General features: G+C 38.7%; 1 protein-coding gene and 1 pseudogene across 1 annotated transcript; one reads left to right on the forward strand and one right to left on the reverse strand.

The window, feature by feature from the left end:
- Positions 1–6783: 6783 nt before the first annotated feature.
- PSAT1 (phosphoserine aminotransferase 1) lies at positions 6784–47213 on the reverse strand. Its single transcript, XM_069105521.1, has 9 exons — positions 46976–47213; positions 40751–40811; positions 40525–40594; positions 39362–39567; positions 38246–38418; positions 35600–35769; positions 23351–23479; positions 9848–9985; positions 6784–8281 (listed from the first exon to the last, which is right to left on the reverse strand). The coding sequence occupies exons 1-9, from the start codon at positions 47033–47035 to the stop codon at positions 8176–8178; spliced, it is 1113 nt and encodes a 370-aa protein (XP_068961622.1). The 5' UTR covers positions 47036–47213; the 3' UTR covers positions 6784–8175.
- Positions 47214–50299: 3086 nt separating this feature from the next.
- On the forward strand, positions 50300–51830 carry LOC138143287 (rho-related GTP-binding protein RhoC pseudogene; annotated as a pseudogene).
- The last annotated feature ends 13756 nt before the right edge of the window (positions 51831–65586 follow it).

Raw genomic sequence — 65586 nt, forward strand, 5'->3', positions numbered from 1 at the left:
CCTGCCTCCCAATAGAGAGATGAGGGACAATGGGAGAAAAATGTTGATGATTTTCATGATTTCAGAATTTCAGATTTCAGAAACGATTGTTTGGGTTGATGGGTTTTCTTTATTTGTTGGGTTGTTTTTTTTTTTTAATTAAAAAGGAGAGTTCAGTGTGAAGGAGAGAATAACTATTGGAAACTGTAAAGTTTAAAAAAAAAAAAAACAACAGTAAAAATCTAAAAAGGAATTCCATACACCCATCCTTCTATCTTTCTTGGGCCCTTATTCAACCTACACAGATTTACTGGAAATTTTAGCCATCTAGAACATTCCAGTCTTTAACTTCTCACCTTCCAACTGCTTATTATTGTTAAAAACCAGTTCCTTTCCCCACCTAATAAAAATGTTTCAAGACTAAGTATGTCATTCCTCCTTTATCAGGAAAAAAAGTTTAGAAAATTCATCAATTAGGACCCTGTTTATATTTCCACAATCAGTTCTAATAATTTTCCAGTTTGAAAGAAATTAATCCAACCTCATTAAACTCATTAGTGTTTGTCAGTAACTCAGAACATATTTTCATTTTCACAAGCAAGTCTAAATTGTGTACATTTTGTACCTAAGACCCAAGCTCAAGTCAAGATTTTCTGACACATTCACAAGCAAGGCACATAATTGCACTTAAGTTAACCTTCACAATAGGACTATAAAAAGAACCGTGCACACTGAATTTGGTAATTGTTCTTCCATACCATTCTATACTTTGGAAATTAGTTGTGAGTCAAGTCTTCATTTTCAACACAAATGTATCAACAAAAGTATAGGAATGTCATATTGGTTGTCTTACTTAAAATGACCCTCAATTCTTATGATGATCCCTTCATACACTTCTTTAAGAATATATGACTTCATTGCATTAGTATACCCAATTTTCTCTTTCCCCATACTGTACTTTCCTAGAAAATCCAATTTTACGTATCTAGAATTTCAAAGACCAGGGCGGCCAGGTAGCACAGCGAGTAAGAGCACCGGCTCCAGTGTTAGGACGACCTGGAGATTGAATCCCAGGCTCAGACACTCAGCACCACACCCAGAAATAACTGGCCGTGTAACCTTGAGCAAGTTACTTAACCCCGATTGCTTAAAAAATAAATAAATAAATAGAATTTCAAATACCATAGAGCTTTTGTTTTCACCACATCAAACAAACAATTTTATTCTTTAAAAATCCAATATATCTCTGCAAGCTACTAGTTTTTCTATATATTTCTCAATATCTCTTTGATCAAGCTTCCCCAACCATTCAGAAGTAATCCATGGGTAATTATAACTTCTTAGCTTCTTAGCCTAAAAGGAGCCAATTTATCACAAACTGTCATGAATTCCAATTTTAAATTATCAAGAGCCCAATTACCAACAGAAGTAAGGGATCCTTCTTTCCAATTAAAGTGATTGATTTCATAGAAGACCCAGTAGCATTTCACTTTTTAATTATGCTCACTCCGATCAAATGTGAGAAGATTCTTCCTCGTTTTATTTTCCATTCTAAGAATGAGATACAACAAACATTAATCATTAACCGATATGATGCCAGACCTGATAATGCTTTCAGCATAATTGGACAATATTCAATCTATTAAAGTGTCCTGTCCATTTTTTATGGATATCCAGGGTTTCTTCTACTAATGATTACTCTAAAATATTAACAGTAGTAACATAAGGGAGGGGGGAAGAATTATTTGCTATATAAGTCAAAGGTAAAGTTCAGTTCTATTTCTCATATTAGGGCTTAAGTGCAAAATTATAGTAACTGCAAGTGTGGGCCTCAGTTTCCTTGTCCCTAAAACAAGTGGGCTGGAATTGAGATGTAAGGTTAGAATCACAGACTATTAAAGCTAGAAGAAACCTTGAAGGTCATCAAATCCAACCCCTCACCAGACAGGAACTGCAACATCTTTGACAGATGGTCTAGTCTTTGCTTCTAGTGATAAAGAACTCACAACTTAATGAGACAACCAATTCCATTGCTAGACACATTTAATTATTAGAAAGATCTGATTCATTCAGATTCATTAATGAATCTGAATATGCTTCCCTGTACCTTCCACCCATTGGTCATAGTCTTGTGCTCTTCTAGAGCAGTAAATAATATATTTGATTCCTCCTTAGACATCTTGTGGCAGCAAACAAGAGTTAGCTTTCTCACCTTCGGTTGCAAGTTTAGATTCAGACTTTCTAATGTTATTAATATTTATAAGAAAGTTGAGATTTGGGTGGGGAAAGGTGAAAGAGAATACAATACAGAGTTATTACCAGCTAAAGTAATTTTTTTTAATTTTTCCATAATTCCAGGCTACAATTTTATATACATTTTAGCAAGAGACACACCAAAAATTCCACAACAGAATGAAAATGAGGCCATCCTCTTTAACTTTCCCTAATGAAGAGACTAAGCCAAATCTGTCTCTAAATTTTTAAGTTACTATACTTACTTATGCTTTTGCAAAGAGATCATGTAAAGGTCAAGAGCTTTATCTTCATCTCTTTTTATGTATATTTTGCATATTTATATTTTGTATGTACCTACTAATTTACACATTATTTTTTCCTATAAGAATGCAAGCTCCTTGAGGGTAAGGACTATTTTGATCTTTCTTTGCATCTCCAGTGCTGAGCATAGCACCTGGTACATAACAAGACTTAATAAATGCTTGTTGACTGACTGATAGCAAGATGCCTCTTTTCTAAAACATGGTCTACCTTGGCACTGTCAACTTGGACTGGGACAACCATTTTACTTCTCTTCCTCCTCAAGTCTTGTTGGTTCTAACATTCTATTGATGTGGGTACCATTATTTTGATGATCACATATTCAAAAGTTAGTTTTAATAAGTGCACTTTTACTGAATGTCACAAGTTCATATGACCTAGAGCTGGGGGCTTATGGCACATCTTGTCCATGCCTCTCATTTTATAGATGAGGAAAGTGAAGTCCAGAAAGGTACAAAATTATACAAGTAGTAGGTGACATAGCTGTGACTCAAAATGGATCCAAGTTCAGTCTTCTTCCCACAAGACCATACTAGTGGAAGGGCACACATGGAAACCCCAAGCTTCTCCAAAGCCAAGAAAGTTTGATCTGTGCCCATAATAGACTGTTTACTTGCTGCCTGTGGTAGTTTCTAATGAATGGGCAATTGAAATGAAGGAGATAAGTTTGGTTTTTTAGTGTATTCTGCCTGTTGATTTTTAATCATTGATTTTCTAATGGTTACCTTCCCCTCTGTCGAACTGGTAAGAAAATATAAACTCTTCCCTACTCTCCTAGATCTGGAGAACACAAAATATAAGATTGCTTACTTCTTGGCAATTAGTAAGTTTGCAACACTTCAAAAACGACGTTTATCATTTCCCTCCCTGATATACTCCAACGACTCCTAGGGCCTCTAGGATCAAATATGAACTTCTTTCTTTGACATTTAAAGTCCTTTATCATCTTGATTCAACCTGCCTTTTCAGCTCTATTATACATCACCTCCCTTCACACTGCTGTGGATCAGCCAAACTGGTCTGTTTGCTGTCTCACCAACAGTATTCTATTTCCTTTCTCTTCTTGCCTTTGCACTTCTTGTCTCCCATGCAGAGAGAGTGGAATGCCCTCCCTCCTGATTTCCAAGGAGGCCTTTCTTGTTTCAACCCAGCTACTGATGCTTTCCACACCACAAAATTACCTTCATACATATTTTACATATGCTTATATGTACTCATGTTATTTCCCCTGATAAAATATAAGCTTCTTGGGGACAGAATTATTTCATTTTTGACTTTTTATTCTTAGTACCTAGCACATGGGTAGATTACTAGATTGTGATAATAGATCATTTCCTGGATAGAAGAAGATAGTCTTGGTGTCAAAAAATCCTTAGTTACCCCCTCCCTTAAGCACACACACACATACACACACACACACACACACACACACACACACACACATGCACGCACACACACACACCACACTCTCTCACTTACTAGCTATGTGATCCTGGGTCATTCACTTAACCTTTATCTGCCTCAGTTTATTCACCTGTAAAACTGAAATAAGAGTACCTATCAGTATAATAAAAATAGCAATGCATAGGGAGACTTATGTGAATTGATGCAAAGTGAGGTAAGCAGAGTCAAGAAGACAATATACATAATGACTATCAAAAAATGGAAAGAATAATAACCACAAAACAAATGAAAAGGAATGTGACAAAATTGCAAAGAACAAGCTTGGCCACAAAGATGAGATTTGAGATGTTCCTCCACCACAACCACTGCACATACACTCCTTTGTAGAAGAAAGGGGTCTGTGCATATAAGATATCGCATAATACAGATTTTTAAAAATGTAAGTGACAGACTTTACTATAACATTCTTTTTCTTTTAAAAAAAATTCTTTGCTAAAAGGTTTGATTCCCAGGGAGGAGGAGTAAAACACAAGGAAATTTAGGTGATGTAAGAACAAAAGATATCAATAAAAATTACTATTTTGTTTGTTTTGTTTTTTGCTTTTTGGTGGGGGGAAGGCAGGGCAATTGGAGTTAAGAGACTTGCCCAGGGTCACACGGCTAAGCATTGTCTGAGGTTGGATTTGAACTCAGGTCCTCCTGACTCCAGGGCTGGTGTTCTATTCACTGTGCCACCTAGTCACCCCAATAAAAATTACTTTTAAAATAATAATAGCATATACCTACCAAAGTTGGCATGATAATAAAATGTCTATAATGATATATAGATTTGCAAACCTTAAAATGATATATGAATACTATTTATTATCATTATTATTATCAGCTGCTATGGCAATTTTGGGCAGGAATCACAAAGAATGAGAAGGCATATAATGGTTGCAAGCTAGAGTATCAAAGTAACTAGTAGAGTAAGAGTTAATAAGAGTAAATAAGTGAGTCATTTGGCCTTTGCTCAAAACTCAACACTCAGGTCTTCAATGCACTATGATGCTGAATTGTGAGACCAGTTCAGTACTAGCCCAGCCCTAGATTTTGTGCCTGGGCCAGGCTGTAGTCTCCAGAGTTTCTATGCAGTCCCATCAACTTCCAGTCTAGAAAATCTAGAAAACCCAAGTCAGTCAAAATACATTAAAAACCGTGTCTATGATCAACTTGGGGCTGGGGATTCCAAGTCAATGAAAATACAAGCATCTCAAGCCAAGTATATTCTTAGGCCTGCCATGAAGCCAACCTAGACCTCACCGTAACCCCAGATTCCACATTTTCTGCTGAGCAGCCAGGTGGAATAATGGATAGAATGTATGAAAGGTCGCTCCAAATGATTAATAATAGAAAAATGCAAATGAAAACAGCTCTGACATTTCACCTCATATCTAGCAAATTAAAAAAGATGACAAAAGATAGAAATAGTCAATTTCGGAGAAGCAGAAGGAAGACAACCACACTAATATGCTATTTGGGAAGGTGTGAATTAGTTCGACTCTTCTGGAAAAGAATTTAAAATGATGAAGTCATCCAAATATTCATATCCTTTGACTCAGAGAGCTTACTGCTAAGCATATACTCTAAGAAGATCAAAGACAGAAAAATTAAGCCTAATATATGTTGTAATATTAATAGTAGCATTCTGTGTGGTAGCAAAAATGCTGGAAACAAAAATGGGTCCTCACTGATTAGGGAACAATTGGATAAATGGTAGTATATGAATATAATGGAAAGCTAATCATGTTAAAAATAACTACAAATTTAAAACCTTCAGAGAAACATGGGAAGAATTGTATGTACTGATACAGAATTAAGGAAGACAATTGAGTACGATGACCAAAGTAACATAAACAAAAAGAACCCTAAAACGGTGCATAATCCTATGCAATTAGAATGACTGATCTTGGCCTTGGAAAAGAGATATGGCAATAAGTTTCCCTCCTTTCCTTGTACAACTTTTCCTAATTCCTCTAATTCTAGTGCCTTCCCTCCATCAATTAACATATATTTATTTTGCATATACCTATATGTATACATTATCTCTCTTGATAGAACATAAGCCCTCTGAAATTAGAAACAGTTTAATTTTCATCCACATATCCCTAGTATCTTGCACAGTGCCTAAGAAAATGCTTATTGACTGATGGGTGTGAAATATTGTATCAAACAAAGTCACTGGGTAGATTCACTTTGCTTAGCTAACAATAATAGCTAGCATTTTAGAGTTTACAACACATGTGTTATTTCATTTGATCCTCACAACAACCCTGGGAGAGAAATGCTATTATTTTCCTCCTTATACTAGGTGAGAAAACTGAGGCTAAGAAATTAAGTGACTTGCCCAGGGTCATCACACAGCTAGTCTGGCAGAAATTTGAGTCCAGATCTTCCTGACTCTTAAGTTCAACACTGTCCACTGTGCCACCTATTTTTCTTTGTCTCAAGGGAAGGTTTTCTAGGGGGCATTATCTGGAAATGTTTATGATATAAAACTAAAAAGATCAATTTACCTTTATTGGACATCACATCATGACTAGCTTTTATATAGTGCATTAGCACTTAAGAATGGACCCTTTCAACAACCAGTGAAAGTTTATGATATCCATTTTACAGATGAACTGAGGAAGAAAGAGGTTAAGAAACTTTCCCAGGGTCACAGATTTAGTAACTATCTGAGGCTGGACTTGAATTCAGGTCTTTCTGAACTTCAGGCCTAGTGTGCTATACACCACACCCAGATGTGTAGGTATTTTATCTACTTTCTCTAAAGGAGAAAATGAAAGACACTTAGAAGAGGCACAAGTTTTAGTACTTTTAATATGGTTTAATGTGCTCAGTATCACATACTGATCAATACAGATAAAAGAATAAGAAAAGGTTCTTCACCAAGGAAATCTCCAGAAGTTAGTGTGTTGACCCATCAAGAAGAGAAAAGTGAACAGCCAAGAGAATAAAGGATCAAGGTATTTTAATAAAGGTTCTGGTTTGAACTTAACAGGCAGGAAAGGTGTTCAGGAAAATTGCATATCCTCCTGTCTGAGAAGAGAAGCAGAAAAAAAAAAAAACACAAAAAACCCCACCACACCACAACCCCTTGTTAATATACTGAATAAGGCTTCTTGATAACAAATGTGACTATGAGCATACATTAAAGTATTGACATATACTACAAAGAACAGTTATTTGAAATATAAATGCATAGAGAAAAATAGCATATGATATTAAAATAGATCTTAATAGAAACAGTCATATCAGTTTTGTCTCTTTGAGAGTGTATATAGTACACAAAGGAAGACCCATGGTTTTCCCTATGCCTTGAGTCTTTGAGCTCCAACCAGTGATTAAGTTTGGGCTTAAATAAATGGAAGCAGACCATAAGTATAGCCCAAGCTATGGCCTGCTGGTCAAATCTGGCCTGCCAGCCTGTAAGCTAAGAATGGCTCTCCTATTTTATAATAAAGTTTTATTGTATTTAAAAATGTAAAAACCATTCTTAGCTAGCCTGATGTACAAAATAGCAAGAAGGCCATATCTGGCCTATAGCTTGTTGACTCTGATCTGGGGCATCCTTAGCACCCTAGGAAGTGTCTAGTCCCTTCCACCATTGATGTGTGTGCTTATAGAAGCCAGGATATTCAAAAAACTGAATTCAGTACACAGACAAATTTGCATACTGAGACTCAGCAAGGAAAAAAAAAGCAACAAGGGAGGGAAAAAAGTGAACCTAGAATAAAATATAGGAAGTATAGCTTTAAAAATTTTATAGTACTAGTCAGAGTGAAGATGACAGCTGACATTGGCTTTGCAGTAGCAAACTATCTTGTAACAGTTTTGTTATTTTTTTAAGAGTTATAGTAGGTGGGGCGGCTAGGTAGCGCAGTGAATAGAGCACTGGCCCTGGAGTCAGGAGGACCTGAGTTCGGATGTGGCCTCAGACACTCCACACACACACACACACACACACACACACACACACACACACACACACACACACACACACACAAACTAGCCATGTGACCTTGGGCAAGTCACTTAACCCCAATTGCCCTCCAAAAAGCAAAAAAAGTTATAGTAGGCTTGTTTATCAAGAAAATAACTTAGTTTGTTAAGTGCTTATATCATGTATGCAACAATTATTTTAATAGGATGCCTGTTTTTAAGTAGGCAGCATATAAACTGGCACCAAGGTATTCACAGCCTATGCATTTCCATAAAAGTCTTCATAAATGCAGCCAGCTTCTGAACATCCTCCACGGTGACCGCGTTATACAGAGAAGCACGCATTCCTCCAACAGACCTGGAGAAACCAAAGGGAGAAGGTTTGACCACCATACAGGAGTGAGGTTTGCTGAATGTACTACATTCCATTCATCGTTTTCTGAAGGACGTTTTCAAGGCTGGAATCAGAACATGAAGAAACCTTTCAGGGCTATCAAGCCCGACCTTTTTACTCAATACAGAAAATACAACACTCTTAATGGTCATCTAGCCTTCAATTCTAGTGAGGAAGAACTTGCTAAGTAATGAGACAGCCAGTTACATTACGAGAGAGTTCTAATTAAAGAGACATGTCTATCATTTCCATTCACTGCTCATAGATTTTGACCTCTGGAGCAATGAAAATCTAATCCCTTCTCTAATTCTACCAAGCCTTTCTTAAATCTTTTCACTCTCAGCATAGACAGTGCTGCCTGAATGGGGACCCAACCAGTTGGGTAACTCAGCTCAACCTTTCCCTCTCCTTTCCAAAGGAAGGTAAATTTTGATGGCTGGAAGCTCTACAGTTAACTTGGGATTTACTGCCTAGATTCCTTTCTTCCTTTCTCTCTCTCTCTCATTCTCTTTTCTCACCCAGTTCACTCTGAAGCTCATAGATGGACCACAATAGGTCCCTGCTCAAGGCCCTCTCAGTGGCTATATTTTGGGCTCTCCTGGCTCAGAGTGAATGTCAATGGTAACTGTCTCTCTTTGGACTAACAACCCTGAGGGTCTTCCTCTCCCTGTTTGATTTTTTTCTTTTTTTCTAATTAAAAGGGCTGTCCTTTGACTCACTTCTTAAAGAGGCCTATTCACTGAATGAGCATTATCTCACTACAAGTGAGAACCTGAAAGGCCTTAGACTAAAAGGGCTAGGGTCTCCCATTTCATTCTGTGCCATCTCCAGTTGCCCTGATGAATATCTGGCCACTGGACCCAGATGGTTCTGCAGGAGAAAGTGAGGCTGGAACTGCAAGTCATGACATCATTTTCCTGATGTCCTGGTCCTCTTTGAAAACAGACAAACACGACAACACTCCCAGCTTATAACAATAGTTAGCTCTGCATATGCTCAGACAGTCATTTGGTTTCATAATAATTCTGGATTCAGGGGCGGCTAGGTGGCACAGTGAATAGAACACCTGTCCTGGAGTCAGGAGGACCTGAGTTCTAATCTGGCCTCAGACACTTAATACTAAGCCATGTGACCTTGGGCAAGTCACTTAACCCCAATTGCCCTGCCCTTCCCCCTCCAAAAAAGCAAAGAAATAGACAAAGAAATAAATTTTTAAAAAATAATTCTGGATTTAGACTGTCTAAGGCCACTAATATTTATGGAGAAGCTGTGATTTTGGAGAAAAAAAAGAATACAACACAACAGAGCATTACTAACTAAAGTTGTTTGTTTTTTTAACCATTATTCCAGGCTACACAAGAAAACAGAAATGGGGATCACCATGTCTGTGATCATGGTTCTTTCTCAGCAAATTACATAGTTGTACTAAAAAAAAACAAACAAACACTAAAGCAATTCAATTAACTTTTACTTTTTCCTGCAAAGGATAAGAAAAATCTCTGCTTCAAACTTTTGAGTCATTATACGTACCTATGCCCTTTCAAAGAGATCATATTAAGGTCAAGAGCTTTCTCCAGAAACTTCTTTTCCAACTGGTCATCTCCCTTAGCATTGCCAATACGGAAAGGGATGTTCATTTTACTTCTGTTCTGTTTCTCCACTGGGCATCTGAAAGACACTGCACTGGTTAAAGTATCTGTTCTGAAATGTGTAGATCATTACTGACAAGTTATTCCTTGAAATCTTCCTACGAGTAAAAGCATTGTTGTAGAGACATTTAACAACCTAGTTGAGGAAGGATGGCTGGAACACACACACACAAAAATAAATAATACTTTTTCTCTCAGTTTAACCTACCAACAAAAACCAAACCAACAAACTATTTTTGATGTCCTTAGCTTTCCAAAACAAACTTTGGCTTATTTTGTCATTCTGCATTGCAGGCAGTATTTTTGTGTGGTCCATGCCACTGTTATACCTGACCTTACTTCCATTACTTCTGAATTTCTTTTAATATTCTAAATTGGTTAGGGAGTTCCCTATGTACCCACATCTGTGTCGTGTGGGGGAATGGTCACCAGGGAAGGGAGCTATGGTCAGTAGAGTCATGGCAAATCCATCAATCAAGTAGCACTTAACTAAGGACCTACTCTGGGCCAGACCGTGGGCTAAGCACTGGACACAGAAAAGCAAAATGAAAACAAAGACAGTCCCTCCTCTCAAAGAGAATATAGCAGTTGTTCTAGGAGGGTAGGGGAAGAGTTTGGAAAAGGGAGAAATCACAGTGGGCTGGGTGGGGCAGGCCTTTTACAGAGGAGGCAATGGAATGACTTGAGTATTATAAAACTGAAATATTTCAGTAGGCTGAAGAAAGGGACACTGCATTCTAATTAGGGATAACAAAGCACTGTGTAAGAACTGGGCTCTTTCTCTCCATCTCTTTCTTTCTCTTTTTTCCTCTCCATCTTTCTTCCTCTCTCATCTCTCTTCTTTCTTCCTCTTCCTTTCTTTCTTCCTCTTTCCCTGCTTCCTTCCTTCCTTTCCTTCTTTTACTTATCTATAGATTTATTATTTGATATGCTTCCACTCCCCTCTCACCCTAAGAAAAAAAGGATTGGGAATTGTGCAAGCAGAAAGAGTACTGACATCAGCAAATCAGACTTCTTAAGGTATTTATGCAATGAAGCAAAACATCATTATTTTGGACTCCACTAACTTAAGATCTCCAATAATTAGATCTGGGCTGAGCTGAGGTTTCTCTTTGCACAATCTGTGAAGAAAGGGTGTAGGAAGTAAATGAATAATGTAAATGAGATTATAGGAAGCATGATTAATCTACTGGAGAGAACAAACTGTTTTTCAAGGCTTCAGCATACAAAACTGTTTAAATGCAAATAATGCTAATTATCACAAACTTCATCTATTCATTATAGCAGGCCCAGCAGGGGGGCACTTTGGTATAGCAGGCCCAGCAAGGGGTACTTTGTCAGCAGTTACTGTAGGTACTTAAAAGTAATAAAGCTCCATTTCTTTAAGAATATTCTATAATTTCTGTGTTTTAGCGTTTTGTCTAAGAAAGGTCCCCTGGTAAAGCAAAAATGGGGCCCACTCTGTCTAGCCAGCTACAGACTAGATCATGCCTCACATCCCATCTAGCCACCCAGCTGCCCACTTGGGTCATCTTGCCATCTGCCCTGCAGGAGATCAGGTCTCACTCCTAACCCCCTTTTCTACCTCTTGCTCTCGACACTGTAATTAAATCAATATTACCCTTGCTTTGACTGATTCCCCTGCAGATCTACTCACCATTCTGATGATTCTACTCACCATAGCTCCCTTCCCAAGTGGTCATTCCCCCACACAACACAAATGTGGATGCATAGGGAACTCCCAAACCAATTTAGAATATTAAAAGAAATTCAGAGATAATGGAAGCAAGGCCAGGTGTAACTGTGGCATGAACCACACAAAAATATTGTCTGCAACACAGAAGGACAAAATAAGCCAAAACTTATTTTGGAAAGCTAAGGACATCAAAAATGGTTTGTTGGTTTGAGGCTAGATTGAGAGGACAAAAGGAGGCTCAAGAAATAGATAGGACTTCTGCTCAGGTTGAACGGAACAATAACTGACAACAGGAAGACAGCAGTGGTGTTTAATTATTTTGTTCCTGTTTTCTCTGTGGAGAATGACCTTTACATTAGAAATGACAGAGAAATACTGGTTAATGTGGAATTGATAGTTGTTGTAAAAAAAAAATACAAAAGTCTTCAATGAATCCCAGTCCTATGACCTAGATAAAACTACATCTTCTGGCCCAAAAAGAACTGGCTGGTGTGATCAATAAGCTGTCACTAGGAAGATTTAAAAGATCATGAGAGACATACCACAAGGCAGGAGAAGGGCAGGGCTCCCGGGCCCCTTTTACTACAGTATGAAACTTCTCTGCTTTATCTGAATTCATGACCAGGTATGGAAGAGACCAAGGACTTGGCAGGCAAGACAGGAGGTATCTCTTAGAGAAATCTGATGTATCACCATGAAATTTTGTGAATGCAGACACTCAGATGTTATTAGCGAGAGGCAAGCAGTAATGGTTGGAATCTGAATGGTATTCCCCCATCTAAGTAGTTCCATCAGCCACACTTGGCTGGAAGGTGCTCAGTGGATATGGAAGAACCTTACTGACAACCAGCAACTCTGGTCTAAGGGGAAAAAAATCACAGTTGGCTCTTGGGTTCTGATTTTTAAAATAAAGAACAACTGAGAGTATTTCCCAGGGATACTATGGAGACATGAGAAAGAACAACTAAAGCTCTGTTACACGAAGACAAAACTTAGATGTATCATGCAATCATTCACTGACTTATTTATTTATTTATTTTTAAGCAGAAGCACATCCCATTTTATTTGAAGTCTCTGCTAGGTGGGATTCATTAAAATTAAACTGCAAATAAAAGCAGAGGAAAGGAAGTTCCCATTAAAAGCTATACTGTCCCCTAGAGGCACATACATAATTCCTATGAAAGTTAATAGAAGTCAAGGGTACACCTTTAAGGCAGACTAGATACTAAAGGGAAAAACCAAATACCTTGTAATGGGCTTTGGATCTGAATTGCCCCCTCTTTCTATGCTAGGTTAGCTGACATTTAAATTAAAAACACCACAGCTATGCTGTTTAGACATTCTACTGCTGGGAAAATGCAATGTGCTAGTTCTGGACTTAAGGTTCAGCAATTAAATGCACATCTTATTTAGAAACAGGAACAGCTACTACATGGAAAATTGATGTTTAAGACTTTTTCCCCAAAAAATTCACTCTTTCTACATGTGTAGTACAATGGATAAAAAGCCCTGGAGTCAGGAAGACCTGAGTTCAAATCCTGCCTCAGACACATACTAAGAATGTGACCTGGGGAAGACACTTAACTGCTCTCTGCCTCAGTTTCCTACTCTGTAAAAATGGGAATAATAGCATGTACTTTACAAAGTAGTTACGAGGATTGAACCAGATAACATATATAAAAGGGTTCTGCAAACTTTAAAGCACTATTTAAATCTTATCTATCATGAACATTAACAGTCTCTTAGACATCTTTCAAGCAGTCTGGTTGCTGGCCTACTGTGTCTTTGGAAAAGTCACTTCACTTGTCTAGACCTCAATTCCCCCATCTGCAAAATGAATGAGGTGGATTAGATGTTCCTTAAGACCCATTTTAGTACCAAGAGTCTACAAGGCTTCTATGAAAATTAAAACCTGAAGTTCATATAATGCAGGAAGGAATTTTAAAGGCCCACTTAGCTGTCACCATGGATCCCAGCCAGACCATAGTCAAAACATCTCAGATAGGAGGGAAATGCGGAGGACTGAAAATAATCAATCCAGACTTGAAGTTTTAGTCTTCAGAAATGAATTCACTAAGGTTCAGGTCCTCTGTAACTTCATTTATAATGGCTAGGAGGTACAGTGTATGGAGTGCTAGACTAGGAGCAAGGGTTTAAATGCTGCCTTACACACTAAATGTGTGACCCTGGCAAAGTCACTTAGCCCCTTCCAGCCTCAGTTTCCTCATCTGTGAAATAGAGATAAGAATTCCTACCTCCCAGAGTTGTGAGGATCACATGAGATAGCCTATATGAACCTGCAAGTGCTATATAAATGCTTTTTTTGCTTGTTTCTTTGTTTACTCGTTTTCAGTCACTGATTTTTGTGATCCCATTTGGAGTTTTCTGGGCAAAGATGCTGGAGCTGTTTGCCATTTTCTTCTCTAGCTCATTGTACAGATGAGGAACTGGGAATGGGAATGCTGCATGTGCTATCAGAACGGGCCGGGCTTTTTTTTTTTTTTTTACTCCCAACAGTTTTGCTTTGTTAACGAGGGTGGGTTCAGTCACAGAGGGGGTGTTTAGGGAAATCACTGGGGCAAAACAAAACAAAAAAACAGAAAGCATCAATAAAACTTTTTTTAAATTTAATTGGCTGCATACACTGAAAGATGATGGGATCCAAGGTAAGTAGGTAAGTTACAAAGGGCCCCAGCGTAAGAAAATAAGATTACCACTCGCTATTGTACATTCTAGTCTAGCAAAGGGGCTATAACTCTACCAAAGCAACACAATGAACCAGAAACATTGCATGGAAGTCAGCTCAGTGCTCCTAAAGGATGCAGCAATAAATATGAGTTATGACAGATCCTATATAGCTTGAAAGGTTTAGGACATGGGCCAGGAAAAGAACTGTCATCTCCACCAATCTGGCTAAATACAGAGAGGCTTATCGACAGAAGCTGGCTATTAGACAGTGGGTTTTCTTTGAAACAATGATGATGATGATGATGATGATGATGATAAATAGCATTTATACAGAACTTTAAGATTGGCAAAACATTTTACAAATATTATCCTATTTGACCCTCACAACCCTAGGGAGTGGGTGCTATTATCCCCATTTTAGAAATGGGGAAACAGAGGCATATCAAGGTTAAGTGATATGCTAGTGTGGCCTTAGGCTAGTAAACATCGGAGGCAAGATTTGAACTCAGGTTTTCCTGAGTTGCCTCTAATAATGATCATGATTAATAATAATAGCTAGTATTATTATAATATATTAATTAATGTATTATTCATTGATAATTAATATTAATTAAAATTATATTTATTTAATTAATATAATTAATAATAGATTAACAACATCTAGAACTCTAAGGTGTACAAAGAACTGTATAAGAATTATTTCATTTTATCCCAGTGACAACCCTGGAAGGTAGGTGCTATAGTAACTCATGAAATCATGAACTAAAGGGTTCCTATATTCATAGGAAATTAATTGAAGATTGCTCTTCCAGGCACCCCCTGTACTCCAAAAAAAGACCAAAGAAAGAGAAAAGGACCCATATGTATGAAAATATTTATAACAGCTCTTTTTGTAGCAACAAAGAATTGGAGAGCTAACAGGATGCCTATCAATTTAGAATGGCTGAACAAACTACAGTACGTGAACGTAACAGAACACTATTTCACCATGAAAAATTATATAAACCTGGGAAGAAATGTATGAACTGATGCAGAGAAGAGTGAGCAGAACCAGGAGAACCGCTTGTACAGAAACAACGCCAGAACTAGCTTTGGAAGATTGAAGAACCCTGATCGATTTAAGACCAATCAGGACTCCAGAGGATTTATGAGGAAAGATGCTACTTCCTGAAAGAGCTATAATGGCCTAAAGGGACAGAATTGGGTGGGGTGGGAGTGGGGAAGTTTGACAGCCATAACAAAAATTCTAAACACAGACTCTACTTGATACTGTTTCTTCCCTTGTAAAGACCAAAACAAAAGACTTGGGACTTATGCATGTATGACCTGGGTACTTAAGTCTCTGAAAACCTCTAAACCTAAGTTTCCTCATCTGGAAAATGAGGTGGTTGGATATGATGACCTCAGAGGTCATTTCCAGCCTAAAATCTGTAATCCTATGACCCCACTAAAGGGAAGAGTTTGACTCAGACACTGTCCTTTAGGTGTGTGACCAGCAAAAACAAAAGAAAAAAAGCCCTCAATATGGCAGCAGCACAAAGTTGGGTACATCTATCTGTCTAGTTCAGGTAGGGCTCGTTCTCTTGGCTTCCATAAGTACTTTTTACCCACTTCAGTAACTTTTCCTGCTCAAGCTCTCAATGTACTTCCCTAACTAACTTGTACTGGTATGTCTGTGTCTCATAAAACTCCCAAGAGCTGATGCCAAGGAGTTCCATTCATCTCTGAATAAGTGCTTAAACCCCCTGGAATATCAATGTTATATCAGTAGGAGGTAGGTGTAAAGAGAAAGCAGCATCCCAGGGGAATTTATAGTGGAAAAGGATACGGAATTCATAGTGCCTTCAGAAGGTGAGAATCAGAAAATAGGAAATTTGGCACTCAGCATTCCTCTAATGGCTTGGGACCGTTCTGGACTATTTGAACGAGGCAGTGAGATGAACTCATAGCAATCACGCCCTTGAGTGCACATCATTCCCTCCTACTAATGACTGCCAAGTTCACTGGAAAATCTACAAATAATGGCCTAACTGGGAATCCTTTTCCTCAATGAAACTCCCCCAGAATTATAGAAGAAGGTATAAGGAAAAACTGTCAAGGGTTATATAGTGAGTACATCCATCCAATGCTAACTTCCATTCTAAGGGAAGAATGTCTCAAGAAACAAAGAGACACTGGAGTGAACCCTACGTTCAAAGAATGTGAACATTAGAAATGACTTGAGGAGTTACTTAATCTGACCCCTGACAAAAATATGAATCCTCTTGAGAATACTGGATGACCCCAATTTTAGCCCCATATAATGGGGCTAAAATTATAGGCTACATCATTCTAAGAATAACACTGTTTATAGGTACTAAACCCTGAATGGGAGGGGATATTCTAAGGGGACAGAGGTCTCAGGACGAGATTGTCCCATATACTACACTATTAGTAATGGGGAATTCACTACCTACCAAGATCATCAATTCCATTTCTGGACTACTGTGACTGTTAAGTTCTTAGTTACACTGAGTTGACATCATTTATGCTTTCTAGTTCTACTTCTAAACTCTGGATACGTGAATAATAAGTCTAATTCCTTTTCCATATGGCAAACCTTTAAACACTAAAGACAGCAGTGATGCAACTCTTGCCAGGTCTCTTCTTCTAGGAGATAAACATTTGCAGTTCCTTCAAGTGATCTCTGAATATGAGATAGCACCTTGTCTTGCTTTTTTTGCAGAGGTGGGAGACTATGGGTAGGGGGTACTATACTATATACACTACACATACTATATACACTATATATACATGTGTCTGTGTGTGAATTATAGTACATTTGAATATATTATATTAGAAATATTATAGTATAATTTGTATATATACATTTTATATATCCTATCTATATGTATACTATATATTTCATGTCTCATATACACATACATATAGAACATGAATAGTGAAAAAATCTGACATTTATATGTGTGTCAGACTTGCACTGTTTTTTTTATTTTTATTTTTTTCTGTTTTTTAAGAGATTTCCTCTTGGATGGCAGAAGAGGAATCTATCGGGAATTATAAGTGATGTAAAAACAAGAGATAGCAATAATTTTCAAAAACTGATTCCTGAGAGAAGGCTTCACAATATAACATTAGTACAATTGTAATTTAGGTTTGGGAAACAGACCTTTCACATAGTTCCTGCTATGTTCTAGGTTCTGGTTCCATGATTCTGGGCAAGAGTCTGGCAGAGGTGCAGAAAAAGTATTGTGAAGACAAAATGGAAGATTTGGTACTCAGAATTCCTATAAAAATGCCTTGTAACAGTTTGAGCTATTTGAACTGGAAGGGAGAAAAGACTCAAGGGCGTCATGGGCATACGAGAGAGCCTCTATTCTGGTCCATGAACCAATGTTACGAAATAATGGTCTAACTGGGCATTCTTTTCCTTGATGAACTCCCTAAGAACTATGCTTCCCAGTCAACATCCATCACCCCTAGTTCCTAAACAAAAAAATCAGTAGCAAGAGGAGATGTTGATTGCACCTGGAAAGTAACTTATCTTATCCAAAAATCTGATTTTCAACCTCTGGGTTGAAGCACATTTTATCCATCCTTCTCTTGGGGGTTAGATTACCTGTATTGTCTCCAAGACAGAGAGAAAAGAGAAAATTTCAGAACAGCTCTTGGTAGATGCTGGGAAAACACTGGGGAGCTGCCAAGAAGTTAAGCACTGGCCATTTTAAGGTGACATCAACAACAGCAATCTGTTTTTGTCAGAAGAATAATTCTTCAAGAATATTTTTTTAATATAATATGGCATAGGAGACTGAGTGGTGAATTTGCATTCAGAAAGATCCTACTTTGAATCCTACTTTGTGGTTAATGATTGTGTAACCCTAGGCAAGTCACTTAACTTCTGAGTCTGTTTTCTCATTTGTAAAATGATAATAATGATGCCTATAGCACTAATATCACAAGGTTGCTGTGATGTCACAATGAGACAAAGGACACAAAGTGTCAACAGTTATTTATTATTAATGTTATAAATGGGATTTCTTGGGACAGGAGTACTTAGAAATTTAGAAAAAAATGCCAATAGTTTACATGAAGCCTAGGACATATAGCTTGTTTATAGGTACAAAAACCTGAATGGGAGGGGACAGAGCTCTCAGTACAAAACTGTCCCATATACCCTTGAATTGACAACTGTCTACCTGAGCATGAATGTCCTAGCTGCGGTATAACTGTCAAAGTGAATCATGGGAAAAAAGGGTACTCAGAAGTTTCCCTCCCCTTTAGCTCCATCTATTCTTTTAAAATTTCATCTTTTCTACCTTTTCCCAAGATGTCTGCCTTTTCCCAGAATCATTCCCTAGTCCCTTTACATTCAAGTTTTGACCATATGCTCATGTATTTAGAAATACATTTTTTGTTGTTTTTTTTTTCCCTTTTAATTGTCCATTTCCTTAAAAAATTATATGTAAGGGGCGTCTAGGTGGTGCAGTGAATACAGCACCAGCCCTGGAAGCAGGAGAACCTGAGTTCAAATCCAGCCTCAGAGAATTAACACAAAAATTAGCTGTGTGACCTTGGGCAAGTCACTTAACCCTAATTGCCCTCCAAAAAAACAAAACAAAAATTTATACATAAGAGGGAAGTCCAACAAGACAACAGAGAAGAGGGGAATATAGGAAGTATTGCCATTGGAGAAAGTTGTTTTCCACAAAAAGAACAAAATGTTTTGAAATTAAAAAGGTTTAATGACGTTATTGGAATGAAATCAGGGGTTTCTAAAATCAGCATTTAGAAATAAGAACCATTCTAGTAGCATTTTTTAATCTGGGGAAAAGGTTCTTAATGGAAAAAATTTATATGTATATGTATGTATGTATTTGTGTGCATAATACTGGTTAGGAAGAGAACACAGGGGAGAATTCAAAGGGACTGGGAAACAAGAGTAGAATAGGTTTCAAGATAAGAACCATGGGGAAGTTTCAGAGAACTATGCCATGATTGGATTAGGTCAATGGTTCAATTATCATCAAGAGCACTGTGTTCCTTACATAAGGTTACTACCAGGAGGCAAATCCAAGGGTAAGGGGATTAAAACCTTTATATTCCCAGATGGTTTCCCCAGGCCCGGCTGCAAAAAAATACAGAAAGGTCTCAGTATATAATGGGAGTAAAATTGTAGGCTGCATCATTCCAAGAGCCCAGCTTTTTCCATTTAGCCAGAGCACAGCTATAGATGTATACAAAGGTAGTAAGGATGATGGTAAATCCCAGATTCCTGCTTCTAACTATGCCTCATCACTAAAAGTTTCTAGCAACTATATTTGTCTAGTAGCCTTTGGAGGGACAAGTCCAGGCTGTTGAATGCCTAGGATGATCACCCAGCATCAGGCCCTGGGGGAGGCAGAAGGGGAGTATTGGTATGGCTAGAGATCTTATCAATCTTACCTACTACAATTCCCATCATGGACTTTCCACCTTAGACTCCTAACCTTCTGTCCCCAACATGTGCTAGGTTTAGTATTCCTATTTCTCTAGTTTTACTTTGCTATATTGGCTTCCTGGAATTCTAATCCTTCAAGACCCAGCTCATTTTCTACCTTCATCATAAAATCTTCTGTTTGCTCTAAGACACAACAATTTTTCCCTAATTCTAAACTCCTAAATCAGTTCCACACATTCCAAAATCTGATAATATACTATCTTGTACGGGCCTGTTAATGGGGCACTATGGAAAAAAATGGCAGATTCTCAAACAATGGACTTAATGACCAGACAAAATGGCTCTGCCATTTCCTAGCCCTAGGTTTCCTATTTGTAAAATGAGAGGGATGGAGCAAATGACCTTTAAGGTCCCTCCCAGATCTAAATCTATAATTTCATGACTATAAACCTTTTAAGGACAGCAATTAAATCTCATGTTTTTTAATTCTTCCATAGTACCTAGCATGGTGATGGGCATTTAAAAAAAGGATAGTCATTGGGGTGGCTAGGTGGCACAGTGAACAGAGCACTGGCCCTGGAGTCAGGAGGACCTGAGTTCAAATCTGGCCTCAGACACTTAACACAAAAAACTAGGCATATGACCTTGGGCAAGTCACTTAACCCCAACTGGCCTACCTTCTGATCCTTACTAGCCTTCATAGAAGCCTGGATATGTCCCTTAACCTTTCTGGGCTTGGAGGAATAATTCTATTTGAATTAACTACCTCATGGCATTGTTATGCTAAAAGTGCTTTGTAAATCTTAAAGTCATAGAATTTTATGATACTGTTATTACAAACTAGAGAACCCATACATGAATTAATCCTAATGATACATTAAACATAAAGTTGGAAAACTGACTTTATGGCTTCAAGCCCCATAAATAAATCATCATCATCATCATCATCATCATCATCATCCACAGATAATTAAGGTAGACTCCCAGATCCTTGAGTCCATGCCCTACAGTGAACTAAAGAGAGGGTTTGGACAAGAGTAGCATGGGAGGGCCCAGAACGGATGGGTTATGATCTATAACACTGGCAGTCATATCCATGTTTCTGAGATCATAGATCCATTTGAGGACAATAATAGCAAAGAGGATACTCTACAGAACAACAGTGATGACTACATAATAAAAGATAAAACTGATACCTATTTTCCCAGTCCTAATCCCTTTGTCCCCCAGGCCACCAAGACCCCATCTAGGGTAGCTGGGAAGAAAAAGTAACACGGCTGCTAAGGACGAGCTAGGAATAGTCCTTCTGAACAGATGGAAAACCACCAGGCCTCGCCAACTACTCTGTCACTGCATCCTAAGGTATTTTGGGCCTTACCATCTGCCCTGGTGGGATGCCCTTCTAATTGCTGGGCACTGCCATCTTACTGGATGCTGTGCCCTAAAGACCCCTGGGCCTTGCCATGACATTGACCCCGACATTGACTGCTACTTTTTTATGCATTATCTTTCCCAGTTAAAGAATGAGCCCCTTGAGTGTGTAAATTGCCTCACTTTTTCTATTTGCATCCCAACTGCCTAGAACACAGTTCTTGATATATAGTAAGCCCTTATTAAATACTGCTTCATTTGTTTATTCATTCATTATTACTTCAAGCACTTGAAAGCAGTGTGGCATTAGTGACGAGGGGAAGAAAAAGCTCTATTAAAAATGCCCTTTAATCCAATCCAACTATAGTGGTTTGGGATACCAGAAAAAAAAATCCATTCGCTGGTATGTTAACAAGTATCTGGTTCGCTGATTACTTTTGCTTGCTGGCAATGGAACCCAAGAAAATGTTTTAAAATGACAAGATGTTCAAATGCAATTATCAATTTAAATTACATAATCTTCCTTTCAAAAAATTTTAGTGATATTTTACTCTTAAATAGGTGATGCTTCCTGTCTGATGCTATGGCTGAAGGAAAAGTGGGCGTGTTAGCCTCATTCCCATTACAGCATAGTAAGAAAGTCCTCTTGTTTCACATTTAAAGCTTTTTGTAACCTGGCTCCAGCTTCTCCTTACCTTTTCAGGTTCATTCTTCATTAATCCCCTTCATGTAATCTATGTGCAGCCAAAAGTGGCCTATTTTGTTCCTCAACAGAACATTTTCTTCTGTGCCTTAGTATCAGCTGTCTGTACCCTAAACCGGGGGTACTGCCCCTCTCCCATCATTGGTTTTGCCACGGCATCTTATAAGATCATGGCCACCAATGTATAAGAACAAGCCTCTGGAGGCTGGGAACATTTCACAGAATCTAGTCAAGGCCATGAGAGATAAATCTCCTAATCTCCATGTGAACAAGTTAAATGTCAGTCCTGGCTTGGACTAAATCAGGCTCTCCCTCACTTCTCTTTCTCCCTTCCTCAGACCATGAACCAATTACAAAGTACACAAAACATGGATTTTTTCTTGGATGTAACAGATTAACACCTTGCTTCCCTATCACTCTCTTCCACAGAATCCCTAGGAAGTTGAGGAAAATTAGTAACACACTTCATCAGTAACACACATTAGAGATGGGATCTTTCCTGTACAAAAGAGGAAAGCTGAGAAACCATTTCTGGAGCTTCCACTTTCCTTCCCATATGTTGGTCTGATACAAACGTGGAGAGTGATACTATCCCCTATCTCCAACCTAGATGGCAAGGAGAGGGCAGCTAGGTGGACCAGTGGAGTCAGGAAGACCTGAGTTCAAATCTGGATCTGGATACTCACTGGTTGTGTGACTGTGGGCAAGGAAGTCACTTAACCTCAGTTTGCCTTGGAGGCAGATAAGTGGCTCATTGGAAGGAATTCTAGACCTGGAATCAGGAAGACATGATGGCCAAATCTGTCCTCAGACACGCACTAGCTCTGTGACCCAGGGCAGTCCCTTAACTTCTGTTTGCTTTAATCCACTGGAGAAGGAAATGGCAAATCACTTCAGTATCTTTGCCAAGAAAACCCCACACAGGGTCATGAAGAGTCAGTCATGACTAAACAACAACTGTCTCCAGCCATCCTGGAGTAGGGTCCTGTTGGCCAGAAAAAAAAGTCATTCAATAAATCTCATTTGAATAGGTAGGTTGTGTACATGGCTTCCTCCTTTTCTTTCCCAGTATGAAAGCTGACTTACCACAAAATCACTTATTTGCAAAGGCATCTTCTGCCAAACATAGGAATTAAGATAGGTAGGAGAATTTAATGAATTCTTTTTATTTTAAGGGGAAAAAATCCTCTGAACACTGAAAAATAGCAAAAATTCTAATGCTCACCTCGGGTAGAAATTAAAGAGCTTCAAGCAGCAAGAGAGCTAAACAACATGACAAGGGTGATTTTCTAATATTCCAGGAAGTCTAGGAAGGAAGTGATTAGTCCTTTTTTCCCCCAGAGGATTGTGGGCACTTAATTAAAAAATGCTTGTCATTAATGACATTAATGCCAGTGATGACATGAACATCAAATGAATGATGCAGTATCACATACATACACTTTTAAATTAACAAGAAACACAAAAGGAGATCATATCAACTTACACATAGAATCCTTGGGATTCATCAATGATATCATAAATCATTTGAGATTTGATGAGGCTAAGTTTCTCCATAGCTGTAGCACCACCATTGTTCTTAATCCATTCCAGGACCAAGCCCATGACATAGATGCTGAAATAGTTACAAAAGAAGATATTTAGTTTAGTTATGATAAGCAAAAAAGGACACATGCAGGTGGCATAGCAGGAATCACTGATCAGGCTTAGACATCTTATTTACTTCCCACTGCTTTAAAGACCTAGAAATACTACTACTATCACCACCAACACCACTACTACTACTGCTATTAATAATAATAATAATAATTTGAGCCTTATGGGACTCAAAGTTTTACTAAAAGTCCTTTCTTTACAACAACCTTGTAACAGACAGCACAAATACCATTGTCCCAAGTTTACAGATACAAAAACTGAGGCTTGCCAATGGTTACCCATCTAGGAACCAGGATTCACACCCAGGTCTCTTGACTTTAAGGCATTTCTAGGCCTTTTGGACCCTGGTACAGAAGCAGGTTTATAGAATAGAGAACAAAAGCAATGGCATTTCAAACATCTACAGGAGTGGTAGTTGAAGAAGCATCTCCAGAGATCCACTCTAATCTTGCAAAGCCTTTTTTTTTTAAACAAAGAGAGAAGTGGCATACTACTATTTTGCAGTTTGTTCTTAAAGACAGTGGGAGAAAGCCAAGTTGTTTTAGGGAGACAGACAGAGGGAGAATGCAGTGAAGTTCAGCTATTCATAGCCACATTCTCTTCAGTAGATCTGGGATGGTGGTACTTGACCTCTATGTAAAAAAACCAACTCATTCTAAATCCTAAAAGGATTCCCAATGGCTATAGGGTGTAAGTCCCAGGTAGTCAGGTGTAATGACAAGAGTGTCCACCTCATAAGGTTGCTGTCAATAAAATATGTAAAAGAACACTGTGAATTCATTGCTGTGATCAAGTCACCTGTGTACCTGGACAATTTAGACCTTTAATCCACTCATTTCTTCAGACACAAAGGAAATCTGGCCCAGTCCCTCAAAACACTCAGTCCACCACTCAGAAAGGATCAGCTCTACTTGTCAAAAGTTATGTAAATGTGAGATATTAGTGTTATCATCCATCAACAACGATGTTTTTAGAAGATGAAATCTGGCTACAAACAATGCACTCTTCTACCTCCACACTGTATTTCTCCTGGTGGTATCTTTTGGATATTTCCTTCTGAAAGCTTTAGCGGAAATTATTATATCTACTAACTGGTCTGTCAATCAATCAACAAGCATTTTTTTTTGCTTTTTGGAGGGCAATTGGGGGTAAGTGACTTGCCCAAGGTCACACAGCTATTTTTCGTGTTAAGTGTCTGAGGCCGGATCTGAACCCAGGTCCTCCTGACTCCAGGGCCGGTGCTCAACAAGCATTTATTAAGGACTCACCAAGTAAGTGCTAGGTATGGAGAGTACAAAGACAAAAGTGTAACCATCCTTGACCCCAAGGGTCTTCCATTCTGTAGGGGACAATAACACACATGTATATCACGTACATATACACATAACTATATATGTGTGTATGTATATATTATAGAAAAATATAGATGGAAAAGGCACTAGCAATTTGGCAGGGAGAGGGTAGGAAATCAGGAAAGGCTTCATGTAAAAGGATATAACCTTTGGCTAAACCTTGAAAGAAACTATGGATTCTAAGAGTCAAAGTTAAGGCTGAGAGAAGAGTATATTCCAAGCACAAGGGTCAGACCAGGCCCCTTGGCAGAACAAGATAGTAAGAATGGGGTAAGAGGTAATCTGAGTTTCAGGTGCTTCCATATTTAAAACCACCTTACACCCCCACCTGCTTTCTTAGGGGACCTGAGCCTTATTTGGGGACATGGATTCAAGACAGAGCTGGCCCAGACCTAGCTCATCATCACAGCCCATCTGTGACTAGGACAAGAAGACAAGTCCTCTGAGAACCATAAGATTACAATGTACTAAAGACAAGATTCTCAGGGAGGAATCCTAGTCTCTGCAACCTTGCTCCTAATGCACTCCTAGTTCCTGGGAGTCTTACAACATTTCAAATGTTCCAGGGCTACATAAACATCTTAGGACCATGTACATTTACATGTCTTGGGGTCAAGAGATGATAAAAGCCTTATAACATATAGTCCAAAAATGTTTTATAATCTGACCCCAAATCTCCCTAATACCATTTCAACAACTTAAAGGTCCTCTTAGCTTAATTAAGTGGAAAGAACCTGGGATATAGAGTAGAAAGCCTGGTTTCAAGTGTCAGCTTCACAACTCACCAGCTACTGAGCCTTACACAATCATTTAATGCCTCAAGTTTTCTTATCACTAAACCCAGGAATAATAATGTGAGCACTACCTTTGTCAGAAGACTATTGTAAAGATCTAATGAGATAAGTATTATAAAAAGCTTAAGAGATAATTATTATTAACTTCAAGGTTCATTATTTTCTTTTTACACATATTATGTTATCAACCTTAAAACCCCATTTGCAAATCAACTGCCCTAAACTGCTTCAATATCATCTTTAACAAGGTTAGCATGTAGGCCTGCAAAAATGCCTGGGGCCTTTCAATTGACTTGTTCATCCTCATACTACTCAAAGTAGAATTGGATTTTTAGAACTATTTAAAAATCACAGTATCAACTAAAAGTCTCACATTTTTATATACTGTACATTAAGGATAATTAATAATAACAACAAGACATTATATATACATACAATACTAATGTCATTCCACCACCTTAAGTTCTTCACAAATAATCCTACAAGTTCTGGGAATTTCTCCACGAGTGCTTTGATGACTGATTATGTTAACTCAGCAAACCAAATGAATTTAGAACTTTGTGATTCAGTTACATGGTCCTCCCAGCGACAGCTGAGAATTATTGTACTCAGCACATTCCTAGGAAGTATGGTTATAGAACTGGTACCTTGGAAACAAACACTTCCTTTTCCCTGTTTCACCTTGGGATTTTTGTCCTAACATAATCTACGTTATTACATAGAAATATCTAGGAGATAATCACAAGTTCTCTCTAAATAGAATTTGACTTAATGTTCTTTCCCTGAAATGGCCTCCTTCCCATCTTGGTTGAGATGACAGAAAAGTTACCCTGCTGGGGTGGGTGGGGGTGGGAGGTGGGCAAGCTGGTGGAGAAAAGGCAGGGACTTGCCTGAGCTCTCTTGAATTTCCCTCCAAAAAACTTTAAATAATGCCTCTAAACAAATTATGGAGTAGCAGGGCCTACAAAAGCGCGGGGTGAAACAATTTCCTAGCCCAAGACAACTCAGAAGGTCAGCAGGAAAAGTCTGTCACACAGGGGTCAGTGTGGCGTGCAGTCCAGCACAGGCCACAGTAAACCAGCAGCAAGCCTTGGGGGAGACAGAATCAGCTGCTGCAGCAGCTGCTTCTGGAACTTCCAGCTCACAGACAGGAAGGGGCTCAGACAACTGGTCAGAAGGAAATTGCAGGAGTCTCTTTGCTGGCACTGGATGAAGGGCCCTGTTGCATTATCCGTACTCAGATCTAGGCCATAGCTCTGGGTGGCATTCCCAGGGGGAAGCAGAGCCCTAGCGCAGCAGAGCTTGTGGCCACAAGGGAGGAGGGACTCTGGTTACAATTCCAGAGCAGAAGAGTGCTTGTGGTTACTCAAAGACCAGAGCACAGGCCAGAAGAGAAGCAAATACACCTCTCCATAGGTCATACCACCTAGGAAGAATTGAAAGCTTATAGACCTCCCCTCCCCCCCCCAACTAGCTCTGAAAACAGCTTCATAAAAAGCTTGAAGCTTGGGACAGTGTCCCCTCTACCCTGGGAGCAGAGAACAACTTTGATATAAAGTTAAAAGTAAAAAAAAAAAAAATAGACTGGAAATTGAGCAAACAACAACAAAATGTGACCATGGGCAGTTACTATGATGACAGGGAAGCTCAAAACATAAATTCAGAAGAAGACAACAAAGTCAACATTTCTATATCCAAAGCCTCAAGGAAGAATGTGAATTGGTCTCAGGCCCAAAAAGAATTCCTGGAAGGGCTCAAAAAGGATTTTAAAACTCAAATAAGAGAGGTAAAGGAAAAACTGGGAAAAGAAATTAGAGTGGTGCAAGAAAATCACAAAAAAAGAGTCAATAGTTTGCTAAAAGAGGCACAAAAAATACTAAAGAAAATAACATTAAAAATAGAATAGGATAAATGATAAAAGAGGCACAAAAATCCAATGAAAAGAACTCCTTAAAAAACAGAATTGACCAAATGGAAAAGGAAGTACAAAAGCTCAATAAAGAAAATAATTCTTTAAAAGTCAAAATTGGGCAAGTGGAAGCTAATGACCCCATGAGACATCAAGAATCAATAAAACAAAATCAAAAGAATGAAAAAATTGAAGAAAATGTACAATATTTCATTGGAAAAACAACTGACCTGGAAAACAGATTCAGGAGAGTTATTTTAAGAATTATTGAACTACCTGAAAGACATGATAAAAAAAAAAAAGAGAGAGAGACTAGGCATCATCTTTCAGGAAATTATCAAGGTAAACTGCCTTCATATTTTAGAACATGAGGGTAAAATAGAAATTGAAAGAATCCACTGTTCACCTCCTGAAAGAGATCTAAAAATGAAAACTCCCAGGAACATCACAGCCAAATTCCTGAGTTCAAGGAGAAACTATTGTAAGGAGCCAGAGAGAAATACCTAAATATCATGGAGCCACAGTCAGGATAACACAAGATTTAACAGCTTCTACATTAAAGGATCAGAGAGGGCTTAGAATATGATATTCCAGAGGATGAAGAGCCTTGGATTGCAACCAAAAATTCACCTTCTCAGCAACACTGGGCATAATCCATCAGGCAAAAAAATTGACATTCAATAAAACAGAGGGTTTTCAAGAATTCTGGATGAAAAGACCAGAGTTAAATAGAAAATCTGACTTTCAAATACAAGACTCAAGAGAAGTCAAGAAGAAAGGAAAGCAGAAAATAGAAATCATAAAGAATTCAATTAAGTTAAATTGTTTACATTCCTACATAGGAAGATCATATTTGTAACTCCTAAGAACTTTCTCATTATTAAGGAATTTAGAAGGAACACATACACACACATATACATATACACACACATAAATATAGAGAGAGAGCAGATGAGTATGAATTGAATATGATGGGGATGGCTAGGTGGCACAGTGAATAGAGCACCACCCCTGGAGTCAGTAGGACCTTAGTTCAAATCCGGCCTCAGACATTTAACATTTACTAGCCGTGTGACCTTGGGCAAGTCACTTAACCCCAATTGCCCTACCTTCCCCCCTCCAAAAAAGCAAAAAAACTAATGAATTGAATATGATGGGATGATCTCTAAAGAAACAAAACAAAACAGGTGAAGGGTGAGAAAGAGGAATGTCCTGGGAGAAGGAGGGAGAGGTAGTATTTCTACTATAGTCATTTACTACTGTGTACTGTGTACCTAATCTATTCCACTCATTCACTACTCTATTTCTTAGCCAATACCAGATTGTTTTGATGATTACCTCTTTACAATATAGTTTGAGATCTGGTACAGCTAAGCTACCTTCTTTTACATTTTTTTACACTGATCTCCTTGATATTCTTGACCTTTTGTTCTTCCAGATTAATTTTGATACTATTTTTTTCTTGCTCTATAATTCTTTGGTAGTTTTATTGGCATGGAACTGGATAAATAAATTAACTTAGGCAACATTGTTATTTTTATTATATTGGCTCAGTCTACCCATGAACAATGAATATTTCTCCAACTGTTTAGATATGTGAAAAGTATTGTATACTCAAGTTCATATAATCTTTGGATTTTTCTTAGCAGGTAGATTCTATCTGGATCCAATTCTCATCTGAGGTAATTCTTTTTTTTTTTAATTTTTTAAAAGCAATTGGGTTTAAGTAACTTGCTCAAGGTTACATGGCCAGTTATTTCTGGGTGTGGTGCTGAGTATCTCAGCCTGGATTTGATCCAGGTCATCCCGACACTGGAGCCAGTGCTCTTACTCGCTGAGCCACCTGGCCGCCCTGAGGTAATTCTTTGCAGAGTAAACATGTTATAAATTTGGAGTGGAAATTTTGAAAAACTTTAACTATGCTCACCAATTTCCCAAGTTAAAACAATCTTATACCCTTCACCTGATTTCTTAGAAAACCTAAACTGTCTTTGGATATGTGGATTTAAGACAGCGCTGGTCTCTGCCTAGAACTGAGCACAAATGGGTTAAATAATATCAGAATGAGGGGTGGCCAGGTGGCTCAGCAAGTAAGAGCACTGGCTCCAGTGTCGGGATGACCTGGATCAAATCTGGGCTCAGATACTTAGCACCACACCCAGAAATAACTGGCCATGTAACCTTGAGAGCAAGTTACTTAACCCCGATTGCTTAAAAAAAAAAAATATCAGAATGAGATCCTTTATTTTAATCCAGAGCCCAGACATACAGCATGAAAGTCCATTCATTTCCCATGGCTACTGATTAAATATTTGAAGGCCATTTATCCACTGCAACATTAATATATACATACATGTATATGTATATGTATATAATACACACACATACATACACATATATTCAAAGCCTCCTGCAATGGAAATGCAAATTTAAAGATCTTCCCTGCCCCTGGGCCCCTTGATAGGCTTAAGAGACCCTGAGAACCTTCCGTGATTTGAAAATATACTCTGCCTCCTAATAGGCTGAATGTGGTCACATTGGAGCCTGTGGCAGAAGGCTTGGTTTTCAGGAATGCGCACACCTTGATGCTGTGTGATTGGGCAGTGGGTCAAGAGGGTGGTTACATTCTCTGACCCAGGAGAAGGCTATATAATCCCTGATCTGAGGCTTTGCTTTGGGGCTCACTTTGAGAAGTGTTCTGTGATTTGATCAGATGAGACTCTGGGAAGCCGTTGTTGAGAGCCCCCAGGCTTTGAAAAACCCAGATGTTGATTTGGTATGGATGTAATGGTTGGACAGTTTGGAAACCTGTCTACTTGATCTGTTTCTCTGTCTTGATAATTCTGTCTGTATACTCTGAAGTTCGGGGTGCTGACCTTTTTCCCCTGAACTAGGTAAATGATACATATTTCACTGATTAAAGTAAGCTTGTTAACCCATTTTGAGTTGCTTTCCTTTAGCAAAGCAGATGTAAGAACCTGTGTTGGCAGCCACCCTGGGGATGCTGGGGTGCTTGCTGCTACACCTCCTGACATTCTATTTTGATTACCTAAAAAACAAACTAATCAAAGGCCTTTCATCTTTTCAAAGGCTACATTGTTTTATGTGATGATAAAGAATGTCCTTTAATTTTCCATGTTTATAACAACTCTTATCTCAAAATGATTAGGGAATAAAACTTAATTATACATCCCTTTTTCATTTCCCCATTAAGCCTTGACTATTCATCTATTTGCTTTCTAAATGTGAATAATCTAACTTTTAACTTTATAAATACAAATAATTAAAATATTTAAGATACCCCTCTAGACAGTTCAGGTGAATTATAGTAGAAAATTCAATTAACTGGAATATAATTTTCCTATATTCTACTTTCAGAAGGGGAAACACACACAAAACAACTTTCACAGAATATCCTAAGAAATTGATATACATTCAATCCAAACACTAACATGAGAAGGTTTTCACTAATGATAAAAAAAAAAGCAGCCCCCAACTGAAATGCTTATTAGATCTGATAGTCCTAACTGACAAATATATAATTATGTTCACTATACTATATTCTCTTAAGACAAGAAAGTATACTCACACACTTGAGAAACATTTTCAATAAGGATAAAAACTATACTCAAAAAGGGTTTATGTCATAATATTAGTTATGTAGATAAAAAATAAACCTAAAATATTCCAAACTCCAAATGTTTCAAGGTTATATTGTACATATCCCAACTGTTTTATATCATGGAAACACTGAATAAATCATCCAGAAATCCTGACTAGATTGTAAACTCAACCAAGAAAAAAAATCACTTTTTAAAATAGTGGCTCTGTGATTCAAGGCAACTCTCTGAGATCACCTAAACTTCTGATCAGTCATCCATTTGCATTTGTAGAGGAAGGCCCTTACTTTGTTCTATCAAAAGCAAAAAAAAATTAATAAAAATGAAAAGATGTAATAAAAATAAAATTTAAAATAAAATAAAAACTAATCTAGTCAGAAATAATTTCCCACAGAAGTTTGTTCTTGGGAAATACACCAAAGAGTTTCAGTCTCTTTGAAGGTGGAGGAAATACATATGAAAGAACTTCCATTATGCATTTAATTGTGACCAACCAGGAGGAACTGATCAGTGATGTGAAAGGATCTTCCAGGAACCCCAGAAAAAAGTGCCTCATCTATGATCTCCGAAGAATTCCTATCAGACACAGACATAATATCAGACTTTAGAGTTCAAAAATGAAAAGAATGGTACTAATTTTGGGGTAAAGTCATATAACAACAAGCAGTAAGTGTTCCAAAACCAATTACGTCCTTTCATTTAGTGATCCTATAATGAGAATGTTATTAAAAATGAGGGGGAAGGAATCTGAGATCTATTAATATAAAATATCCACAAAATTTTTTTTAATTACAAAAAAAACCCTAGAAAATCACACTTTAGGGAATGGCTGAGCAAGTTATCTATGACCCTATGAATATAATGTAAGGTTGCTACACCCTAAAAATGACAACTATGAATGAGGAAATACATATGAAGAAAAAGACTTTTAGATAAAGTGATGGGGAATAAAAGCAGATGTATATTGAAATACTCAGGTTTCATAGGGGGATGGTAAGGCTTGTTCAGAATAAAATTTTAAAAACAGAATTAGAAAAATGGAGTCTGGGCCAGGCCTACATAAAATAAGAAAAGCAACAAAAACTGAAAACAATAAAGAAGAAAAATGTTCCAGGGCGAGGGAGGAAAGTGACATTTCTGTTACTGTTTCATTAAAGTTGATTTACACTTTTTGAAATTTGTAAACAATAGTTTTACAGATGGTCATTTTTTATTTTAGCTGAAATTTTGTTTTTGTTGATGGCTACCACGCGACAAATTTTAAAAGAAAAGGTACGTCTTAAGGAAATAAGAGATTAAGAGGGATGGATGGTAGACTCTCAGAAATGAAATTCTGATGATACAATCTCCAATTAACGTAATGAGAAAATAACAGAAGCCACTAAAAAAAAAAACAACCTAGTTGCTTGCTTAATGTGATAGGCTCAGACTTTTAAAGGACATGTATAAAAAGATGAGGAAGGCTTATAAAAAAGGATGAGTGCTACTTGGTGGCATAGACCTTTAAGAATATCAAAAGCAAAATCTTAAACTGAGACTACAGAAAAAGGAGATCAGAATAACCCCAAAAAAAGGTTTTTTAAGAAGGATAAAGAAGAAATATAGTGCTTGGAAAAAATGGAATAATACTAATAACAGATGAGAAGGTGCAAACTATATGATCTCTATAAAGCAAAATTATCTTAAGACTGAAATGGGTAGAATAAACATGATTAAGGGAAAACTGAAATAGATCAGGCAATAGTAGCAGGTCGGTTTACTTCCTATGGGACCTTCATCAAGTCACTCCCTTCTCTGTGTCCATTTCCCTATTAGTAAAATATAAAGATTAGACTAAATCAGGGATTCTTAATCTGAAGGCCATGAATTTGTCTTCTGGATTTTTTAAAAAATATATTGATAACTATACTTCAATATAACTGATTTTCTTGTTTTTAACTTTCTAAATGTAAATAACATTTAACTTTACAAATGTGAATAATTAAAATAATTGTTAGATTTATCCCAGTCTAAACTTAAAAACATTTGTTTGAGAAGGAGTCCATAGGCTTCACCAAACTGCCAAACAGTACAAAGAAAAGGTTAAGAGTTCTTGCATTAAATGACTTCTAAATTTCCTTCTGGGTCTAAATCCTGTGACAGTGGCTTTAAAGAAATTCAAATCTCTCGGTCCAAATGAATACTATCACAAGCATTATCATGAAAGATTTTGCAAATGTTACTTCTGAGCCCATAGTCTTCAAAGATTGTGAAGAAATAAGAAAGGTATCAAAAGTCTTGTTTATATCTAATATCCTACTTTTCAAGAAAAGGTAGATTCTGGATAGTACAGATTAATGAAATGTTTTGTGGCCACTTAAAAAGTAAGCAATGCTAGCTATACATCAATATGGGCCCTACAGAACAAATCTTTGCAAACTAATCTAATTTCCCTTATCAGTGGGATTTCAATAAGACAGTCCATCAGAAGCATGAGATTATAGATATAATCTAAATGCCAACAATACATGTAACAAAGTTTGCTTGTCAGATTCAACACTTTTATTACTCATGACTAAGACAAAAAAAAATAGGTTCACAAAATTTGCTGATATCATAGAATTATGGAGGATAATCAATAAACTTTAGGACTGAATCATGCTCCCTAAATATTGATAGACTCGGATAAATCTAACAAGAAGAAATTTAATACAGATAAATATAAAATCTGTTACATAAATTTCCCAATTGCCCTCCAAAAAGCAAAAAAAAAAAACTTAAGAGTTTAATTTGGCCGTAGGCTCAATGAATCTGCAAGGTGTTGTGGCTGCCAAAAATGCTGATACTATCTTGGGTTTTCTTTAACAAAAGCATAACATCCAGAAAAGTGGAAGGAGACCTACTATATCCTATGTTAGCAAGATGACACATGGAAGAGTATACCTATTTCTGGAAACCAAAATGACTGGAGTTCAGCCAGAAGGGAACAACCACCATATAAAAAAGTATTCTATAAGAAGTACAAGTAGAGACCACAGACTTGGGAACAAGACAAAAGGAAATTTAGGGGGCCATGACAGTTTTCTTTGACTGTCTCAAGGCTATTATATCAAAGAAGAATTAAACATTCTATAAAGCTCAAAGAAGGCAAAAACTAGTACCCATAGCAAGAAGTTACAGAGAGACAGATTTAAGTGTTGAGGGAGAATCTATTCACTGCTTTTAGCTAGCCATGCTCTGGCTAAAACTTTTCCTGAGTGACGTCTCTCCCAAACTACGATGTATTTAACTATTTTCCATTTATTCTGCATATATTTATATATGTAGTTGCTATTGCCTTTATTAAAATGAAAGCCCGTTATAAGCAGGAATACAAAGTCACTGTATTTATATCACCAGCAGCTAACGTGGAGCCTAGAACATAGCAGGTGTTTATGACTGATTATGCAGCATCTACCACTGAATCGTTTAAGACAGAAGAAATCTGCCCTGAGGACCTTTCTTCTCACTGCTTCCTCATTTCTCTGAGAGGTAACATTGCTTTTATCCATTTTATTAATAAATGAAAACATTTCAGAATGAAAGAATAAATCCAGCCATCCACACATTAAGGACCTAAATCTTTCTTTTCCTCTCTCCTACCAGGCCTTCTGGAGACTGGTGGGTAGTTAATAAATCCTGAGCGCCAGGAGATTTCCATAAGGAGAAACCCTGGAGCACAGAGTTGAAAAGTTGAAAAACTGCTTCTGAATGGTGCCACTGTGTGAGCTCTCATTCAGCTAGTTTGACACTTAGATGAAGAGTCTCCTGCAGATTTATCTAAAAAAGCAAAATCACATTCTGAAGCCAACAGCTTTACTCCACAGAGCTGCCAGTTTTCAGCAGCTCAGGGTGGGGGGAAAAGAAGAAAAGGGTAGGAGGCTCAGACTTTTCAAGTCCTTCACAAAAATGAAATGGTTAATGAAGTGCATGGGGAGGGCAGAAAAAATGAGGGAAAAAAAACATAATAATTTTGTTGTATATTTGAAAGGAATAGCATGTACATATCTGTACAAGGAGATCTGCAGTTTCATTGCAAATATTGTACTGTTATAGCAATGCTTGTTTTATTCCATAAATATATATTAATGTAATTTTTAAAAGGAAGGGGAACAAAAAAGTTATTTTAAATGCAAATCACAGCTGTGAGGCCTTGGACAAATTGTAGGTTAATAGTGAATGCTTGCCAGTGGCAAATAAAGAATCAAGAAGAGGGCTAAGAAAGAGAAAAGGAGAGGGACTGAGGGAGGAGTCATTAACAAAAGGACCTGGGGCTATGAGGTCATTAGCCAACAAAAATATTTCCTTCCTTAAAAAAAGGCATTTCCATGTTCATTTTTTAAAATATAGTCCCCAGAGTCCCCTTAAAACAGTCACTATAATTACCTGAAGCACGGAGGAGTGTTATATAAAGAGCTATTCCCAGCTTGGACTTTGTAGTCTAACACAGATGGGCATTCTTTCAGCGCAAATCCCAGCAAGTCTTCCCGCACTATCACCACGGTGACCCCAGCAGAGCCAACATTCTTCTGAGCACCAGCAAAAATCACACCAAACTTAAAAAAAAAAAGAGGCAGTTTTAAGAGGTCATGCAATGGAAGATGGGAACACAGGTCCCTGGGAAAATCAAACAGAAAGGAAGTGTCTGAAGCAGGATTTTAATCTAGGTCTTCTCATTCCAAGTCTGATACTCCATTCACTAAGCCTAGGTGGCCTCTCCTTGTTCGATCATGATTCATACAGTCATGTAAACTTCTGAACCCCCTTTTCATTGATATGTATTTGTTTCCAAATTATATCTATAAATGACAAGAAACCAATTATCAGAAAATAAATATAGGGCAAATTTCAGAGGCCTATGTGCTTCTTTTTCAACAGATAATAAGTAACCATACAAGTGAACTCAGATTAATTATAAATATATATTCATAAATATATGTAAATAAAAATTATATATTTTTTCATCCTAGAGTCAGACCATGGGCCAAAGATCTGAAGAGACATCAAAGGCCATCTAGTCCAATGCCCTCATATTTTACAGATGAGAAAACTGAGATACAGAGAAATGTAATGACTTGCCCAAGGTCACAAAAGTAGTGTTAAAGGCAGGATTTGAACCCAGGTCCTCTGATTTAACATTTAATACCCCTTTCAAAACACCACTTTGCCACTGATGTTTTTTAACAGCACTTTGTCTAGATTTAGATTTTTCTTTTGCTGTATTTACCCTATTTTATCAGCTATTATATTTACTGGCATTTATATTTTCCCTCCATCCAACTGTGCATTCTGGAGAGAACACAACATTTTTTTTTACCAGGTTTCCATAAGTGGCACTTAATAAACATTTGTTGAATTCAATCAGATAAAGATTTTCTTTAACATGGGGCAATTATATTAACAGATTCCACATATTATACATTTCTGCTCTTTATCTTTGCCTCAAAGCAATAAAATATTCTTGACATCTATTGTTCCCGGTAAACCAAAGAAAGTGCAATAAGTTCATGGCTATTGTATTCAGAAGAGGACAAGTCAGCTTTATCTTCCTTTCACTTAGGGCCACGCTCATATGTGTGGTATATTACCTTGGCTTCACATCAAGTGGAAACTAGAGATAAGTGAAGATGAAATCTTATCTTGTGTCAAAGCGAGGCACAATATAAAAGACTTCACCTGAAGTGAATGATACTATATTCCCAGGTGAGACACCCTTCCAAAAAAAAAAAAAAGAAAGACTGATTTTCCTTATTTTCCATGAAAGCACAAGCTATACATCTACCCAGGTGTGGATGGAATATAAGCAGCCTCCTTAGTATCTACCCCGAAGCCTCACCATGTCCACTGCTTTCAGCCATGCAGTGGGGCCCTGCTCTAAATGCTGTCAAAGCACTTTTTAAAAATCACCTTTTCAGTTTAACTGAAAATATTATATTAAGAAATAATATTTCTTCAGTCTGAAACCCTTTCTAGACTCTACACCATAAAAAAGTAGGAAGAACAAAATCTAATGGGGAAATGGAATATGGATGAAAACCAAATTTAACTATTATCTAGTTAAGGTCATTCATTGTGTCCTGATCCCCTAGAAGTTATGACATCTGAAGTTACTCACCATCTAAGGGTAACATCCTCTTTTGCATTCAGGGTTAAGAAATGGGTGAGAGAAGGAACCTTTTAATCTTTGAAAGGAAAGGTCCATGCAATAAGAATTGAATGATCATAATTCGGGAATGCTAGCCCAAAACTGTATTTTAACACACTACAATCTTCACTTTTTCAAGGTTCCTATAAATGTTACCTTAAAGCATCTCAGGATAGACATATCTAAGGACATGAGGGAACTATGTTAGTTCAGGATATCTCCTTCTCAAGGCTAGAAATGATGACATTAGAGAATAGCATTAAATTAAATTGTTTCTGGGATATTTGTGACAAAACACAGGGCATGGTATTTTTTTTTTAATTTGACAATATGGAGGTGTGCAAAAGCACAAGATGGGCAAAATCCCCTGGGGGTCAAGATCACACCTTTTTCTCACAGTATCATAAAGAGGCTTCATCTCTTTTGATAATGCTCTAATATTCTCCCTGTGCTCTCTCCTCCTCCCCAACAAATAAATGCCTATGGCATATAGGCCTATATATGTTTTTTTTTCATTTCCCCTCACAGAAAAATGGCATGCTTTGTGTACCCTCAGAAAACTGGAAAGGTCACTGGCTCCATGCCACCAGTATGGTTAAGGAATAGACAAACCGGCCCAGGTCAGAAACAGAGACAGAAACAAGCTCCTTTGTCAATCAGTACTGGATTGGTCATGAGTAGGTGAGTAGCCTTTGAACTTTCCAGTCTGGGTGAGACAGGAAGACTTTGTCTTTAAAAAGAAAAAGAAAAGAAGGAAAGGAGAAAAAAGAAGAGAAGAAAAAGAAAGAGAAAAGGAGAGAAAGAGAAAAAAAAGGAGGAAGGAAAAAAGAAAAGGGAAAAAATGAGGACACTGGGTATCCCAAATATGGTATTGTTTTGTACTATACCTTAGAAACATCCACTGGCTTGGATAAGAAGTTGGAGGACATGTCACAGACCAGGACTGCGCCTTTGACATCAGGTACAAAATCAAATTCCACACCATGGACAGTCTCATTTGCACAGTAATACACATAAGATGCATCTGGGTTGAGATTCCATGTACTTGGATCAGGAATATCTAGCATTAAAAAAAAAAAAGATTCAAGGTAGGATTCCATTTTTATTTTACTGGTTCATAGGTTTTGGGGTTTTTTTGCTTCTTTGGTGGAGAAGAGACCCTAGAATCCTTCAGCACAATAAGTGTAATTATGCCTATCTACCTCCCACAACATCTGAGGGGAGGCATGACTTAGTCAGTCAATCAGCATTTATTAGGCCCTACCTATGGGCTAGACAATGAGTTAATACTCTTTCCAAAGTACATGTCACCCCTCATATGGCAAAGAGGCAAATTTATAAAAGAGATACAAAGAACGGCAAAAACAGTCCCATATTCCAATGGAGAGGACAATACGTAAATAAACAAGCACACAGAGAGGGCAGAACTGGTAAGACTTTTGAATTCACAGAAAGCCTCAAGGCATTTTAGGCTTTAGCATTCTTGCCATTCCTATAAGGCTGTTCTAATATTTTACAATCATCCTACTTAACTTCTTTCCATTTTCCATTCATTTATTTTTAAAATCTGAGCTGGATAATAAGCTTCCTATGCAGGCACATCAGTTTCTTAAGACAGTTAATTTCTCCATTGGAATCACTTATATTTATGCAGTCAGAACTTTATTACAAAACATTCCATACACAAATTATACTATCCTGATATTTTAGAATAATTTCCACCCTAAATAATAATAATCACCATCCTAAAGAATACTTTGCACCCATCTCTCACAGGATGGAATAATTCTCAATAAGCAGATGCTGTCCTTCAACTATATTTAGGAAGTTTTATTGGGCTCACTGCCCCATCAGAATTTAATGAAAATGTAACTGATAATGAGGAGAAGGAATTAAAAATCCCTGGGTTGTCCTAAAACATGAAAGAACCCCTGGCCAGAAGCAACTTGTGATGTAAAGTTTTTCTGTACTTTTCTGCACTGAACTCAACCCCATTCACTTACTTGTATAACTCTCAAGTTTGGGATGAATGATGTTAACAGTAGCAAACTTTTTGGCCTCTTCAGCTGCCTTGGCAGACCAAGCTCCGGTCACTACATAATCAGCACACCTTCCTTCTTTGAGTCCAATCAAGTTTAAAGGGATAGCACTGAACTGGCCAGTTCCACCTCCTTGCACAAAAATCACCTTGTAGTTGTCAGGAATATTTCTGTATCAAAGCAGAGGTAACATTTAAATCCAAAGCAACATGGGGCTGGGGGACTTTTACTGACTCACTAATAGAGTGTTTATATGTGATGCATGAAATTAAAAAGACACTGAACCAAGTTTTGAGAGAATGAGCTCTAAGACCTTTCTGTGACTTTACATAGCTGTTGTCTTTTCTGTGACTTTAAACACTGGGTCCCTTTCCCTCTATTTCCTCCTCTGTAAAATGAGGGAGCTAAGACAGAGGATTTCTAAAGCCCATCCTGCTTTATAATTCTATCATACTAAACAGAATAAAACCTGCATTGTAAAATCACCTTCTTATATGATCAGTGTGGTTATACTAGCTCCCATTGGGTGTCCCTTGTTCATACACAGGAAGCAAATGCCTCTCATCCTCTATTCACCAGAGAAACACAGTGGTTTCACTATACTACATAAAATATTACAACATTCCTCTTCACCTTGGCAGGTTAAAAATATACCAGAAGATCAATGACTGCATGTATACATATTATCTCTCTTTAAACAATCTGCTGAAGGACAAAAAATCTCCATGGCATCAGAAATCTTCAGAACACCAAAAACAGACCAGCATTTTATAAGTGATTAAGGTGTGAATGATTTTTTTTTCTATAAAATCAGTTTTAAACCAAATTACTTTTTCCAATATGACTTGAGATTTCAGGAAAGTTTAATTATTAAGTATCAATATTGTTAAGTAATTATTCTATTAATTCATGAAAATATAGGTCCCTATCTGAAAATAAACAAAATATTGTTCAACCGCGGCTCTCTGCAATGTAGTTCCAACTCCCTTCCTTCATAAAAAGAAATATAAAATTAAAACTACCCCCCAAAAACCCTACAAGGCTGAGAACAGGAAAAAGAAATCACAAAGTATGTGTAATATATTAAACAATATTAACATAGTTCAGTGTTTAAAAATAAAACTTACAGCAATTCCCGTACCAGATTCTCTGTTGTGTTTATAATTTTAGCAAAATCAGACGATCTATGGCTCATTTCTGTGGGAAATAGGAAAAAGTAGAAGAAACTCTGATAAACACACACAAATAAAAGATCCCAGCAACAATACATCTTTAAGTATGGAAAAACAAGATTGTTTCTAGTTAGATGCAAGTTTCAAATCTGAAAAGTCTCACAAAATACAGGAATCTTACCGAGAACACTAATTCCAAGTCCTTTGTAGTCTAACAACTCTTTTTGTGCTTCTAGCAATACCTGAAGGAAAAAAAGAAAATTACTTCATAATAGCATTTGTATCTACCCATTTCTAAATCAAGTAACATAGACCCAAAGACCCACATGTAGAAGAAGACATACAATATATTAATAAATCTGGTTCAGATAAAGAAGAATTTAGCTCACAAGGGGTTATGTCTAAACAGTGTGTATGTGGTAGGGAGGGAAGGGAATGCCTGAGATGGGTATTTTTAATCAAGGAATAAATGGGTATAGAGAGATAAGGCTAGAGGTACTCTGGCAATTGTTTAACAATCAGCTCTTGAAAAAAGTGTTCATTTTAAAATTTAACCTGCATTATTAATTAACATTTTCTCCATCTCTTTAAGTCTACATAATCAACAAAAGAATACAATAAGCCCTTATCTATGGCATTTGCTTATTTCAGCATGGTATATGGGCAGCCAGGGAGTATAGTGGATAGAGTGCCAGGCCTGGAGTCAGGAAGACTCATCTTATTGAGGTCAAATCTGGTTTCAGACACTTACTAGTTGTGTAACCTTGGGTAAATCATTTAATTCTGTTTGCCTCAGTTTCCTCATCTGTAAAATAAGCTGGAGAAGGAAATGGCAAACCACTCCAGCATCTCTCCCAAGAATGGGGTAACCCAACTGGGGTCACAAAGAGTCAGACGAACTAAAAATGACTGAACAATAACAATCAATTTTAAGCGCTCATACTGAAAATGTAACAGTCAGTTCTAGCATGAGCTGGCTCCAGAATACCCTTGTATAAGACCAAGTTTGTCTTAATGTCCTGAAGTTCACCCTTCCCACTTGATGCTAATTGATTATCCTTTTGATTTACAGGATTTAGAACCAGAAAGAACCTTGGAGATCACCTTTTAAAATTTTCCCAAAGCCACTGAAAAATTTCAGTTAAACTGAGAGAGATTTAAATACTTTAAAAAATAATACCTGATTTTATACCTGGTAGGGGGATGATTTACTTTTTAAGGAAAAAAATACTGACAGGTAGGTCAACTCAGAGCAAAAAATTCCACTATATGGCAAAAAAAAAAAGTCTTCACTACTTGCTTACATGAGTCCATTCGCCACATAACACAGCTGATGATACCGGGAACAAAGGCATGGGCTGGTGGTGGGAAGTGCTGATCTAAACTATCCCAGCCACAAGCAGAAGCAGGAGATACTTTTTTCTATCAAACTGATCTGTTTCTGCTTATACAACTCACCCAAAAGTTAAAATTTTAATTCTGAGATGAGACTGATGCTATAGTTCTCCTAAGGCATGAATTCACTTAGATTGTAACTTTTTTTTAACAAACTGCCAAGTCAATATTTTCTTAAAACTCCTATAGATGTTTGTTGAATTGAACTACAGATTGGTTCACTTGGGGAAAATAAAACCAACCCATGCTTTATTCACTGGGATATAGGGGTGAAAGACTGACATTCCAAAATGTAAAAGTCATTCACAAGTGTTGCAGAATAAAACTAAAAAACTCATCATCCAATCAAGTGGGATGTGGTTTCTAAGATTATCTGTTTAAAAAAAAAGGAGTCAGCGTGGCTAGGTGCCACAGTAAATAGAGCACTGGCCCTGGAGTCAGGAAGACCCGAGTTCAAATCCAGCCTCAGACACTTAACACTTACTTTGTGTACGACCCTTGGCAACTCACTTCCCTCCCCCCCCCCAGCAAAAAAAAAAAAGTTTGTTTTAAAAAAAAGAGGAGTGGTTAGATTTGACACAGTCCAGTATGATGCGGTGGAAAGAATAGAGTTAGGGGTCAAGGGGGTTGGGTGTAAGTCAATGCTTTAAGCCTAACTAGCTGAATGACCTTGAGTGACTTATGTCCCTTCCCTGAAACCTCAAGTTTAGTCATCTGTAAAACAAGAGGATCAGACAAAGCTCCAATCATTTCTAGCTCTATCCTTAGAACGCTGATAAACTGGAAAGAACACGGACACTGGAATCAGAAGATCTGGGTTTGATCTCACCTCAGACATTTACATGTGTAGTCTTGGGCAAGTTCCTAACATGTAAAATAAGGAAATTGAACTCTGAGGTCCCTTCCAGCTCTGCATCTATCACCCCACAAGTTTCTGAATGACGTAAGAGTAACTGCCCCAGTAATAGTGATGGGGTACCTGGGGTCTAAATCAATTTGTAAAACCAGTTTGTACAATTGTAACTGCAATTTGTATTGTAAAATTGTAATCTGTAAAATCCCTTTCCCAGCCTCAAACTCTGCCCCTTCCCCCTATCCCACTCTGCCTAGGCAACAACTTGTGACTCCTTTGTTCTTATTTAATCTCTTCATGTCTCCTCTGGTGTGGCCCAAATACTCCTTTGTCCTTGCCTCATGTCTCCTCAGGTCTGGCCCAAATCTCATCTAAACTATCTATGCACTAAAGTCACAAGTTTCTCTCCTTCAGCTCTAACCTTTATCTATGCACTGAGATCCCTTCCCTCCATCCGGTCAACGCTGACAATGGCAGCCCTACCCTTTAAAAGCAAAAGCCTGTACCCCTCTCACTTGCAGGTCCCCTAAAGGATTCTTGCCCACTTCTCACAGTACCAATAAACTTCTACAACTCTCACTCCAATTAAGCCTGAGACCTTGAATTCTTTCCAGATGCTATTGCAGGTTTTCTGGTCTTCGATAAGATCAGAATTCCTGCTGAACCTAGAGGGAGCCATCCCTCATCAATATTACTTTATTTTGGATCTTTGATGTTGCTTACAAGAGACAAATTATCAAAGTAAACCTGGTATATTTTTAGGATGTAAAGACAGTATGATGGGAGACAGGATGGCATAACCTTTTAGGGGTGGGGCCTGCCTCTGATACATACTAACTTCATGACCTTGGGCAAGTCACTTAACTTCATCTACAATGGGGAAAGGAGTTTCCAAAACCAAGGGATCCCCACACAGGTAAAATCACAGGTCTAAACCAAAAAAACCAAAACCAAAACCAAAAAAATAACCAAGGACAACAAAACCACCTGCACTAAAGTAATCAGAAGCAACGAGACTAAAGACCTGTCTTCAGAAAGAGTACAAAGAACATCATAAGCATAACAGACCTCCCCTCACAGGCTCAGCTTCTCTCTGTGGGAGCTCAACCATGCAAATAAAAGCAGTTACTCCGGAGAACCTGGTGGGAAGAGCATGGAGTTCAAATTCCAAATCTGCTGCTAACTACCCTTGTGACTTTTAGCTCTCTGTGTCTCAGTTTTCTCATCTGCAAAATAAGTGGGCCGGACATTGTGATGTCTATGGGCCATTCTAGCCCTAATGACCTAAAACCCTGAGATGGACATCTAATCCCTCTGACTGCTATGTCAAGGAGGCACATACCATCCGCTACCATTTAGGACCTGAAGTGTCTGAGAGACTAAAAGAAGTTATTAATTCCTGAAATTCAGCATTTTTCTTGATTCTTCATGAGATGAGGTTGACCCCTGGACTCTCAATGGCTATGCTGATAGAACATAAATTCTGGTAGGTCCTACCAGAGTGGAAAGTATCCAGTTTAGATCCAAACTCTTATCTGAGGCCCAGACTAGCACCACATAGTAATGAATTTTTCAGATACAGCAAACCCTCAGACCATCTAGTAGGAAGACTATAATCTATGTCGGTAGGTTTACTTATACCATTTAAATCACAGATCCTTGAATCTGTGATTGATAGCTCTAAATCTATGCTCATATAAGCCTAAATATTTCTATGGCTAAGCCCTTTTATTATAATGTTAAAATTCTGGTAATAATTATATGAGCAAAATATTAAGTCTGTTACACAAATAATACCCTGGAAGTAAGTCACAACCTACTCAATAAAAATGTTGCAAAGACTTCAACATAAAAATTAACATTGTCTGGCAAAGGAACTAAAGGTAATGTAAAAACTAAGAAATAAAGTTAAAGCCTGTTATCTTGGCCACCAGGATGGTTTATCATTCACTAAAAGGACAGACATAATCCTCTGAGGAAACAGTCTGTGCTCAAATTCTCTGGCCTTTCAAAACTGAGGATCTCTCTTCTATCTGTAACACTAAGAAGCTGTGTTCTTATCTGTCATAGCATTAGATCTTGTGGCACAGGGGAGAGAAATGCTTCACAGCCTGGGCCTCAAGTTCAAATCTAACAGGGAAAAGGACTATCTATCACTATTCGACTACTGGACAAGAGTGTTACAATGCCTCAGAAGGCTTAATATCAATTATAGCACCATAAGAGTTAGCTTTTTCTTCAGAAAATGAATTTTTCACCAAAAAAAAACCCACTCAAGTATTTGTTAAAATTTAGTTTTCTGTCCTATTTTTTTATGCCTTTTAAGAAAAAAAAGTATGGGGGCGGCTAGGTGGCACAATGAATAGAGCACCGGACCTGATGTCTGGAGGACCTGAGCTCAAATCCAGCCTCAGACACTTAACACTAGCCCTGTGACCTTGGCCAAGTCTCTTAACCTCAATTGCCCTCCAAAAAGCAAAACAAAAAAAAAGTATGGATCTGTACATGACACACATAGGATAGGATGGGTGGGGCACATTGATCCAAAATGATTAAGAAATCACAGATCCCCTGGAGCATTTGAGAATAAGAAGGTTCTTCATTTTTAGGTGGAACCATAAAGGACCACCCTGCATCTCCAAGAATTCAATTAAGAATTTTTGTCCCAACAACTGATTAAGCACCTGGCTAAATTCCACTTTACTTAGATAATATTGGAACTAATTGGTTTGGAATGAGAGATTTACAATCAGAGATTGTTGCTTTTTTCTGTTTTCTTCCTTCCTCCCTTCTTTTTTTTTGGACAGGGGAGTTTGGGGAGGGAACCAGTGATTTCAACAATTTAATCAGGGAAGCACCTTCACCAAGGCTGCTAAGGCAGCTCTGGTTTCTGAGAGTTGCCCAGGGCACTGGGAGCTTGCGACTTGCCCAGCCAGTCTGTCAGAGATGGGACTTGAATCCAGTTTTTCAAACTCCAAGGCCTCTTCTCTTATCTCCTCTCATCTGATTTAGAAATAAAAATAATCTAGCAAAAGCAGCAGCTTGTCTTTGGACCCTTTATCTGAAGAACTAAAAGCAGTTTTCCTAACAGTTTGTGGAGTTTGTGAGGAAAAAGGAAAGCAAAGTATTAACCTCCCCTTATTTTTTCTCCCTCTTGGCCAAGAGAACACTTGTCTCTCATCACTGTGGAGAGTCTTACAGGGCGGGTAGAATTTCCCTTTGGAGATCTTTGATCAAACAGATTCCAGATCCCTTGGATCCCATCCCAAAGTGGCTGGATCACTCCATTACTTCACGCCCACTTAGGGCCTCCCCTCTGAGATGATCAACATTGTAACAAGCGCCGTTTGCACGCTGTCTCCCCTCTCTGAACGCAGGGAGTGCGCTTCTTAGCGCTTAGCACCGCACTGGCACGTGGTGAACACTTCCTTAATCAAAGACTGACCGGACTGACAGAATGATTGAAGGACCCGGGATGAAAAGAGAGAGGACAAGTGCGCCGACGACCCATCCGCAGACCAGAGTGGTGAGTAGTGGGATGGAGCGCTGACCTTGGACAGAACCAGGTGTGAATCTCACCCGCGTCACTTACTAACAGGTGACCCCGGGCAGAGCTTACTGAGAAAGAGAGAGCTGGACTGGGGGAGCTCTGGGGTCCCTTCCACTTCTATGATTTACGGTATATTCTCCCCCGCCATCCACCATCAGCCCCTCCCATCCCCCCCTCCCAAGTCCAGAGAGACAAGCACGCGATGCTTGGAGGCTGTCCTAGGTCAGCGTGGGCTGGGGAGTTCCGGGGTGAGGGGCTGCGCAGATTGCACACCCAGGCAGAGCACGAAGCCCTGGCAGCGAGTCAAACAAGGGGCCGCGGGGCGGTTCTGCACCACTGCTCGAGTTGCTACGGCGCCAACCGGAGCTTGGCAGTGGCCTTGACCGTGCCATCCTGGTTCGCTTGTGCATTTCAAGTTCCCTCAGGCAAGGGCTCTACGGCTGCAAAAGGGGGGTGGGGCGGGGGCGTAGCAGGGAACCCCGCTGGAGAAGAGACTGCCGGCTGCAAAGGAAGAAAGATGCCAAGGAGGCTGCAAAGCTGCCTGCCCCTAAAGCCCCCGCCACCTCCCCCCGTCCTTCCGCCCACCTCGGGGAGCACCGGGAACTTACCGAACGGGGCAGCTTGGCGGGTCCAGGGCCGAAGTTGACCACCTGGCGCGGGGTGTCCATGGTGCTGAGCGCAACGCTAGCGCGAGCCCAAAAACCAAAAAAAAAAAAGAAGAGAGAAGAGAAAGCGCGCCTCGTAAAGATGCCAGAAGCGACGGCACCGGACTGCCCACTGCTGGTCCCTCTCCGCGCCCCCCGCGCTCAGCTCGCAGCCCCACCGGCCCTGCTTTTTTATTGGCCCCCTTTGTCCACAAGCCCTCCGAGGATTGGTGGGCCCGAGGAGGCTCGCCGTCTCATTGGCTAAGGAGACACGAGCTGGCAGCGTGATCGCTCCGCCTTCCCTCGCCCCAGCTCGCTGCTCTCTCTTTCAAGTTTCCAGCCCCTTTTCTGTGCAAGGCAGGCTGGAGATTGCACCATCCTGACAATGGCTAGGGGCGGTCTTGTTCACATTCTCCCTTTTTCAGCTCCCAGACTGTGCAAGAAGAGGCTGAGAGAGAATTTGTAAACTAAACTAATGATTAGTTGTGTTGTTTGTTTTTATTTAGAGGGGGGAGTGTCAGCTTTTATTTGTCAATAAGTCAATCAGCAAACATACATTTATTAAGCGCTTGTTAAGCGTCATTCCCTTTGCTAAACTTCGGGTACCAAGAAAGGCAAAAAAATACAGTCCCTGCCCCCAAGGAGCTTGCATTCTAAGGACGGAGAGTCCTTGTGTACAGGACACAGGATGTCGGGCAGTGAGCTGTACATGGCTAGATAACACAGCTACTTTTATTAGGCTCTTGTCCATCTTGGAGCTATCTTTTTCTTTGGTTTTGGAGGGGGTTGTTGTTTTAATAAGCTTAGTACCTTCTGGAGTTTAGGGGAAGGGTCAATAGATCTTCCATTGCATCCCCTCATCTCTGGAAAAGTGGGGGGGGGGGTAAAGAGGCTGCAGGTGGAGGGCACCGCAACACTGTCTCCTGGAAGGTGCCCCTTTGTGATTAATAAAGAGCAAACTGATTCCAAAAGTCTTGGTTTGGGGCCCAGAATGCAAATGTGTGCATATTTCACTGTGATTTCTTAATGAAGAATAAGAAAAAATCTTAATTTAACATTTATATAGTGCAAATATTATCTCAGTTGATCCTTTCCTGAGGAACAACCCTGAGATAGGTGCTATTATTAGCCCTATTTTTCAAATGAGGAAATCAAGGCCCCAGAAAACTTAAATGGCTTACCCAGGGTCACACAGCTACTAAGCTGCTGAGGCAGGATTTGATTGTGAATTTTCCTGACTCCAAGTCCAGTGCTTTACCCAAAAATAAGAGAGTCACAATAGACTTGAATAATTTAGCCAGACTGTGCATATGCCTTTAAAGGCTATGCAGTCAGATCTATCATGAGGAAGCTCTCAAGATAAAGTTTTGTAACTGTTGTATTTGCTATTAGTTGACCTTTTTACCCTTTTTATTGCATTTTCCATCGTCTATCTTTGACCTGACCCAGTCTGCTATACCAGAAATGCAGTTGTAAATCAAAATGGAGGAAAGAACAATAGGAATGATTGAGTAATTCAGTCGAATTGAATGGTAAAGACAATAAGCTTTCCTGCAGTTTGGTAGGGAGAACAGTGCTTTTGAGGAAATGTTGTAGCACTAGGGACATGCTGTCACTTTATGTCCAACTGGGCTATTATTTCAATTTCTAATTAGCATTTGTCCTAACGATATGTTTCCAAGATATTTAGATTTAATAATGGATTTTATGTTGATGTTACTGAAGACTTGAAGCTACAAGATTACTTAGTACAGATCTCAACTAATTCAATCTCCTTGTTAACTAATCAAATTCATTTTTAAACTAGCCAACTACTCAAACTCTCATCAACCTCTCCAAAGTGCACTGAATGGCTGAGAGGTAGAGTGGAACAGAGGTTATTTGTGCAAAGTTGGTGGGGGGTAGGGTGTATCACTTTCTCAAATTCAAAGGGTTGAAAGAAGCTGGAGTTGTCAAATGGTGTTATCTTGGTATTTTTAGGCATGTCTACAATCTTGAATTTCTGCAATGAGACCTTTGTACAAAGCAGGTCACAAATTACTGCCACAGGGACTTTGAAAGAGTAGATTATATCCTACAAATCTGAGAAATGTAAACAGATAAAAAGTAGTTCCTTTAAAAACCTTTTTTTTTTTTTGGAGCAAATTTCCCTCTTGCCCCCACACTGGAAGTACTGGTGGGCTGATCCTGCTAATAATTGACACACGAGCTTTGACCTGCCCCATTTTTAACCTGGGTAAATGAAGAGCCCTAAGCCTGGTGGCCCTGGCCTGGGGGTTCACCATATTGATCATCAGACAGTGCAGATACACTTAATCCAATGCCTAACCCACCGCTACTGAGAACTCTGGAGCTCAATATGTACCAGCTTTGCACATAAGTACTTAATTAATGCTTTATTCATTCTTTCATTTAGGCCTCAGCTTCCCCCAGTAGCAGAGATTACAGGCAAGAGCTACCATGCCTGGAAGAAATCTATTCTTATACTGCTGTACAAGCAAGCCTTCATTAACTGTAGCATGAGAAAGCCAAAAGAGAACTGGATCTAAAATCAAAAGACAGGTTCAAATCCTGGCTATGCCACAATTTCTGTGTGACCTTAGACAAATTACTCCTCCTCTGCCTCAATTTCCTCAACTGTAACATGGTGGGTGGGACTAGAGTGTTTGGCAAAAGTAAAAGGTTCCTGAACCCACAATGACAAAAAATGAAGGAATCTGAGGTGTTTCTGTCAGCACTTGCCTGTGTTGCAGAAAGCAACTTCACTGCAGCCTTGGTTCTGAACACAAAGCATGGCCACTTTGCACCGTGCAAGCCGTCATGCCAGCAACACCAACAAACGCTGCCAGAAACACCTCAGCTCAGATTAGAGCCTATTATATACTGTAGTGTTTTTATTGTGTATTGTATAAATTGTAGTATTTTTATTGTACATACACAGTTTTTTGCTCTTGCAGAAACATGATAGTTTATGGAAACTAAAGACTTTTAATATTTTTTCTACTATCATTCCTCAGCATGTAAATATAAAATTAGTATATCTTTGGACGGTATTGTGTTAGAATGTTTGATTTTTAAAATTGTTGTTATCTCCTTTTACAGAAACATGTGTTTAATTGTAGCAAGTAAAGACAAAAGCCTGTTAATGACATTTCTCCACCGTTACTGTTGTAGGCGTATGTAAAAATATCAATTTTTTTCAAATTAAACACAAACAAATGTAATTTCATAAGCCAAAGCTAGTATTTATTTGAGAATTTATTAGCAATATTTGTTATTAGCAATATTTTAGGACAAAAATATTTTTCAGGTCAGTCTCTTCGCGACTACGCAGCGTAGCGGAGCCTGAGCTCCAGCCATGGCTGCGATTCGGAAGAAGCTGGTGATTGTAGGGGATGGTGCCTTCGGGAAAACCTGCCTCCTCATTGTCTTCAGCAAGGATCAGTTCCCGGAAGTCTACGTACCCACCGTTTTTGAAAACTACATCGCGGACATCGAAGTGGATGGGAAGCAGGTGGAGCTGGCACTATGGGACACAGCTGGGCAGGAAGACTATGACCGACTTCGGCCGCTCTCTTACCCCGACACTGATGTCATTCTCTGGTGCTTCTCCATTGATAGCCCAGACAGCCTTGAGAACATCCCTGAGAAATGGACACAGAAGTAAAACACTTCTGTCCCAACGTGCCCATCATCCTCGTGGGAAATAAGAAGGATCCGAGGCAGGATGAGCATACCCGGAGAGAGCTGGCCAAGATGAAGCAGGAACCTGTGAGGTCGGAGGAGGGCCGGGACATGGCCAATCGGATCGGTGCCTTTGGCTACCTTGAGTGTTCTGCCAAGACCAAGGAGGGGGTCCAAGAAGTGTTCGAGATGGCCACCTGGGCTGGCCTGCAGGTCCGAAAGAACAAGCGGCGGCGGGGCTGCCCTCTCCTCTGAGCTCCCCCATCCACCCAGGTCTACACACCATCGGACTCCATTCGGATAGTTTTTGGTCCCTTCTTGCCCAAGGCCGCATGTGTTCTAATGCTCTCCTGTTCTTGAGAGTGGGGAAGAAGCTTCAGGAGGACAGGGACCAGAGTTTTAGCATTTGCTCCCATCTGAAATAGGACTGTGCTTTCCACGTTCGAGAAGCCAGGGGTAGGGGGTGAGGGGAAGTGGTCTTTACTGTATATCCTGCCCTAAGGTTCACCCACCAACATTTTTTATGTAACTAGTTCTGAAGCCTACTTCTTTTTCAGTGCCTCTCAGCGAGTGAGGCTTCCTTCCCCCTCCCTCCCCCCCCCCCACTTTAGACATGGCTGAGGATTATTTCTCATTGTTCTTCCTGATGGAGGACACTCAATAAAAGTCTATGAGGGTTCTGAAAAAAAAAATATTTTTCAATTATGGATAAGTGGCTAAATTTAGAGGTAAAAATACTAATGACAACATGGCAGAGTCTTCACTACCAGGTTGTAGTACACCTAAATTGACAAGAAAAAGAAAATATTTCAAATCACTTTTGCAATATGGATTTACTTCTAATGATGTTGATGGTGTGGGAAAAACCTCTTTATAATGAAGTTTTGGCTTAATTTGTAATGAAGTTTTGGCTGTGGAGAGCATGAAACCAGTCAAACTAAAATGTCCCTTAATACCAAGCATGCAGTGTACTGCAATAAACTGAAGGAATATTTTGAACAACCTTTAAAATCTTCAAATAAAGAAAAATAATGTTTTGATAAATTTGTTACAATGAAATGTATGTACTTGCATCTTATGAAACTTCTTATATTGCAAAAACTTAAAAAGCCCAATGTAATAGGAGAAAATCTCATGTTATCTGCTGCTATTAAAATGACAGAAATAGTTCAGGGGAAAAAGTTTTGGGGTAAAATTCATAAAATTCTTTTATTAAATGATACTATTTCCAAAAAAATTCTGAAATTATTAATGACCAATTCCAATAGCTTATTACCAGGCTTAAGGGAAGCCCAAAGTTTGCAATTCAGTTGGTTCAAACAACTGATATTTCTAACATGGCACAGTTGTTATTTTATGTAAGATGTTTATAAAGGAAGCATATATGAGGAATTATTGTTTTGTCACTCTTTGGATGGGCACAAAGAGGGGAAGAAATATATAAATTAAAGTTAAATTTTTCACAAATGAAGGTTTACAATGGAAAAATTGTGTTGAAGTCTGTACAGATAGTGCTGGAGAAATGATGGGTGAGAAGGATGGATTTGCAGCAAAAGTTAAAGGTGGTGGCAATGAAAATATCACTTTTATTCAATGCATGATGCATTGGGAGGCACTTGTAGCCAAAGAAAATATATCACCAGAGTCAGATGTTGTGCTTCATGATGCTATCAAAATCACTAACTTCACTAAAAGCCATGCCCTTAACAGTCATTTTTGTTTTCAAACTTTTGGGAAGACAAGGACTCTGATTACAAAAGCTTATTACTACATACAGAGGTAAGATGGTATAATGCCGAGCAAAGACAACTTCCCAAGGTTCAAAATACCAGCATAGGTACTCTCCATTTTATTCAGTGAAAAATTGAGAACAGAGAAAATAAAAATATAGCATCATTCAAATTACAGCATTCACCAAGTATAATTCAATAATCTCCAAGTACTACTCCACCCCTGGACATTATAATTCATTTAGTCAATCCCAAAGACCCTCTTCTAAGTACTACTCCACCCCTAGGCTGTACATTCATTTAGTCAACCACAAAGCCCCTCTTCTCAAATGGAGATTAGTTTCCAATCATAAGTAAAATACATTCATTTGTTCAATCACAGAGCACAAAAAAGTCAAAAGTTCCCCACCCTTGGATTACAACTGAATAGGCCATCTACCCCAGAGTTACAACAAGCTTAAGCACAGCATTTTATACCCAAAGAGAGGTCTTTTCTTCATCTTGTCGGGAGGCAAGTTCTCAGCAATCTTTGTTCCTGAAGAGACAAAGCTTAGCAAGGCCACAAGATACATTGCCAGTGTCTTCATTTATTCACTCTCTGTCTGCAGAACAGTCTCAGGAGCTCTGAACCAACAGCAAGTCTCCAGGACCTCTGTAACAACAGGACTGTCTTTCACCAGTGGACAAATCTGACAAAACAACATCAAAACAGACAGACAAAGTACCAGCATAACAGCTATGTCTCCTCAGTCCTTGGCAGCTCTCAAAAGTCCTGGGCAATTCAAACTGGCCCTCAGCAATAATCTCCCTCTCTCTGCCTCCAAGATGCTGCTTCCAAAAAATTCTTCTGCCTCTCACTTTGCTTGTGTCTCTCTAAATTTACATCATCAGCTCCTCCCAGTTCAGCACTCTCTTTCCATGTCAACAAGTCCATCCCACAAGTGGGATTCATAAGCTCTGGGTTTTAACACAATCAATCCCAAAACCAAGCCAATACAGGGGGATCTTTAAATTTCATTACTATTACAGATGGCTCTCAAAAGGGCAAAGTTTAAACAGATTATTGAAATTGAAAGATTAACTTCTTTTTTTAATGTTTACTCACCAAGAGAGAGAGAATTGAATAGGACACAGTATAGAGGTTGGGGAGCATGACCCACAATTTAGGGGGTGTCATACAGATGACCAAGCAGCAAAGGAGATTAAGAAGGCAAGGTCAGAGAAGTAGGAAGAAAACCAAGAGACAATCAGGTCATCATTGGGCTTGATATAAGGAAAAACTCCCTATTAATTAGAGCTATCCAAGAGTAGAATGAGCTGCCTGAAGAGAGAGTGGATTCTCCTTTATTGGAGATTTTCAAGGAAGGTATGGATGACCATATCTCATGTATACTATAGTAGGAATTCCTTTTTTTAGGTGTAGGTTTCAGTAAATAGCCAGTTATCCATTCCAACTCTAAAATTCTGTCATCCAATGAAAGAATTGGCATACAAATTTGCAGCACTGCTGTGCAAGTCCATATGACAGGCATGTGTCCAGATTCTGTGGGATTGATCTAATCACAGGGGTTAAAAAGAAAGGTCTCAAGACAAAGGTATCACAGTTAGGGTTCATACCGTGTTTCCCCGATAATAAGACCTATCCCGAAAATAAGCCCTCCCTTTACTGTGTAAGATTCCTAGAAAATAAGCCCTCCCCTGAAAATAAGCCCTATTGAGATTGCTGCTGTAGTGAAGGTGATCCCCTGCACTACACGCTACATTACGGTACCCTCTGTATGCACCGTCTCCCCCCCCCAGGTGAAACGCATGCCTCGCTCTGAGCTGCATCCAATCAGAGCTGCAGCAGTGAGCGTCATCCTGTTCTTCCCCAGTGATTTGCTTGCTGGTGCCATTGAGAGCAGTGCCACAGAGGAGAGCTGAGGCAGGACAACATAAGCCCTCCCCTGAAAATAAGCCCTCTGGTGTTTTTCTTTCCAAAAAAATTAATAAGACAGTGTCTTATTATCGGGGAAACACAGTATATAACCATTACCTCAATTTGGGGATCCAATGAAAGGGATGATTCCCTATACACTGCTAAGGGAACAGCTCCAATATCCAATTTCTATCATTAAATTCACTCATGTCATTTCATTCCTGACTCAGCTACTAAGAATTCCTGCATTTGGTTCTGTCCTCCTAGACTTCTATCTGTTCTCAGAAGTTTGCTTCTCATAGGAAGGGCTTTTATATGTTTCTACTAGCTTCCCCTTCCAACACTCAGACTCACGTGGTCCAAAACTTTAGAACAGTTTATTAGCAAAGTAAAGAACTCAAAGGTGCCTGGAGTCAGAAAGATAAATCCAAATCCAGCCTCAAACACTTCTTAGCCATGTGACCCTGAGAGAATTAGAACAGCAAGTGGTTGGTTAGTGGGAATTGTGTGAACCACACTGGCTCTATCTTGTGACTCAATTCTGTAGATGATATAAGATACTTGGGAGTCTACCTACCAAGACAAACCTAGAAACTACACAAACTCGGTTAAAGAACACTTTCCACACAAATAAAGTCAGGTCTAAACAATTGAGAAAATATTAATTGCTCATAGGTAGGCTGAGCAAATATATTAAAAATTACAATTCTACCCAAATTAACTTACTTATTTACTGCCATACCAATCAAACTGCCAAAAAATTAATTCATAGTAACAAAATTACTCTGGAAGAACAAATGGTCAAGAATAACAAGGGAATTAATGGAAAAAAAAGTTGAGGAAGGTAGTTTAGCCATAATAGAGCTCAAACAGAATTACAAAGCAGTTATCATCAAAACAATCTGGTAGTGGCTAAGAAATAGAGTGGTGGACCAGTGCAATAGATTAGGTACCCAATACACATTAGTAAATGACCATAGTAATCTAGTGTTTGGTAAATGCAAAGATCCAAACTTTTTGGACAAGAACTCACTATTTGACAAAAAGCGCTGGGAAAACTGGAAAGTAGTTTGGCAGGAAGTAAATATAGAACCTTTGATGCCATACACCAAGATAAGGTCAAAATGGGTACATGCTTTAGACATAAAGAGTGACACCATAAGCAAATAAGGGAAACAGGAAATTGTTTACTTGTCAGATGTATGGATATGGGAAGAATTTATTGCCAAATAAGAAATAGAGAGCATAACAGGATGTAAAGTAAACAATCTTAATTACATTAAATTAAAAAGGTCTTGCAGAAGCAAAACCAATGCAGCCAAGATTAGGAAAGCAGAAAACTGGGGGGAGGGGGTGGGAGCAGAGATTTTTGAAACAAGTTCTCTGATAAAGGCCTCATCTCTCAAATATGTAGAGAACTAAGTCAAATTTATAATATGAGTCATTCTTCAATTGATAAATTTTCAAAGAATATGAACCATCAGTTTTCAGAAGAAGAAAACAAAGTTATTTATAATCAGTGAAAAACTGTTCTAAATCACTATTGATTAGAGAAATGCAAATTAAAACCTGAGGTACAACCTCACACCTATCATGTTGGTTAATATGGCAGGAAAGGAACATGAAAAATGTCAGAGGGGATGTGGGAAAAAATAGGGACACTAATACACTGTTAATGAAGTTGTGAACTGATCCAACCATTCTGGAGAACAATTCAGAACTATACCTAAAGGGTTATAAAACTATGCATACCCTTTAACCCAACAATACCACTACTAGGGCTGGACCTCAAAGAGGTCAAATAAAAAGGAAAAGGACCTATATGTACAAAAATATTTCTAGTAGCCCTTTTTTTGGTAGCAAAGAATTGGAAATTGAAGAAACATTCATCAGCTGGGGAATGGTTGAATATGATATGGTATATTATTGTGATGGAATACTATTGTGCTATAAGAAATGATTATCAGAATGTTTTCAGAAAAACCTGGGAACTGATGCAAAGTGAAATGAGCAGAACCAGGAGAACACTGTACACAGTAAAAATAATATTGTACAATGATCAACTGTGGGTGACTTAGCTTTTTTCAGCAATATAAAGATCCAAAGCAATTTTGAAGGACTTATGATGAAAAATGTATTCACCTTCTGAGAAAAAAATTGATGGAATCTGAATGCAGATTAAAGCATACTTTATTTTATTTTTGAGGTCTGTGTTTTCTTTTACAATATGACAAATAAGGAAATATATTTTTGCATGACTGCCCATGTATAACCTACATCAAGTTGCTTGACTTCTCAATGAGAAGGGAGGGGAGAAAGGTAATGAGAAAATTTGGAACTCAAAATTTAAAGAAAACATTTTTCTAAATGTACATGCAATTAGAAAAAAAATAAAATTTTGCCTTTTAAAATTTATTACACATTTATTTTTAGCATTAAAAAAATTTTGAATTCCAAATTATCGGCCTCATTTCCACTTTTCCCCTACCCATTGAGAAGACAAGAAATATCACATCAATCATACATACAAAAATCATGTAAAACATTTCCATGTTAGCCATGTTTTTAAAAAAAAAGCAATAAAGATGAAAAAAGTGAAAATATGTATAGTTAAATTTGTAATCAGAGTTTTTTTTGTAAATTTGTAATCAAAGTTCTCTTTCTGGAAGTGAACAGCATTTTTCATCATGAGTCCTGTCTTGGATCATTGTTTTGATTAAAGTAGCTAAGCTTTTTACAATTGATTATCTTTACAATATTGCTGTAACTGTGTGCAATGTTCTCCTGGTTCTGCTCATTTCATGTTACATCAATTCATATAAATCTTGCCAGGTGTTTTCTGAAACCATCCTGTTCATAATGTTTATAGCACAATATTGTTTCATCACAATCATATACCAAAAATTGTTGAATCATCACCCAGTTGATAGGAATCCCCTCAATTTCCAATTCCTTACCACCACAAGAGTTGCTATAAATATTTTTGTACAATTAGATCCTTTTTCACTTTCTTTGCTCTCTTTGGGATACCGGCCTAGTAGTGGTATTTCTGGTTCAAAAGGTATGCAAAGTTTTATAACCCTTTGGGCATAGTTCCAAATTGTTCTCCAGAATGTTTGGACCAGTTCACAACTCTAATAGGGTATTAAGGTATCTATTTTCCACACATGTCTACATTTATCATTTTCCCTTTCTTTCATGTTACAAAATCTGATAGGTATGGTACCTCAGGGTTGTTTTAATTTTCATTTCTCTAATTAATAGTGATTTGGAGTATTTTTTCATGTGACCATAGATAGATTTTATTTTTTTATTCTGAAACCTGCCTGTTCATAGTCTTTGACCATCTATCATTTGATGAATGACTCTTCTTATAAATTTGACTCAGTTCCCTCTTTGAGAAAGAGACTTTATCTGAGAGACTGCCCATAAAATTTCTTTCCCGGTTTCCTGCTTTTCTTTTAATTTTGGCTAAATTAATTTTATGTAAAACCTTTTTAAAATAGTATTTTATTCTGGAAGAAATTATATATATATACACATATTTTTTTTTAAAGATAGTTGGGCTTACTTCACTGTCCTGAGTTAAGTATATACCCTCAGGTAAAAAAATCATTAAATTGCTTACATAACAGCAACCAGACAATTGAAAATATTGAGTGATGGGTCAAGATGAGCCCAATTCTCTCCAACACTCTGCCTTTTTCAACTTATAGATAGATATAATAATCTATATATGTATACATAGGTATATATTACTTATAGTAATAAGGCTTAAGAAGAATAAAACAATAGGTGATAACATCATTTTCCCACATCAATGTTCCCTAAAATTGTACTGCTTGACTATTTCACTTTTTTAGTTTTTGCTTTTTCTCTAAGATTTCATTAGTGCAGGGAATTCCTCCAGCAAGAGTCCCCTCTACTGAAACAGGTCAACAATTCTTTGTAATTTATAGTCTTACACAGCTATCTGGGACACTGAGAGATTGGCCCACAGTCACAAAAGTACTATGTATCCGAGGCAGGATTTGAACCTTCATCATCCTGACTCCAAGCATGGTCCTGTATCCACAATACCATGATACCCCTCTAACTACTCTATTACCTCTAAGAAATATGGAGCTGGAAGGAGACTTAGGTATAATCTGTTCAAATCCTCCTACTTCCTCCAATTTATTGATAAAGAAGCCAAGGCCCAGAAAAGTTAGAAAACTTGCTCAGAGTCACAGGACGGCTGAGTTAATAGTGCTTTCTCCTTCTTCAAATAATTAGGTTTATATGTTATATCCCCCCAGGAGAATATAAGTCACAAAGGGGCTGGGACTGTTTTTCATTTTGTCTTTGCAATAGTATCTAAAATAGTGTCTTGTATTTACTGGCAATTAATAAATACTTATTGGATTGGATTAGAATGCAGACAATAATCCTTATCTAACTTAGTCAATGCTCTTTCTACTATGCCAAGCTGATTAGTGTTATTCTTCCCATTTTACAGAACGGAAAGACAAGGCCCAGTTGTGATTTACCTAATTCCATTAATGATTAATCTTGAAAGTAATCCCTAAATGTTTGGATAACCCAGAAAAACTGCTGCATTTAATCCAAAGCACATTGCCCCAGCTGTAGTGATTTAAAGCAAAATGACTGCAATCTTTTCAAAAGAATTCCATGTTACAAAGAAATAGAAAAGACCAAAGCACAAAACTTTACAAGACAAAATTTAATGCAGCATATTAAGTGTATGAGGAGAGGAAAATGCAGGAAAATACATGCCTTACCTTGCCCTGAACTTTTTACAAGATTGCCACTCCCTTCATAAAATAAGCAATCATTTCATCTCACTGGATACAGCATTCCCCTTTGAATGAATATCAGTGGGCGGGATAAAATAAATTTCTATTTGACATTTCAATGGACAGACCCACAGACCCTCTTATTCTCTTTAGGCTAAAGGATAGAGTAGTAGAGTCAGGGAATGATTCATTCAGATCCTGCTTCCGACACTTCTAGCTGTGTGACCATGAGCAAATTAAGTCTCTTTATCTTTCAAATGGGGATAACTGTTATGAGTATCACATGAAATAATGCATGCAAAGGCACTTTGCAGGCCTTGAAGCTCTCTATAAATGTCAGTGACCCTGACTGTTGAGGTTGGCTCCATTAGCATAAGCACCTTTGGCTATAGGGCACCTCCTGCCTTATGCTTTCTCCTGCAGCTTTTACATAACCTCGTCTTTCTCTATGTTCCATCTCTAAATCAGTCATATCCACTACTTTTCCATGCTTAGCAATTATTAGCAACATTAGCTCTGTTTCAACAATATTAGCATCATTATCGATATCTCACTAATTATTATAAACGAAGAAAAGTAAGAAGAAAGTAAAATTTATATGGAAGAAAAGCAAAATGCCTAGTGACTAGAGTGATCCACTGAGTCAGGGCACCCTGATTTCAAGCCTTGCCTATGGCACATAATTGACTCAATGAACTTTGTCATGTACACTTAGGTCTTCTTGACTCCCCACTACACTGCTTAGTTGGCTTTGATTAGTATTCTCTGATAAGCAATGATTATTAACATTTATCACTTATCAATGTGCTAGGTGGTTATATATGGTTTTATGGTCCTTTTTTCTTAACTATGCCTTATCTCCTTATAGAATCATATATAGTATCAATATGATAGCTTCAATTTTAAAATCATTACATCTTTGTTGCCAAAATTTCACATAACTTTCATGAACAAAGCATCCGTTTCTCTAAGGGATTTATTATAACCTTGAAGCTAATGGGGGAAACTGAGCTAATACAGTGCTTAGAGCAACATCAAATATACTATATATAACTATATTTTATACATTTAATTGAATCAGTTACAAAGTACTCACTCTGTCTCCCTCTTCCCCTCATGCCAGATTTGAGTTACTGAAATTGTTAGTTACTTGTCACTTAAGGAAATGGTGCTATAAAAGTCACTAACATGTTCATACCCTTTTCCTTGGTTATCTTACTACTTACTAGGCATGTATATTTTTGGCAGCATTTTTTGTGGTTTAAAAAAAAAACTAGACATAAGATAGATTTTCATTAATTGGTGAATGATTGGGGAGGAAGCATATATAGACATAATGAAATATTATTATACTCAACAATAAATATGAGGAATTCCAAGAAACTAAATGATATAGAATGAAGAAGAATAAGCACATATGCTATAGAGGTGGGAGTCTATGGGTACAGAATGTTTCATGCACTTGGTCTGACACTGTCAGTTGGTTTTACTTGACTGTTAAAAGGGATTGTGGAAGGGGGTGGGGAAAGGAGAGGAATGGAGGAGGAGGGAATCTATCTATAGATGATTGTGATGTAAAAACAAAAAAGATGAAATTTATTTTTTCAGAAATTTTATGTCTATTAGTAACAAAACAAAACTGAATGGAGTCATTGTTTGAATGGCTCAATGTAATAGTAATGGAATTTAAATATCCCCCAGTATTGGCTTGGTTTTCAGGTTGAGTGTTAAAACTCAGAGCTTGTGAATCCCACTTGTGGGATGGACTTGTTGATGTGAAAAGAGAGGGCTGAACTGGGAGGAGTTTGTGCCATGGATTTAGAGAGACACAAGAAAAGAGAGAGGCAGAACTTTAGGAAGCAGCATCGAGCAGGCAGAGAGCTAGAGAGAGAGAGAGACAGAGACAGAGACAGACAGAGATAGAGATAGAGAGAGGATTGCTGAGGGCCAGTTCAAGCTGCCCAGGACTTTTGAGAGCTGCCACCTGGAGCTGCCAAGGACTGAGGAGACACGGCTACGATGCCGGTACTTTGTCCATCTGTTTTGATGTTGTTTTGCCAGATTCGTCTGCTGGTGAAGGACAGTGTTGTTGCAGAGGTTCTGGAAACTTGCTGTTGGTTCAGAAGCCCTGAAGAAGGATTTTCAGGGGCAGCCAGGTGGTTCAGCGAGTAAGAGCACCGGCTCCAGTGTCAGGATGACCTGGATCAAATCTGGGCTCAGATACTCAACACCACACCCAGAAATAACTGGCCGTGTAACCTTGAGCAAGTTACTTAACCCTGATTGCTTTAAAAAAAAAAAAAAAGGATTTTCTTGTTATATGTTTACAGAAATATTGGAAGAGGGTCTTGCTGATGTTTTCAGGGGTCCCAAGACTGCTCTGCAGGCAGAGAATGAATTAATGAGGACACTGGCAATGTATCTTGTGGCCTTGTTAAGCTTTGTCTCCCCTGGAACAGAGATTGCTAAGAACTTGCCTCAGGTCAAGATGAAGAAAAGACTTCTCTTTGGGTTGTAGCTCAGAGGTAGATGGCCTTTGTGCTCTCTACTGCCCCTTTTGAGAAGGTGCTTGGCATTAACTGATGATAATTGCAATTCAGTTGTGATCCAGAGGTGGGAAACTTTTGACTTTTTTGTGCTCTGTGACTGACCAAATGAATGTACTTTGTTTATGATTGGAAACTAATCTCTATTTCAGAAGAGTGACTTTGTGATTGACTAAATGACCAGGGGTGGAATAGTACTCGGAAATTATTAAATTACACTTGGTGAATGCTGTATTTTGATTTTCTCTGTTCTTAATTTGTCACTGAATAAAATGAAGAGCTGCTATACTGGTATTTTGAACCTTGGAAGTTGCCTTTGCTTGGCATTACACTCAATTAAGTACAAACATTCCACCTTGTATTTGACTGGTAGAAAATAAAGAATTGCATGTGGAGTTTTTTGTTTGTTTTGATTTTATAAAATCTCAGTGAGTCTCTTTGATTCATGAAACCAAAGGTCTATTTAGCTACTTGCCTTTCCAGTGCCAGTTCAAGTACAGTAAACTGTGGATTACAGACATTTTTCATGCATATTTTATTGCTATTGTTGTACATGACCTCTGGGTTCCCTGCCTCTCCCCCAACAGATCTCCGCCCATTCTAGGTTCCCTGTCCCTCCCCAACTGGATCTCTGAGTGGGAATTTCAGCCTAGGGTAAATTATAGCATGAGGGAATTTTGAGGTGTGTACTGATCGAGTGTACAAACTAAGAACCAATTGTTCTTGGCCTCTGCAAGTTTCTACTTGAGTAATAACTAACCATTGGCCAAGTGGCATCCCTTTAAAGCCAACACATTGTCCATGTAGACTCACTGTTCAATTTGGGCCTGACCCTGGGCAGTCCTGAGGAAAAATAACATCTACTTCAAATTTTACTCTCGGGGGTCTCTTGTCCTGCTCCTGTTGGCACAACATCTGGAGGCCCCAGCAAGATTTTGCAGTGTCCCGTGTCACCTCAGAGATCCCCGAACAGGAAGAGCTCTCGACCTCAGGAGACAGGCCATCTGCTCACCCCAATCCCTAGTGGGATATTCCTGATAAAGTTCCAGGGCCCCAGGTCTCAAGGAGGGAAAGATTGCACCTGCCTCCTGACTTTGACCTGCCCCTCATTCGACCCTTGTATGGATTCAGGACCTCCAATTCAGGGGTAAGTACAACTCTGTTTTATAATTCTGTTTGGTTACGGATTTGGGGGGAATGGATGTGGCCTGAGTGCATTTTGCACTCCTATCCTCCGGGCAAACTTGAGACATCAAAACTTTGCCCATATCTGGTTCTGGTCTGGTCTGGTCTGTTAGCGTCTGTCTCTACCTGTCTATGTGTCCTATCCATTCTGTGCTCATAAAGTTTTGTTTTGAGCTCATTTGCTTAAACCTTCCTACTTTTACTATGTAAAGCAGGTATTTCAGTGGGTATCAGACAAGCACCTTCAAGGAAGCTTTTCTGATTTCCACTGGGAAGATATATTTGTTTACTAAGCCATTTTAAAGTAGTTCATCAAGACGGGGAAGATTATGGGATCCCCTTGAAGAATGAGTGGCCCAGGTTTGGGGTGGGCTGGTCCCCACAGGGAAGCTTATACAATCAGTGTGGCAGGTGGTCACAGGAAATCCAGGACCTCATCAGTTCCCTTATATTGATGTCTGGCTGGACCTCATTAGCCACCCCCTCTCTGGCTTAGGAACTGTTCTTTCCAAAGGGCTATCCAAGTCCTTGTGGCCTAGCCACTCTCAGACACTCCTAAAAAAAACCAAACCCTCCCGCAAAAGTCCTACAGGATCATAGGAAGTATAATCTCCCACCACCTTACAACCCTGGATCCCCTCCCTCCACCTCTTCCCCTGACTCCTCAGGGCTTCCAACATCCCCGAGCCCCCCTCTGCCCACACCACACCTGGACCAGCCCTATCAACCCCCAGAAGAAGCCTCTTCCATTTCAGCCATCCTTCCCCTCAGGGAATCCCTTAACCCAGAAGGAAGCCCCTTCCTAGTATATGTTCCCTTCTGCACTTCAAAAATGTGGCCCCTTCCACATTGCACGGGCCGGGGGGCTGGAGGGGGTGAGGCTGAGGGTGGGACTAACGCCCGGGACTAACCTACCCCCACCCTGCCGCTGCCCAGGGAGGGAAAAGGTGAAGGCCCCCTCCCCAACCCTGCAGACTCGGGGGGGGGGGAGGGCGGAGGGCGGAGAGGAGGACCGAGCTCGTGGGAAGGAGTTCTCCACCCTCTGAAGTGGAAAGGGGGGTGGGGTTGGGACTTGCACAGCCCTTCCCTCCGAAGGGAATTGGGCAGTTGGGAAATTTCTCTCAGACACAGCAGGGGTGGGAGCCTTCCGGGGAGGTAGACTCTGGCCACTAATCCTCCCCATGGGGCATTGAGGGAGGTGGGGAGGTGGGCCCCTCTTTGGGCATCCCTCCCCTCAGCTCAAAGAAGCAGGCGGACTAGCTATCTCCTGCCTCCAATTAAGTCTGACCCCAAGGCAGATTGGGAATTTTAGCGGTGAAGCTTTCAGATTGGCAGATTCAAAGCTCTCACTTTAAGAAAAATCCAAGATTCTTCTCCCTGTCATTCCCCCATTGACAAGGCTATTATTGTTAAAGGAATAGAAAAATGATGAATGGAATACTCTGACCCGAGTGTTGTTAATATTTTGAAATTTTTTAATTTGGGGAATATGTACAATTTCTTTTCTTTATAGTCCTGGTCTGCCCAGCCTGGAATTACAATGAAAGCTAGAAAAACAAATAAACAAAATATCTTTGCAAATTCTGAGAATTAATCATTAAGAAGTTGGAAATAGGATATCGGGATTGCTTAAAAAAAAAAAAAAACAGAAGTTTTTTTTTGTTATCCCTATTTGACCTGCTCCCTGAATTTGTAAAGGGAAAAATAGTAGTGTTTGTTATCACAAAACAGTTAGGATCAAAATGGTATAATGATTGTAAAATGTTTAATCATGTTGCCATCTTTCTAAGATTGTATTGTGTTTCTAAAAGTCTGTTTAGTTAGTGAACTTAAAAAACATTTTGAAGTAGAAATAGTATTACAGCAATTTTTAAAAATCCGGATTTTGTATTGCATGTGTATTGGGTTTTTGTTATAAAATTTGTTAATTTAAAACTTATATTTGGGTTACAAACAGGCAATAATAATACTGCTGATAATTTTTTTTTTAAAAGCAATTGGGGTTAAGTAACTTGCTCAAGGTTACACGGCCAGTTATTATTTCTGGGTGTGGTGCTGAGTGCCCGGATTTGATCCAGGTCACCCCGATACCGGAGCCGGTGCTCTTACTCGCTGAGCCACCTGGCCGCCCCTAAGCAATTGGGGTTAAGTAACTTGCTCAAGGTTACACGGCCAGGTGTTTCTGGGTGGGTGCTAAGTGTCTGAGCCCGGGATTCGATCTCCAGGTGTTCTCAACACTGGAGCCGGAGCTCTTACTCGCTGTGCTACCTGGCCGCCCCTACTGCTGATATTTCGTTTAAAATTTTGGCTGTTATGGAAATATAATGATGAGATGAATGATTCTCTGTACCAGGTAAATTGGAAATGTGTTTTGTAGAACTCTTATTGAGCAAATGAAAATATATATGGATGTATTGGTGTTAATCTGAAGGTTTCCAGAATGTTAATGGTAAAGCAAATTTTTGTTTGTATATGAAAATTTGAAAAACACATCCAGCTGATTTAAGGTCATGTAATGTAATGCCAAGGAAAGGCAACTTCCCAGGTTCAAAATACCAGCATAGGTGCTCTCTATTTTATTCAGTAACAAACCCAGAACAGAGAAGATCAAAACATGACATCATTCAAAATACAGCATTTACTAAGTGTGATTAAATAATCTCCAAGGCCTACCCCACCCCAGGACTTTCCAATCATTCAATCAATTACAAAGTCT

Source organism: Petaurus breviceps, unplaced genomic scaffold (assembly GCF_028583685.1).
Source record: "Petaurus breviceps papuanus isolate PSGF00001 unplaced genomic scaffold, PetGlider_PUasm1.0 138, whole genome shotgun sequence".
NCBI classification, from domain to species: domain Eukaryota; kingdom Metazoa; phylum Chordata; class Mammalia; order Diprotodontia; family Petauridae; genus Petaurus; species Petaurus breviceps.

What these genes read in the sequence shown, in the direction of transcription:
- PSAT1 (XM_069105521.1), bottom strand. Translation starts at nt 47,035, where the DNA reads ATGGACACCCCGCGCCAGGTGGTCAACTTCGGCCCTGGACCCGCCAAG. An exon ending in ACTTGGAATTAGTGTTCTCG is followed by an intron (nt 40,595 to 40,750) that starts GTAAGATTCCTG and finishes TATTTCCCACAG; the next exon opens with AAATGAGCCATAGATCGTCT. An exon ending in GAATCCCAAGGATTCTATGT is followed by an intron (nt 9,986 to 23,350) that starts GTAAGTTGATAT and finishes AGTGTCTTTCAG; the next exon opens with ATGCCCAGTGGAGAAACAGA.